Genomic DNA, 72,089 nt, shown 5'->3' on the forward strand with positions numbered 1-72,089 from the left:
TATTTTTGAAAGACAATGTCAAATATTCTATAAAGACTTTCAGCTTCATAATGCCTACAATTATAATATCTCGTTATTTGTCAAAGCTAGTTATAATGTATAACATGTAATAGTTAGGTCTCATGTTTCCCTTTATGGAATAAACATCAAAAGAAAAGACTAATTCGATTAATTACGCCTTTGTACATCTGCAGAATATGATGTAATAATAAATAATGTAGAAACGTAACAAAAATACACTGAATCCATTTTTACACTGTGGATACGTTCCACGCTTCCACCGTAACCTAGTTTTCGTTTCATCACTTTCCATGACTTTTTAATTAAAAAAAATCATAATCACTGGACACGGATTAAACGAAATATTTTTAAATAAAACCTTCTGATTTACCTGAATCTGACTGCATTTGGGAAATTTTTAATTTTAGTATAACATAAAAATATGTAATTTTTCGAGTTTGGCCAAAATAGTACCTACCTAGTATTTGTATAGTAAAATTCTAGCCACTCATTTCAGGAATACCAACAAAAGAAAATGTCATCGACAGAAATCATTCCAGCTGTCATCCCATACAACGAAAGCGAATTTTCATTTTACATAATTAAAAATTAAAATGCGAAAATTAAAAATTTCCCAAATGCAGTCAGATGCCTTTTATAGTAATTAAGGTATATCAGAAGATTTTATTTAAAAATATTTCATATAATCCGTGTCCAGCGATTCCGAATATTTACCAATACATCATATCTTAAAGTCGTGTTCAGTTGTCCTGTTATCTAGTTTTAGCTAATAGCGTATAGTTGTCCAGGGGTAAAGTGAGCTAACATCGGGAGGTGATAATAAACGATGATGGTAAAAAGATAAATTTCGTTGTTTTATTCCAAATACAAAAATATTTTTTCAATAGAAGAATTTTTTTCTATGCAAACAATTCAATTTTTTTTACTGAAAATTTCCAAAAGTAATATTTTTAATTTGTAATATCATGTAAAAAAAATGCTCGTTCTTAGTTTTGCAAGGACGTAATCACACACAATCACACAATCCTAAGTATGTGTTGTTCGCTTAAATTCAAATTGCCCGACCGACTTTATGCAACCAGTGGGTAGGTACCACGCGTATCTGTGGAAGTACAGCATAAACAATTTTACCCACACCAAAAGAATTTATATATTAGTATCTATGTATTGGTCCGTATCCTGAAAGCACCTACAGACACCTTTCAGAGCTTTCAGTCAGTCGCCTTCAAGAGCTTTGGCCGTAAGCTCGTGGACAAACTCGGCCGCGTTTATAATTTTATTGAAAACAAAACGATGATTTTTTAATTGAATTTACGTATTTTCAAGTGTTACATTTCAAGCAAGTGATTTTTAATTTCAAATTTAATTAACTGGTTTCTAACATTTCTTATTTTTGTCAATAATAATTACAATAACATAAGTCTTAATTAATTTTTTAAATCATGAAACGTACTGTTGAGCTTTTTGTTTTTATCGAATTGATTTTCTCTGTCTGTATGTACGTACTACACATTATCATGATATGCAGTGTATTTACGGTTCTTAAGTTTGGGTCCGAATGATTATCATTGATTATCATCAACCTAGAAAAAACTATGCATGAGTAGTTGTAAAATAGGGGTATTTGGTCAGGTCTTTCAAGGAATACATTTTGGAGATATATTTTTTATATATTAGTTTTTCGTTTTTATCGAATTCATTTCCTCCGTCTGTATGTACGTACCTATATATTATTATGAGTGTATTTACGGTTCTTAAGTTTGGGTCCGAATGTTTATCATTGATTATCATCGACCTAGAAAAAACTATGTATCAGTAGTTTTAAAATAGGGGTATTTGGTCAGGTCTTTCAAGGTATATATTTTGTAGATATATTTATTATTCTTCAGTTTTAGGAGCCCTATAGCGTCTAGCTTTGAAAAAAAACCTCCTTCAAAATTTTCCAGGTTTTCCGAGCCTGGCTGGCTTGCTGCGATCCTGTACAGATCGTCAGTCCATATTTCTCAGGAAATGAAGCCATACAATGTGGTTTTATGGTTCGGAATCGTGTCACATGTCCAGAATTGTTTAATTTAGAGAAGAAAATTGTTGAGGTGTCAGCCACCTTAGACTTGGTTTTTATCTACCCTTTAGTCTTTCTAATTCGCAAGGTGTGATATCCTTGAGAGTACACGGAGAAAAACAGGACACTGTTCAAAATGTTTTTTTTTTTATATTAACTCCACACAGTAGGCCCTGAAGAAAATAATTTCCCTCAGGGCCTATGTCATCTTTGGGGATGCTGTGTGGAGGGTCTTTTTGTAGAGAGGAAGGAGTGAAAATGGGTCTTGAAGAGTCCCATGTTGTAGGAGGGAGGAAACACAGAGGCCGGCAGTTCGTTCCACAGCCGAGCTGTTGAACTTAAGAACGAATCGTAGAAGCGACCCGCTCTCATGTGACAAGTGTCAACTGTGTAAAAATGTTAAGCGCGCGTTTGGCATGTATCCCGACTACGCACCGGTGCCGAAGGGATCAATGACGCTAGTTCCTCAGAGCATCTTCCATTGTAATACCGATAGAACAAGGACAGCATACCTACCTGACGCCTGTGCTCTAAAGATTGCAGTCCGTCTGTTAAGATTGGGGAATCTATCAAACGGACCGCCCGTTTTTGCACAGAGTCTAGGGTTTTTTTCAGGTATTTAGGGGCTCCGGACCAGAGATGGCTGCCAAATTCGACAGTAGGGCGCACTTGCGATCTGTACAGGGTCAGCAGTTGTGTATTATTAATGTATCTGCGGGCCCTGTACAGTACGCCCAGCTTCTGAGAGGCCAACTTTACTCTGGCTTCGATGGAGCCCCCGTACCTAAGCTGGTCACTTATAGTTATACCAAGAAAATCAATGGAAGGCCTGTTCGGAAGATTGCTTCCGTTGAAGGAGACTAGATTATCATTTGGATCCCTTTTAGACGTAATCAGACAGGAAAATTTTGTGATAATAATGTGATTGCGGGACGCGTATTTCCTTTTCCGTGTTCAATATAAGGCAGTACGGCAGTACTGCCCTTGATATGGGCACGGGTTTGTTACGCTAATTTTCTTTCTAAACTCTAGTACTGCCTCCTATTGAACATGGAAAAAGAAAATACGCCTGCGGAACATTTCCTAATAGAATATTAGTCATTCCGAACATATATGAACACGTAGTCACACAAGTGGCCTCATCTGAATAAATATAATGGACGAGATGCGAACGTATTATTATTTTGAAGAACACGTGTTCCGACTTCCTCACAACATATTCGTGCTTTACTGACATTTCTTCACTTTTTACTTAAACTTTTTTTCAATTCGACCAGATTTTTAATAAATTAACGAAATTTCACGTCAGTAGATTTTCTCCGTGTAGTTTAAGAGGTTACTCGTGGATGGCACCAGATAGTAGTTTGAAAGGTTACCAATAGATGGCACATAGGGATTGAGTTTATAATAAATATTATTGCAATTTCAAGGTCGAGACCCAGAATAATTCAATTCAATTCAATCATTTTAAGTCATTCGAGCTAATTGTTATCAACGAGTATAGCACAAATAAAGTCCGAAATATTTTTGACCCGGAGATTTTATTTAAAGAGTTTGTGTGACCTAACCAGAGTTACAATACCTAACATGGCTGCTTGTGTGATATTGATGTTAAAACTCTCCCTATCAAATTCAAAATAAAGTCAGAGGATTTATCTATTAAAATTCCCTTTTTGCTTGGGAAAAGACTAAAATGAATTCTGATTATTCTCTGGAGAGGTAGGCGGACAGTATGATACTTTTGGATAATACACTTCACAGAAAGCTTCCTCTTAATTTGGGGATTTCTTTTATTTTCTGAGGTTGGCACTGAACAGAACTTCATTCTTTGGTACCAGTCACGTAAGTTTTCAATTGGGTGCGTCAACTTTTTCGTTTGGGTCTTTCTCTACAAAGTCTTCACCCCTTTCGTTTTCCATCAATCTTCCCCTTAGCATAAATCTGATAAGTCCCTCTCGATGTCACCATTATATCTGAATAGATATTCTACCCTAGGAAATCTAGGAATGTCTTCCATATTGATTTTAATGGAAACCAATTTCGCCACTGACTTAATGCATTTGGTTCCTACCCCATTTATCATGCACCCTGTCACTCTTATTTGCCTCACATCGTATTCGGCCATCCCATTTGAATAATGATGATGAAGCATAGTTTTGTATTGGAAATTTAAGGCCCAATAGGCCATACTTTTGGATTACGAAACGCGTCCACATGGCATGTCTTGTGTTTTCTGTATTCTATGATATACGTAGTACAATTTAGCAAAACTTTGTCATTCAATGAAGAACTATCACATTAGGTACCTAATCACCCGGTTTAGTTTATTTTGAAGATTTGCAGAGACATTTCTTAACTAGTACAGGTAGTTTAGGGTTTGATAAATGACAAAATTCGTGTTTCCTTAACTAGTACAGGTAGTGTAGGGTTTGATAAATCACAAAATTTGTCTTTCCTTAACTTTCCTTAAAAACTTTGTCATTCAATGAAGAACTATCACATTAAGTACCTAATCACCCGGTTTACTTTATTTTGAGAATTTGCACAGACATTTCTTAACTAGTACAGGTAATTTACGGTTTGATAAATGACAAAATTTGTTTTCCCTTAACTTTCCTTAAAAACTTAGTCATTCAATGAAGAACTATCACATTAGGTACCTAATCATCCAGTTTAGTTTATTTTGAAGATTTGCAGAGACATTTCTTAACTAGTACAGGTAGTTTAGGGTTTGATAAATGACAACATTCGTGTTTCCTTAACTAGTACAGGTAGTGTAGGGCTTGATAAATTACAAAATTCGTGTTTCCTTAACTAGTACAGGAATTGTAGGGTTCGATAAATGACAAACTTCTGTTAACCTATCTTACTAAAACCCTGTCTTTTCTCACCAAATCTTGACTCAATTGACTTGGCAGTGGTTTCATTCGATTCAGTACGAATGAAATCATAATAAACGATACCCCCCCCCCCTACTCCCCAGAGAGGTGTCCAACCATTTTTTGGGCAGATTCTGCAGATCTTCATTTACAATGCCAAGAATAATAGACGCACGAATTATGTCATTTATTTTGTGCATTTTGGTACTATTTTACATATAATTTCAGTATTTCGTAGGTTTAATCAGATTCACTAATAATAGTTTTAGGGCTGTTATAATAAGGTGGTGTTCAATCATATCTGCATATTCTTATTAAGACACCCTGCAATAGTACAGGAATATTAAAGATACCTTGGCGTATGGGGATATAAATAAAAAATGTAAAAACTGAAAATGGCTCCATTATATAGGCAAAATTACTAGCACCGATTTCTTACACCGAAATATTTACACAATTTAAAAAAATATTCATAACTTATTACCTTACCGTACTTTCCTGTCCAATGCCGTGGGAAAGGGGGAGTGCATACAATTGTCCTGGCGTTATCAGTGAGAACGTATGAAATATATATTTTTTTTAATGTGTATTACAGATTTACATAATCCTATTACAAAACACATAACATCATTTAAATAACTTTAAATATTTAACAATGATATATTTTAGAGTCCTTGACTGAAATGTCTCGTGAATCCTTCAAGGCTGTAAATGTCAATAGACTTTCAATAGATTTCATTTAGCAGCACAATACTACTTGTCATGCTATGCTGGGCCAGAACATCCATTCTGCAATGTGGTAAATATAGATTAATAAGTCGTGATGTCGACCCTGGCGGTAATTGTTCGGTACAAATAATTTATAGTATTCCAAGATTTATTTTAGCTATATTTTTACTCCAAATTATCGCATGAATCGCTGATTAAAGTCTGTCGGGTACCTATAATGAATTGTAGGTATTATACAAAACCGAAAAAGAACGCTCAACATAGAACACTCGAAACTGTCCATTATTTGTTTAACGCATTTATGACTTGACAGCGTTTTTATCTTCTGATGAACGCGAAATGTTTTATGGAATTCACCCTATTTATTTCGTATCTACCAGAATAAATATTTCATCAGAATCCTTTATCAGTGTTATTGATGTGTGAGCTTGTCAGTCTTGTCTCTTGTCACCGGTCATTTATCCTCGCGACTAATTGGTATCAGGTGCTGATAAAACGCCTATCATTAGTCTGGATGTTTGCATTAGACCTGCGCGACTATTTATATCATATCATCAATATATTAATGACAGGGGGGACCGGAAATCACTGAAGAGATTAGCTGGTAGAAGTTTACTCGAAGTAAACTTATTTATTCCCTACTTCTGAATTTCGAAATTCTTTCTTGAACGGTTAATTAATTTAATTATTCTTTAAACTGAAAAAAAAAAACAATATGTTACGTCTTTGTAAAAAAAACATAAAAGCAGGTACATAATCATACATAATCTGGATCAATGACAGCTCAGGAGGGTGGCAATTCAACACAGGTTTGAAAAGTGAAATAAAGTCATTGAATCGACGAAAAAAGCTGACATATAAACCTAAATTTAACCAACTGTTTTCATAACTTTGTATCACGAATTGTTACTGTCCTGAGTTCTCTGGTTACCACAAAATTAATTAAAAGTAACCAGCAGAATAATTAACTAGGATACAAATGAATATAGTTTATCTACAGAAAGTGTCTCAGAAAAAGTGTTTCAGTGAACACCAAAAGCCGTTACAACGTTGGAAAACCATAAAAATGCGTGCATCTGTGTGCAAACTCAAATATTTGTATCCATTTCTGTTCATATTTACTCTGAACGTGTCAGCAGACATTCAAAATGGCGAAACCGCTGACAAAGCAGTGGCAGCGTGTTCAAATTTTAATTATTTCGAACATAGGCGATTATACTTCCAAGATGGTGACCGTTCTGATATCTGTCAAGTTGAAATGTCTCTCTGGTTGGACGAAATCAACGAAAAAGCGTTGGAATTTAACGTATTGACTGCCGATTTTGCTTGGGGGATGAGTGTGAATCCGGAAAATCCGAATTTGGCGGGTAAAGGTGCCATTTTGGATATAACGCGCTCGACGTGGAGAAAAGACGCGTGCAGTAAGGTAGCGAGAGTGGATGCTTCTCTGCTGAATGACATCCAGAGAAGAGAGTTGGGATTTCTGTGCAGAGGTGCTACCCTAAACGCCCGGGAGTCTGAGTAAGTATTTTCTGACAGAATTCCAATATTTCATGAGGAAACCTACAAAACTTTGAATCTTTATCCATTTTTAATTTTCATAATTTCCAAAATAACCCGGATAACGTTCAGACGTTTCGTGAATAATAGCTAACTATTGACTCACGTAACCTTAGTAAGTAAGTAATCACACATTTTCCTAAACATAAGAAACATATATAAAATAAAACAATTGAAAACAATATATTTTGCACTTTGCCAATCAATAATAGAATATGGAATTATTGCGTGGGAAGGAGCAACAAACTCAGCTATCAATTACACAGAAAACGATCTTAAAGGTAATACTAAAAAAACATAGACTGACTGATACAGACCAAATATTCAACAGCTGTGACGTACTAGATATACGCCAATTATACGTTAAAACACTACTCAACTACATTTTTGACAAAAAACATAAATTTCAATATACACAAAATATCACTAACAGACCAGTTGGACAAGCGTACAAAGAAAACATAAAAACTCCGACAGTAAATTCAAGCTTTGGACAAAGACACTACCAATACCATGCTATAAAAGCATTTAACAGTGTAAAACTTGAAATTAAAATTGAGGAAAATAAAAATAAATTCACACACAAAATTACAAAATGGATTAAAGAACAAAAAAGACAATATTAAATGTCATAGCATAAAATAAATAAAAATAATACTACACGTAACGCACAAAACCAATATAAACACACATCACTCACAAACACACAAGATTATATTTGAAATGTATTATTTTCTCTTTAAATGTATTATGTAGACTATATTTTCATATTATAAAATGAAGGCCTCAGCACGGGCAAGCCACCCAGTGAGGCCAACATTACCGGAAAATTTTGAAATGTAAAAAATATTGTACCAAATAAAAAAAAAAATCAAAAGTAAGGCTAGACTTTTTCTAACAATTCTAAAAATTTTACAAACAATGTTTAAGTGATTAATTGCCGTTTTGCGTTACTCCCTTCTTAAGCCAACGTTTATTTTTATTATATTAATAGCGCAGATCCGTGAAAAATCACGGGATATTATAATTAAAATTTTGAAATAGACAATTAAATAATTTTCTCTTAAAATATTATATTACAGGCATGTACCTACTTTATCGCTCGTCTAAATTATTCTCCACATGATCAGTTTCCATTTTGAAAATGAGACTTAAATTCAAATCAAATTTGAATTCGTTGAACGCGAGTAATTTCTCGCAGGAATAACACACATTACAGACAAAAGAAAATAGTATGTTTGATTGTTTTTCAGAACCCTCAGCTTCGTTTTGGAAGAAATGCAAACGATGTACACCTCTGCTAATATCTGCATACCAAAATCAAACGCCTCCCAACCTGTAAATGGAGAAAAACAAGACCACGACAAAGACATTATTTCGTATTTGACAGAAGTAGATGGAATCCTGACTAAAATAGAAATGTTATGCGAACACGACACCCAAAAATGCAACACAATCGATATTTTAAAAGCAAACATGAACACTATGAAAAATGAGGAAGTAAATAATTACGACTACAGCGGTTTGGAATCACGAGAAAATTTTCAAAATAATATGGCGGCCATTTCTATCACTGCAATTTTGCTCGCGGCCAAGATGGCGGCCGTAAACGGGGCTCTTGAAGGGAGAAGCGACTACATCTGTTTTTCCGGCGAGCCAGATCTGGAGCGGTTGATGGCGCGAAGCAGAAGCGAGGTCATCTTGAAGTGGGCGTGGCTAGCTTGGCGGGAAAAGGTCGGCCCGCCAATCAGGCCGCTGTACGAGAAGATGGTGGAGGTTAAGAATTCAGCCGCTAGGAGGACAGGTAACAATAATAATCTTTTTACCAAACAAAGATGTATCTTCCAAAGACGGATCTTCCAAACCTCCCTCTACCCCATCTCGTTCCTTCAGTCTCACAATATATTTATTTATTAATCTTCGGGAAATCGACAGTTTACATTTAATCAGTTTGTACATAAGTATTACATAGCCAAAATAAAACCAATTATGGATTTCCTCCTTGTGACTTTACCTCTACTAAGACAGCATAATATGAGAGGTAAAGAGAAAGGAATATTAATTAAAAAAAATGATACAAAACAAAAGATTACATAAAACGAAAAATTTACAAAACAATACATTTATAGCCATGGACAGAGGTTGTAGATATAAATCAAATCATAATAGAGATATAAACAATAGAGACATAAACATTATTCACAAACCATCAGAGAAATATTCTTTTATGGACCTCTTGTATTTGGTAAATATACCTTGATGTATTATATTTAGATGAAACTCGAAGCGAAAAAAATCGTTCTACTTGGTTGAGGGGAACTTACCCTGAGCTAAAAGACGTCTAGCGCTAATAAAAATCACAAGGGTGCTATATTAAGCGTTAGGTATTGTCAGCATCTTGTTTCTTTGCCTCCTTGGGGCCTTGGAGAGCCGGCGCTCTGAGCGGACTGCTCCAATACTGTGACTAAAGCGAAATGTAGGCCGTGTTCCATTTTTGTTCCTAGTAGTACGCGTCGTTTTTTAAACGTTAATTTAACAATTTTGCCGCCTCCGGTGACTACATAGGTCAAGTTGAAGTATACTACATTGTTTCTAACTAAATTATTTTGACTTAAATTCGACGCCGTATCTCATTACAGTGCACAGATAATGCGTGATAATGAAACAAACAAACATCTAGAAATATTATATAAGAATAGGTGAAGTCTCCAGGGTTGCTTTATGCAGAGTTTTTCGAAATCAGATGACAGTAAAGAGGATGAGATGGTTTTTAAAAATCTTATGTAGACAGTGACAATATTCTTGTTTTAAAGTTCAAGTTTGCAAAATTTTATCAATCTCGGAATAAAACTATAAATTTGTATGAAAAAGTAAGGCCACCCGCCCACAGAAACTCTTCTATATAGCGCCCTTGAGGTGATTTTTCACACAAACGGTGCTATACAAATCATCCATTATTATAAATTTCCGATTTTATGTCCGGGTTAAATCTTCCCCATAGGAAAAACTAAACCCTTCCACACACTTTTCCACAAATGATCATCTAGTCAATCAACATTATGCAAGTGCATTATATAAGCAAAATAAATACAAAACAATACAAGAACAACACGTCAACTCACCAGAGATCAAATGGGAAAATAATTCACCGACTCCAGATATTTGAATATGAGAGGGTTCGGCTCGGTAGAACTCCTAACAGGGCCTATAAATCCTACTGATCCCTCAACATAAATATTTAAAAATCTTTCGTTATCCTACATGTATTTAAAATGACTGATTTTTGTAATTTTATATACGCCTAAATTATTACCTTTTTATTATTATTACTATGGATAGATAATAACCAAATAATAGTATGACCAAAAACAAAAGACTGTTCCCTAGAGTCGTCCGGAATGAAGCGGGGTGCCCAAGGCGAGTGCGGAGTGGCAAGCCACCAACAGCGAACTACTAATAAATCGTACCCTTTCTGCGCACCGCAATAGATCTGCACGCCTTCTTTTGTCTTATAATAATCAATTTTACACAATTGAAGATACTCGGTATTGCCCTGGTAAAAGACCACAAATCAGAATCTAAACATTGCTTAAAATGGCTTCAGCCATGTTTGGTGACCAGATCTGAACATCCACACACTTCCCGATCTCCTTCTTCCCCAGTTCCTTTCCCTTCTGACTCCTTTTAGCCTCACAACATTCCCCAATTGGGATTGACACAGTCCCATTGTCTCAGCAGTTGGTACTCGTGTGTGGTGTTTACATGTAACATAAAAAGTTGATTTATTTCTGAAGAACTACGTTCAAAGCTGGCAAATAAAGAAAAAGAAATGTATTAATAAAAAAAAATTTTAGGTTATTCAGACATCGGTGAAATATGGCGCGAAGAACTGGAGATCCCTAACCTAGAAAATCTAGTAGAAGATCTTCTCCAGCAAACTTCCGACCTGTATCGCTCCCTCCACGGGGTGGTCAGGTACTTCCTGAGGCGGTTCTTCGGTCCGGAGGTGGTGAGCGCACGCGGCCCCATCCCGGCTCACCTGCTGGGGAACATGTGGGCGCAGAATTGGGAGACTGTGTTGGACCTGATACTGCCAGAAGCTAAGCAAATTGATCTGGACACGATTATAAGGAGCACTAATTGGACTACCAAAGACATGGTACCGTAATTTCACAACACTATGGTCCAAAATCACTATTTTTTGATTTTTCGTTATAGTTTCTAAAATATGTCCTTGAAAAGGGTTTTCTTTACTGATATTATCCGTAGAAGGTTTGGAAAATGATGTTAAAAATGATGTTTAATATTCTTTTTGAAATCTATAAACAACAATAAATACTTTGAACATACACGGCGTTTAGAAACTCGCACTACTAGTGGAAAACTGAATCTAGATCACATTTGCAGTCGCTTTTGTAGAACATATTTTTTTGATTTAAGCCTTAGTTTTCGAGTAAATCGTGTCCGAAGTAGCAATTTTTTGGTGAAACTAGGGGATTATTATCGGCTCTTTTAAAATGTCTTAGTAGCTGAAAAAAAATTGAAATGCTCAGATCGTTTTTTTTTGTTGGGTTCTCTATGTGATGTAGATTTACCAGTTTTCCGCTTGTACTACGAGTTTCTGGACACAACGTGTATATTATGTTATGAAATACAACTATGGTTCATCAAATATTTCCTTCAATAAATCGGTGAAGAATCATAATTTTAAGAATGTTAAAATTAGCAGCTGATGAGATTATGCTACGCTGACCGTTAACAAAATAAGTAGTGAACAAATTATTATGATGGACAAAGGTGTTCCCAAACCCCAACAATTTCATTGAATCTGTGCTCTGTAATTTAGTGTGTAAACTGTTCACAAGATGTCACCCATGTTTCAAAAATCGGTGTTTTTGTGATCTTGGGTGTTTGGACCACCGTACCATGTTTGTGTGAAATTATGTTACCTGAAACATGACGACTATTTTAAAATGGTTATTATGCCAGCGAGCAGTATAAGTGGAGTTCTTGTATATATTGTATCGCACAGTTGACACTATGAGTAATAGAAACACAGGAGATGGGCCATGAACCCTTGATAGTATGACACAAAAATGTTGTCAACATCATTTACCCATACTAATGCAAATCGTATCTACATACAGTGACGCTTTGCGTTTGTTTCTGCCAAGACACCAAACGCACAACTTTCACTGGCTCCTCTGCTTTGAACGTTGGGCTTGAGCTTGGTTGTTGCTCTGCAACTTTTGGCACGCTTCCATAACATATCTCCCTTTGTTTCTATGATCTATGTGTGAGACGATGCATGAACGTAGATGAAGCAAGCATCCTCACTTTTTACTCTGCTGCAAAATGGCAATAATAATTATTTTTAATTATATAATTTTTTGTGTGAATATTTTAAAAGATAATATTACTTGCCAGTCACAAAGAGTGTTATGCTAGATTTTAAATTAATTACAGAAAATTATATTAAATTCTTAATGAAAAACTTTAAAACATTATGCTACATACAAGGACTTACAAAGTTATTGAATTATACTATGTAAACTAAACTAACTTTTCCTAGCTTAAGCGAGCAGAAGACTTCTATACTTCAATCGGCCTATTTCCGATGACTGAGAAGTTCTGGAAGTATTCTTACTTCGGGGACGGAGACGGTAGAAGAAACAACAAAGGCGGTGACGATGAGACGAAAAATATAGCGAAATGTCACGGGACTGCTGCCAATATGTTCATGCCGGGAGATTTCAGGTAGCTTTCATATATGTAATTACATACTTGACTTGTTTGAAATAAACGAACAAGCAATAACACGTCAAATTCAATGGCTAAATTTATAATACTGGGACTCTGCTGAGCTAGGATGTGAAAAAAGAGGAAAATCAATCACCAAAGAGTCTTCTTCATAATAGTCTGCAAGATGAAGGAATATTGTGGGACCACAACTTGAGTGGGCAATGTGGCGACCAATGCGAAGTAACAGGAGGAAGACAGACATATTTTAAGTTAATCTATGGTAATATACTTAATCCATCTAAGTTAAAAGGGGTTAACTTATACGTGCCTAACAAGCATACTCGTAGATCCCATGCACTTTTTAATGCTCCAAAAGCGAGGACTTTTGTGAGGACTTGAGTGACTCAATTGCTCAATGATTCGGCATTGACGTATTCATCGTCACCCAGACAGTTTAGCAACTATCACAAAATAGTAAAACTGCCCCCATGACCATTTTATACTTACACGTACCTGAAATTTATAATCTCCTTCATGATATATTGCTGTACAAGCGTTTTACGGAGAGCGTGAAAAATAAATAAATGTTTTAATGAATGTGCAATGCCCAAATTCGTCATGATGAATCTAGGGAGGCCTCCATTCGTACTTTAAATCAGTAAGGTTGTTAAAATTGTGCTATATTGCAGGATGATCTACTGCGCTGGCCTCTCTATTGAGGATTTCTACGTCATTCACCACGAGATGGGCCACATTGAGTACTACATGTCCTACGATCCTAAGCTTCCCGTCATCTTCCAAGTAAGTAATGAATATTAACCCCTCGCAACCGGGAACAAATTTCCGAAATGTAATGGGCAACGCTAGTAAAACTATCAGTCCCTTTAGCCTAACAATAGTCATCGACTGGGACTATCGTAATTCCAATTTTAACGCTTGTGTGGTAGGTAAAGTAAAAATAAAATATTGATGTTACAAATAAGAAATTTTTATCTTTTTCAGGATGGAGCAAATTCTGCCTTCCAAGAGAGCGTTGGAGATGCCATAATGTATGCCGTATTGACCCCTCAACACTTGCAAAGACTTGGATTAATAAAAGACAGTTTGGTTTACGAGTATCCCAAAAATAAACATCAGCCATCCAGTATTATCAACAAATCGATTATCAAAAAACGAGATATCAGCAAATCCATCACTAACAACAGAAAACCATTCATTGATTTGAACAAGAAATATGCATACAGCAGATATGAAAACAGTATGGAATTCATAAAGAAACTGATTAACAACGAAAAATCAGACGATAAAACATATAATTCAAGAAGTAGCGCCAGTAAAAATAATAACCATTTTAAAATTTATAGCAACCGAGACCTTAATAAAGAACGAGTTAATTTCGATAATGATTTGGAAGGATCAAACACTAAAAGGAGTCAGATTTATAAAAATATGGATCAAAATGATGCTGAAAACGATTTTTTCACCGAATCAGATGAATCTCAAGAAGTTCCGGATGAAGATATTGGCGTGGATTTTGATACAATACTGCTCATGAGGCAAGCTTTGACCAAATTACCACAGATACCGTTTGGCTACATCATAGACAAGTACAGATGGGATATCTTTAGTGGTAAAATACAGCCTGAAGATTACAACAAGGCCTTCTGGGCCTATGTGACTAAGTATCAGGGAATCCAACCGCCAGATGGCGCTGACAGGCCGGAGAATTACTTTGATGCTGCAGCCAAGTTTCACATTCCAGATAACACTCCATACGTCAGGTAAATGTTTAATTATTCATTCTTTAGCAATATTGCTGTGACAGCAGCGCAGTGGAGATATTCTGGCTAGATACAAAAAACAATATCTGAACTATAAAACAGACAGTTGTCCATCTGAAGCAGCAAATTTTTGGCTTTATGAAATTAGCAGAGCTTTGTTAGATGTTAGATCAACGTAACTACTTTCAGCTCGGAAGATCATTTCCAGCTAATCATGAGCTAAGGAGCTTTTAAATACTAAAACAATTTATCGTAAATAATAAGTTTGTTTCATATTTTTCAATGCTTTCATATTTTGTTAGTGATGAAACAACATCACATAAATAAAAGCCAAGCTTTTTAAAATATCTTTGAACTTTGAATTGCTAAGGTTTAGATTTGTACCATTGCCTCTCCTGTATGGTATGATTTTAGATTTTCACAGCCAATATCGTGATTATTTTTTGGGTTATTATGCTATGCTGTGCTTTCTCCTTCTTTAGCCAACGTTTTGGACAGCATTACAATGCCTATAATCAGGGTAAATGAGTAGATTGTGTGTAGAAATGATACCGTTTTCCTCTTAAGGTCTGTGTTTCAATATAATAATCAACTAAATTAATTTGGTTGTTGCCGTTTAGTTTTGGTGTAACCATTGAGTACCGTATACCAAGAATGATTAAACTTAGCCATGTGTCTTCCGGTGACCGGATAAATCATCAAAATAATAATTCATCACATCTTTAAAAAGTTATATAAAGTCATGGAAAGTGATGAAACAAAGACTTTATTAACTGGGTTAAGTAGGTTAGGTTAGGTTTAAATTATTTTTTTTTAAATCATTTTTAATGACTTTATATCACTTTTTAAAGGTGTGTTGAATAGTCACTGTGTTGAGTTATCATGGAACCGTTTCGTCCATAGTGATATTATTAATTTGCAGGGTAAACAAATGATGAAATTGGCAAGTTTTTAAAAAAGGTCAGGGCGGATTTTTTTTTTTAAATTGTCCTCGAAAATTTTTATAACTAACTTTGGGTTTCAACATTTTTTTATGGTGTAATGGTATCAGATCTGCCCACAGTGGGTTTTTGTGTCTACAAGGCATTCATGTCTCTGTTACCAATAATCTCTTGTTTAGTCAAGGTTTAACAAAAAAAATCATAACTCGAAAACTACAAATAATCGCTGAACATACATGGGGGGTGATTTGGGTACCCCTAGGGGTGATTTGGGCACCCCTAGGGGTGCTCTACCTCTGGAATTCCACTTGATACTATTTTTTGGGACACACTTAATAAAAATAATATTCAGGTATCTCATAATATTGGTAAACTTGCATTAAATAAGTTGATATTTGTGGTGAATTTATTGTAAGTATTTGAAGGCTGGAAATAGGTAAGAAATAGTTAGTCCCAGAATTATTGTTGCTGAATAATTTATATATTTGAATTCACAACAGTCTACTTTGGAATGAATTATTTTAAGCAAAAAAGTTAAATCATTTGTTTTGTTCTATTTTCTGGGGTATGTATTTTAAGCGTATTTAGTAAGAATGTATAGTTTATGTGTTGAATAGTAATAATGTGTACTTTGAAGTTAAAGTTTCAGATATCCTTGCAGTGTCCATCATCAGGGCAGATGTCTCATGTTCCGATTCTTAAAAGAACCATTTCTTCTAATACTTACCTGCTCCGATCAACAATGTTGACGCTTGCATTTGACTGATTGTTCATTTACTTTTAAGGTATTTCCTGAGCAGTTTCCTACAAGTGCAGATATTCCGCGGCATGTGCCAGTGGAGCATGTTTGGGCAGGCCTCACCCCCCTCCCCAGACCTGCGGGTGCCCATGCCCCTGCACAGGTGTGACATCTATGGCTCTAAAAAGGCAGGACGGAAACTGAGGTTAGTTTATCCAAAAATCATCGTTCAACCATTTTTGTAAAATGTCACTTCTTATATATCTTATAAAATGCCACTTAACTTTTAAGTTTTGCTGTAAAAAAGTGCTAAATATGGATTTTGACATTGAAATGTGCACAAAAAAATTAACCATTCTTCAGTTATTTTATTATGTACAGAAAGCAGTATATTTTATTGTTTTAAAAATATGCGCAGTAAGTAACAGTAACAGAGTGATGGATACTCTTAGTATCGCCTTGGTAGAAGACCACCATTTGAATTGAAACGTAGCTTGAAATAACTTTAGCCGTGTTTGGTCACGAGATACTTCTCAATTTTCCTCTTCTCCATCTTCTTCCCTTCCATCAGCCTTACAAAATACCCCAATTGGGAATGCCACAGTTCCACTAGCTCCGGACAGTTAGGTGCAGTTGACTTGTGCGATATTCAAATAAAAAAAAAATAATGTTAAAAAGATATCAATTTATTGTTATTTTTTTGTTTTTGTTTTAGAGAGATGATGTCCAAAGGAAGCTCTGTAAACTGGTCTGAAACTCTGTACATCCTCACCGGAGACAGAACCATCTCATCATCAGCTCTGCACGAGTACTTCGCTCCTCTAAAGACCATCTTGAATAACTTGATCGCAAAGCATGACATTCCTTTGGGCTGGTAAATGGTAATATAAAAAATGATTATACGTCTGTTACATTGGTGGCTGAATATAGATGAACAACAACGCTGTGAAATATTTAAACCTAAATGCAATCGGAACTTTTTTCTTTTATCATTGAAGTATTGTTCAACTGTATTGTCTCCATTCATATATGCATAACATTTTTAAAATATATATCAATTAACCTTATTTACGGCTATATTACGACTGTTGCGTACGTGATCCATTGGCCGCTTTCCCCATTTCACTAAAACACAAAAACTGTGTCAAATCGTGCCGCATGATGGGATAGATTGCTTTGAAATGGTCAGCGTTGTAAAGATTAACCTTTAAGTTCCTGAAGGTAAAAATCACATGTCACACCGAGAGGGGCCTCTAAATTCCCCCATATATTGCGTAGCTATCGTGTCTCTTAATATTCTTTTTGCCTTTTCCAGTAACACTTAGTTACTGGATGGACATCGCCCATCTGTCAATCTTTCATAGAGATCAATCGAGTGTAACTCAAATATGTATTATTGTAGACCGGCTCATTTGCGGGGAGCATTTAAAAAAAAAAAAAACTCGCCACACTACAGAGGTATTCGATCGCAGGAGCTCGGCATTTCTATTTTTTATCTTTAAAAATAGTAACAGGATAATTATTTTGAAAACGCGGTTTTATCAAATACTTTTTTGAGGTTTACACAAATTATAGAATACCTATGTGAAAGGTATACGTTTGGGGAAAGTGTATTACCCCCTCAAATGAGGGAGGGTTAAAAACCCATAGTGCTTAATCGCTTGATTGCCACCGTAACTATGTGGATATAGCGGCACAATCAAATATATCATTTCTGTGAACTATTGTGGGAAAAATATCTAGTAATACGGTACATTAAAAAAATATATTTTGCTAAAACCAAGTTATTATGAAAATAGAAACAGGGTTGGCACTCCAAGAGCTTAATGGTGGATAGGGTGATATTAAATATTGAAACATTAATAATCATTAATAAACAAACCATATTCATATTTGAATTAGAAAACACACGAAAAAGGGTTATTTCCGCCAATGGGATTTGAATTTGGGACCTCCCACTATCCGGGCGTCTTCTGTAACCACTGAGCTAAAGCGTGAACCTCCAAAATTGACGTGTTTCTTCAATACACATGTAATATGCTTTAGTAAAATTAATTTAATCACTATATCGCTATTAAAACAATGCTAATATCAAAAATAAAACACCAATATGTATTGGAGAAACAAAACAGGTTAAACAAGGATATGTTTTTTAAACTTAAATTTACAGTTAAACAGATTATATTCACAGCTTAGAGATTAGGACGGGTTGTTTCGGAGAATTTGAACAATTCTTCAAAATTCAAAGATAATTTTCAAGTTCTGTGAAAGATTTTTTTTCTTTCTTCTGAAGAAAGTTCTGTTTTTATTTCAGTTCTATTAAGCAATTAGCCTATTATGATATAATAACAGAACTTGAATAGGACTTTCACAGAACCCTAAAATGAACATTGAGATTTGATGAACTGTTAGATTTTGTCTTTCTTTGAAGTTATTTGTAGGATTTTTGGTGTTCAGCCATCGATGTAACCGATTATCATTGATTGGTGACAATTATAATATTAATTTATTAAATAAACTAATGAGATCGGTGATTTAATACATTGCCATACTATTACAATTACTAACTAGTAATACGATTTGTTTGCTAATAAAATAATACACATATTAAATTACATAAAAAAATTTATTTGTAAAATTTATACAATATGTACAAAAAATTGTGTAAACGAATAATATATTATAATATTACTGTTTGTAATGAGCATTCTCAAGTTTTTTTATTTATCAATGAAGCACCCGGGATTAATTCTGCTATATAACCTTTGGAAAACCATTTGTGAACCAGTGACAAGAATTTTTTTCTGCCGACAAACCGTTCATGGCATTAAAAGTTCGCCCTAATTTTTTGATATGCAATTTAAACCTGTATGCCATGAGAAAGAGCATAAAATTGTTAACAATATCGCTTGCACTTTGCTTACCATTTATTTTTTATTCCATTTTTGATTGAAAAAAGGGTTTGGTGTTCAAAAGGTTAAGGGGTGGGAAAAGGGGATGGGGTGGTTTTTAAATCTCATTTAGACAGTAATCTTTCTCTTGTTTTGAAGGTCAAGTGTGCAAAATTTCATCAATCTCAGAATAAAGCATGAAAAACCAACCACAGACACTTTTTTCTATATTATATATTAGCTTTTTCCCGCGGCTTCGATCGCATGGTATTAGAGAAATAACCGTAGAAAGAATTTTCCCACAGGAATGAAATGTTTTTCTGGGATGAAAAGTAACCTATGTCACTTCCCAGTCCTTCAACTATTCCTATGCAAAAATCACATCGATTGCGACGTGGAAAAAGGAAAGCAAACAAACAAATATGTATATATGAGTTAGGATAAACATAGATAGGATTAGGTAGAATTTTTGAAACACAATTTTTAAATTAAGAATTGGATAAGTACGACACGATTTACATATAAGTATTTATAATACAATCTTATATAGGTACTAAGGTTAACCGCTTCAGTGCCTATCAGTACGATGGGAGGACCAATCATATATAATTTTAATGGTAACAATGTTCCAGGCAGCGAATGTGTTAAATTATTACTATAGTCATATACTTTCTGTAGACTGATGATGGGAACATCCTCGTTTAACTGAGAAGTCATTTTATAACGATGGTATTAAAGTTGGCCTTCATAGTGGTAAGTTTAATAAATATCTATGAATAAAATGTAATTATTTTAAGACAAACATATTGCGTATGTAGGTATACATATCATAAAAAAGTTCAAAGTTTTAAAAGTTCAAAGTTCACAGTTCAAAAAAGGGTAGGCACATACTTCTTACTTCATACACATTCAAAAATCGTATCATACACATAGGTGTAGGCACACACTTTCTTTTTTCAACTACATTCAAACATATTATCATAAAAAAATAATTTACCAATCAGTTTCATGCAACGGGCAAAAAGCTAGTAATTTAAAATAAGTTAGTTCATTTTAGAGTTAGACTCTTTGACATCGAATGCAATAATAAGATCTATCTAATACATATTCAAGATTATTGCACAAACTACTTATGTGTGATATATTATACAGTTTGATCTTAAAATCAAATGCTCCTAAGGTCGGGTTGTTTCATCTGTTAGTTGTGGTTTAGCCTAATTTATATATGACCAAAACATCATATTATATTTCAACTCCATTCTGACAAAAAAAAAACTAAGGATAAGTTAACCTTTTCACCGTGTTCTTGATGTACATAAATGAATAAACAAAACCAATGAACGCAAGATGTCATCAAGATACAGGTTTAAATTATTTTTAGGTTAACTTATCTGCTAAATTCGTCACGTAGTATACAGCCATCTATCATAGTTTCAATCATCTATGTATATAGGATGTTATAATCTATGTAGGTATATAAATAAAAATGTTAATATTCGTTTGTTCAAAATCTTAAATCTCCAAAAATTCTTCACAGATTGCTTTGAAATTTTGACACATCGTTGCATTAGAATACGCCTGGGTTTTTAATTACCTATATATATTATATAGATGTCTTCTGTGATAGCTTACTTTTTTACAAAACAGCGCCATCTGTTCGATGTAAAAGCAACATGCGCTATTGTTTCTATATCTGCACAGACAGACTGAGTCACAGCAACGCGTGGCAGGGTACAGCTAGTTTACAAATAAATAAAATTGAAGGCGTACAATGCAACTATCAACGAACACATCTTCATGAAATTAGGTTTGAAAATCACAGCCGATGAGTTATACCTCCTTCTTGAGTTCCTGTTCTTACCATAGACATTGGAGGCCAAAGTCTTTGCAAAGTTTTCCTTTTTCAAAACTCCGAAATCGGGTGGCATTTGCCTACACTGAGTTTGGAACCAGCTACCGGCTATGGAATTTGAATTTCCCGCCAAAACACACAGTTCTAAGTCCGTAGTTTTGCTGTCTATGGCCTTTTGGAGTATAGAGTTTTCGGCGAGTTGTAAGATGTATTGTCTTTTATTGTACGGCACATCTGCTGTGAAGAATATTTCGTTTTTGGTGTTTCTGATGATGACGTGGAATTCGGCTATGTCTTTCGATGATTGGACGAACCATTCGATGAGGATTGAGTCTTGTGAACTAGAAAATAAAAGGTATACATAATTGCAATTGCATCTAAAACGCACAATAAGTTGATGGGTAATTTAAAATATCTATGTGTAAAGTTGAATCTGATCTGTCTGAAGCGGTGAAAACGCATTTTAATAATAGTTGGAGTAATGGTTGATGGCTGATATAGTTAAGCATGTAGACACAAAGTAGAATAACATTGTTTCTGTCTGGAGTATCTAGGTCATTTCCATCATGTGTTAAGGAACTACCATTTAAATAGAGAAGGAGGTAGGAGGAGTTCAGATCTTGTCACTAAACACGGCTATATCCTAATAAAGACACATCTATTGTACAATTGTTATTAAGGCGACGTACCGCGTAACATTCAGAACCGCGTTGCTAACAATAACACTCCTTATGTAGATGGCGATAACATTTAAATTCCAGCTTAACACAAGCCGTCTGTTATGATTTATGCAAGAAAAAACATCACCAAAACGTGTGGGTTTTTTTTTTACGAAGTTGAGACACAAGTATTTAAATGTTTAATGATAATTTGCCACAATTTACAATAAAAACATAACCGAAAACGGTTTCATAAGTAGGATATTTTTAACATTAAACCAGTTTTTACAGACACTTTTTATTTTTTCTGAGCTTATAAAAAGACTAATCAAAAAATGCTCCATTATTTAAAAGGCCAAAATGTGTTCTCAAAGTAGGTACCAATATTATGCATTATAACATTACTGCAAAAAAATAAAATATTACTTACAACTTCAATTCCCTGAAAACTAGATCTGGCTCCATCTCAAAATCTGCCGATTTCCCTTTCAAAATTCCCACTTTGGTGTCGAGTTTTTGTCTGATGGCAACATTCTCGTTGCAGTTCATTCTGTCATCGTCCACCTCGACTAATAGGGAGTCTTGTAAAGTGACGGGGGAGGCACAGGTTATGTTGGAATAGAGAATGTTGCCCGTTAGAGCACTTTTCGTGAGGTGGTTTAAGTAGTGTTTTAGCGGCCGGGCAAAGCAGTCGCATCTCAAAGGGTTGCCTGGGGAAAAAAATATATTTATTTTTTTTAAAAGAAAGATACGTTCTCGGGTTACGAGTAAGCAGAAAATGTGTTGTAATGAAGGACTTAGCCAGCCAAGGAATTGAACACACGGCGCCTAGGTGGGGGAACCAGACGCATTGTCAACTCAGCCACTAACCGGTGGCCTAAATGGTTACTTGTCATATACATAATTAAGTAGGTAAGCTGGTACTAACTTTTATATTTGCTACTATATACTTCTCGGTGACCGGATAAATAATCACAATGATAATTCATCACATCTTTAAAAAAGTTATATAAAGTCATGGAAAGTGATGAAACAAAAACTTTATTAACTGGGTAAAGTAGATTAGGTTAGGTTAGGTTAAAAAAAAAATTTTCATCGTTTTTAGTGACTTTATATCATTTTTTAAAAGTGTGTTGAATTGTCACTGTGTTGAGTTATCATGGAACCATTTTCCTTACCAGAACTTCCTATCCTTCCTTTTATTAAGAATACCTTCCACACAGCATCCACAGACTTCTGTGCGAAGTTAATGAAAAAAAAAAATCGGCAGAACTCCACCACTTACCATCGAAATGAACCCTCAGCTTGTCGTTCTTTATCCTGCTGACCAGGAGGTCATCGAAGGTCTCCAGCAAATTGGTGCTGACGTCCAACACCTGGAGGCTGCTGGCATTGTTGATGTGCTCCACGGGCAGGACCTGCAGCTGATTATTGGAGAGGTTCAAGGAGGTTATCTTGGGAGGAAGGCGGAAGAGTTCTGAAAATGAACAGTGTTTTATTTAATTTCACTCTTTTTATACGCCCATGGGGCTTTTACATTAAAATGTTTAGAACGTTGTACATAAGGGTTTTAAACAATGGTTGGAAAGAATTATTTCTTACATAACGTTGGTTTACAATTGGTAAAAAAAAAAAAAAAAATATCAGAAATAATCTTGATACAAAAATAATGGAAAAGTATGTTTAAAAATTGGATTTGGTACATTAAAAATGATTAGTATATTCTATGTAGGCGAGGAATTGGCGAGTTAGCTAAATTATTTGTGAATTTTCATTAAATAGTTCGTTTTTACACAGTAGTATAAATTTTAATTTTTGAATATTATTATTTTGTTTAATCGTAATCGTTAACTTGTAAAACCTTTAAGTTCATTTATTTATTGGACAATTTGTATAGCGCCGCTTATGTGAGATATCACCTCAGGGGCGCTTTACAGTTGATGCAGGTATTACAAAAAAATATAAATATTACAAAAATAAATTCAAAAATTCATGTTCAAAATCAAATCCAAACGATAGCAAACGTCAGCAAAACGTCAGCAAAAACGTCAGCAAAAAGGGTAACCCAAAAATAAAATGCCAGACAAAATATTACACAACAGCAGATCATGGAACATATTTTGATGAATTACATTGGCACTTACATATATATATATATACCTAAATGTCCTACATAATTAACTACAACACGAATATACTTAAATTGTCCGACAGAAGGATTTCCACTGACTAGGTTTTTTTGTATAAAAGTCTAAATTATGCTTTTGATAGTCCAGAATCGCTTGCATTGATAAGCTATTGGATTTCACTTCGTAATACTAAAGTCGGAATTTATTTCAGTGCAGAAATTCTGGGACTGACTACCATATGTATTCCTCATTGCCCAGGAGGGAAATAATTATACCAGAGTCAGTGGGCATCTTTAACCCCTACTGTGCAGCTGGCTACATTAACAATCCAGTTAAATTACGACTACTACCTTGAAGTGCACTGCAATGAAAATTTTTTAACCCATTTCATCACATTATTTCAAATCTATATTAAATTTGATTTGGAGATATTTACAAAATTTTGTCAATCTCATAGGAGTTAATTTATCACTCAACAAATACAAAAGACTGTTACTGGGGCAGTTCAGTTATGTTTAATAAATACTGTATAATTTTTACTATTCATGATATGTAAAAGCCCCTAAAAGGGGTGTCAATAAACAAATAAAAGCTTAATAAATACAATTACTATCGTATCTATCAAATTAACTAGGTTAGATTAGGAGACATTTTTGATTTTGAAAACGATAAAATAATAATTCGGTTACATACCCGTTTCTGATGTCAGGTCGTTGAGATCATTGTAAGACAAGTCCAGCAGTTGCACTGATGTCAGATTGCCTATCACATCTGGAAAAAATATATGAAAATATAGTATTAGTTATTTCAGAATTATATCCTGGTTTACGAGGGTGGTCCGAAAAGTTTTCGACCTCAACGAAAAGATGGCGGTACTCGTCAATAAAAGCTAGTGAATGTAGCTGTGCATCTTTTGACAGTTACTCACCAAAGTTTCGGCCATTTCGGATGCGCAGTTTTTAGTTGACAGTCGTTTGAGGGAGTCGATGTGTGTGTTTTTGTGAAAATGGAAAAAATTGAGTATCGAGCTGTTATTAAATTTTTGTTTTTGAACGACAATACAAAGATGAGTTGGACTCTGTGTACTCTGCACCATCATTTACCACAGTGAAATTTTGGGCAGCTGAATTTAATTGTGGCCGTAAGAGCTTGGGAGACGATGAACATTCGAGACGTCCAAAAACTGCAACTACTGACGATAACATTTCTAAACTTCACCAAATAGTGTTAGACTACCGCCGAATTAAAGTGAGAGAGATAGTAGAGGTTATGAAAATGTCCAAAGAACGTGTCTGTCACATATTAAATCAAGATTTAGACATGAGAAAGCTGTCCGCGCGTTGGGTGCAGCGTTTGCTCATGTTAGACCAAAAACGTGTTCGAATGAACATTTCCAACGCTCTTTTGGCGCAGTTTAGGCGCAATAAATCCGAGTTTTGGCGTCAATTAATTACTGTAGATGAAACTTGGATACACCATTATACGCCTGAAACAAAAATACAGTCAAAACGGTGGACTGCAAAGGGGGGACCGGCTCCAAAAAAAGCAAAAACTGTTTTCTCGGCTGGGAAAGTGATGGCGACTGTTTTTTGGGATAGTCATGGAGTTATCTTAATTGATTGTCTTCAAAAAGGAAAAACTATTACAAGAGCATACTACGCATCATTACTTGACAAGCTGAAGGCAGAAATTGGGGAAAAACGGCCACATTTGCAGAAAAAGAAAATCCTGTTTCAGCAAGATAACGTGCTGTCTCACACCTCAGCGGTTGCCATGGCGAAAATCCACGAATTACGGTTTGAACTGCTTGACCATCCGCCTTACTCACCAGATCTAGCCCCAAGCGACTTCTTTGTGCTTCCTAATCTCAAACTCCACTCGGAGGACAGAGATTTTCGTTAAATGAGGAGGCAATTACCTTTGTGAACAATTATTTTGCAGAGAAAAACGCCTAGTACTATTTGGACGGGTTGGAGATATGGGAGCATCACTGGGAGAAGTGTGTAGAGCAAGGCTGCCCAACCTTTTTAACAGTTGGGCCAAATTGACGATTTAAAAATCACTGGTGGGCCACTGAATACTGACAGTTTCTATTTCCATGGGGGGGGGGGTTGTTAGAGAATTTCTATAAAACATAATTCCCCACAAAAAAAATTCAAAATGAGTGCTCCCCACAAAATATTTGAAATCCATGGAGGGGGGGGGTTGATACGGAACTTCGCTGATTTCCGCACACCCAAAAACATCATAATATGTGGTTCCCCACAACAATTTTTCGAATTCCATGGGGGGAGGGGGTGGCTACAAGATTCCATTTCGGACGCAAAAAATATTATATCAAAAACCTTTGTATTTTTGTTTAAAAAGTAAGTTCAAGAGGTTAGATTTTTTCGTCGCTGATTCTCGTTCTGAGTAGCCTAAATAGCGATAAATCGCCTTCGTTGGCAACACTGGTGACCGCGCGCAAGCTGCATTGTTTTCCCGCGGGCTCGCGACACTTTTTCAAATTGGCGGGTTTTTTGAAAATGGTTCACGCGGGCCACTTATAATTCGTTCGCGGGCCACAATGTGGCCCGCGGGCCTGGGGTTGGGCAGCCTTGGTGTAGAGTTACATGGAGACTATGTAGAAAAATAATTAAAAAAACTTAAGAAAAAAATTCTCGTTTCAATGTTAAGTCGGAAACTTTTCAGACCACCCTCGTACTTGCGCAATACATATTGCACTCCACGTAAATAAATATTCTAATGTTTCTATTTCTGCGAATAGTTTTAGTTCGTTAGCGAAGAGAAGATGCCTGGAAAGCAATCTGAAATATTCTTTATAAATACATATGGAAAAGAGGAGTGGACCCAAATTAGAACCCTGGGGTACTCCTGATTGTACAAAACCTAAATTATGTGAATGTCATCTTTAGGAACGCTGTGTGTAGGGTCATTTCAACAATTGGAAGGAGTGACCCATAAAGTAGGAGGGAGGAAACACAGAGGCTGGAAAATCATTCAACAGTTACTGTTGAACATGAGTTGTTAAAATGAACCATTCTCAAATGGCAAAAATCAGCCATGTACATGTTGGACGCGAATTTGGTGTGTCTCTCAGTTGTGCACTGGTGCCGAGAGATCAATGATGCAAGTTTATCGGAGCATCGACTATTGAAATACCGGTCCATCAAATTTGAGTCTTAGTTATAGGTAGGAGATTTTTATGAATTCATTATGAACTTCCCAATCAGTTATGATTATACATACTTTTCCTAATGCTGTTCAGAATGTTGTGAGATATATTCAGAACACGCATCTGTTTGGTGCCGAAGATGATATCATTAGTCAGAACAGGCATCACATTGTGGCTGAGGTCCACTTCCTTCAGATTGTATGGGATGTACGGGTCGCTCGGGAAGGTCTTACGGGTGATGAAACTTATCTTGTTGTAGCTTAGATTCACCTAAAATCGTGGAAATGTTTCAAATTAATTATTGAAAGTAATTACAAATTTAGTCATTTTTTTCTGTAAATATTGTGTACAAGATTATTAATATAATAAATGTTTTATTATCTTCCATTTTTATAACAATTAGAGATAATGATATCCCCACTGGGATCTCCTGTGCTGAGGATTACGTTTACATATTGTTTAAAATTAGTATTATAGTCATAGAGGAGCAATTGGGTATTAATACCACGTCGAAATGTGTTCCACTATTATCACTATTAGCAGTGCGTGGATCATTCGGCTTTCGAGCATTGGAGGTCAAATTGGAGGTAAAAAGGTGAAATCAATTTTTTTGCCTCGTGTCTCGGCTAAATGGGATACCTAATCTGAATTCTCTACAAATCATAGAAATTTCTGTTAAAAATATTATATTATAGGTAGGTACTTAATTGAAATTTCCAAAAAATCAAATTACAACTTTGAAAATGAAACTTAAAATCAAAGTAAATGTTCTAGAGTTCATTGAACCACAGTTACGAATAGAGCCATAACCAATATTACTATGTTTGATCAAATACACTATAATATCAATAATATGTCCAACTCCACTGAAATAGTGGCAATATCAACAACTCTGGCCACTAGAGGCTCTAGAGACTCTGGCCACACTTAGTGCAGCATGAAGACTTTGACATTCCTTTCAATGGCGGAAAATTGAATTTATTAGTACTCGGTGGCAGCGTTTTGCACTTTCTAATTTGTATTTTGATCAATATTAATAAAAATAAACATTAAAATGTCCCAAAAAGTTGCACATGTGCAGATTATGTATGTATGTAATAGTTACAAACAACAAAAACAGTGCAAGTCGTTTTTTCGGATGCCAAAAAACATCAGCTGGTGCAATATAATATGAGTTTGTCAACTCCTATCAAATAAAATTTTCTTGATTACGTAAAAAGTGGATTATACCACGCAAAAGATAATTGTAAAATTTTGAAGGTTAATTCAGCAAAGCTGTGTTAGTTCCATGCAGCATTCCGTGTTCATGTTGAGTTTATATAACATCATCAATATTGATGTTCAAAACGCTTTTTTAAATTGTTTTTTGAATTATTGAATATAGAGATACCTATAATATTAATAATACATTTTTATATAATGACAACATTGAAACATTTTTGGAAATTTTTCACAATTATATAAGTTTATTTTTTACATTTCTGAATCATCAAACACAGAGTTAATAGCTGCTAATATTTTTTTTGTATAAGCAAAAAAGTTGTAAGGACATATCTAGGTTATCTAAGACGCACAACTCGCGCCGCTAAGTGTTGCATGTCAATATCATGTTGCCATTAGAATGTATGCAAAATGTCAGAAATTGGAGGTATTATTAATATTAAAGAGTATTTGGTTTGATTTAGGGCAAATATCTACAGGCCATAAAAAAAACATATTTTTTACTTTACCCTTTCAAGAGAGAGACAATCATCCAGGAGACCGTGAGTTTTGTTGTTAATCTTTTCTAAGTAATTATGGGAGAGATCCAAGGATCTGAAACACAAAAAAACACAAATACATATAGAATTATCGTAAATTTGATGCTAATCCATCAGCATAAACTAAAATCACTCCGATACTGAAATTATTCCAGTTGATGTTGAAATATTATTATTATTAATCCTTTCTTGTCTCCAAATAAGAATCCAGTCGAGTTTTAAATTGATTTACATTAATAGAATGGATGAAATGTTGTGGAAGTATGTTCCTTGCATCCACTACTCTATTTGCAAGGAAGTTGTTTCCTAGGATTGGATGCAAAAGAAGTTTTATTAATTTTTTTGAGTGTCCATGCAGATTTATATTTTTGTTGGTGGTGAAGATTTCTTAGACTAGATTAGATGCCAGGGCAACTAAAATAGCCCATTAATTTTTAATGATAAACTAATTTTTATAAGACAAGGTTTTCATGCATAGCATAAAGGATAACAAATAATTATAACGCCATCGCCATCTAGTGAGAAATTTATCACTAACAAAGCCTTTCCTACAAAAATAAATTTGGTTGTTTACAGGTGGAAAAAATATAATAAGCAGTAATTGTTGATTGAGGTACTAGTACATATTGAATCATTTGGCGGGTTGGAAATAAGCCGACATAGCTCAGTGGTTTCAGAGCACCTGACCGGACATCAGAAGGTACGCGTTCAATTCCCGTTGGCGGCATTTATTTTTACTCGGGAGATATTTTCAATTTGTATTGATATTTCAGGCGAATAATTATTGCTTATAATTATTTAAAATAGTCCAGATAAAATTGAGAAAGTCTCAGTCAAGTCACCATTTTCTCTTTTTTCTTTTAACAGTGGTAATCTTAGTTTCTTGAGTCTATCTTCATATTGCCGGTTTTTCAAAGTTTTTGGTATTTTAGCAAATGGTCTCTTTTTTTATTAATAAATTATTATTTTTTATTTGGTAATGTGAGCCTCACTGGGTGCTGCCTGTGCTGAGGCCCCCATTTTACAATTTTATCTGACAAATTTTATGTAAATAAAATGGAATGAATTTAAAATAATTTCAATGAAACTAATTTAAATGAAATATTAAGAAATAAAATAAAATAAAGTAATTAATTAAAATAATTAAGGTAGTTATAAAAACTAAGCAATATGTATTATAATTATTAGTCCAGTTGTGTATATGTGTACTATGTAGGTAATTTTTTTATTTCTTTTAGATATTTTTTTCTTCGTAATATGTCCCCTTTTGGTTTGTGAAATGTTTTTTGTTTTCCTCATTTTTTGTGTCGAGTGTAAGATTTTTGTAAGATGTTTTGTATGTAAGCTCGTCTAACTGTTCTATTAGTGTTAGTTGAAATTTTGTATTTTGGTCTATAATGTAGTGTTTTTATGTACATTTGGCGTACATCCAGTACGTCAAAAATGTTAAATATTTGGCCACTGTGATGTTTTTTAAGTATTACCTTTATGATAGTTTTCTGTGTAATTTTCATATGACTGATAGCAGAGTTTGTTGCTCCTCCCTGGCAAAGTGCATAATATATTGTTTTAGTTTAAATATGTTTCTAATGTTCAGTCTTTGTACTCTCTATCACTCTCTATCCCTCTCTATATAAATATGTTACAATCTTCCATAGCACATATTCATTATGACTTATTATATATTATTTGACTCACCTCAAAGACACAAGTCCCTGAAAAGCGCCATTAGGAATATGCGTCAGGTTATTACTCCTGAAGGATAGTTTCAGCAGTTGCAGGAGGCCAGTGAAAGCTCCGGAGCTGACCTTTGTGATCTGGTTGTCCGATAGATCCAGCTCAAACACTATGGGCAGGCGGCCAAATGCGCCTTTCTTGAGTGAGGTTAGGTTGTTTTTCTGAAAGGTCATACATATGTCATTATTAGTTTTTCTTTCATAGCACAAGAAAAGATGAATAAGAAAGAAAAAAATTTGAATTTAATGTTTCCAAGATTCAATCATGCTTGATTACAATTAATTTCAACAAGAACCATTAATTGGATTACCAACGCCTCTGGCAAGGTCACCTTAAGTGGTTTGCTACATTGGGTGACTTTGCAAGGGTGCCCGGCTTAATGAGGTGAGGTTTGTCCAGGTTTGGCAACGGATGCGCCAGCCCACCAGCTACGTAGTGAGCCGAATCGGGAGAGGCCGGTTGACCTGTTTCGGAACATCGCTTGTCACCACAGTGAAAGGGATGGATTCATATGTCCGTCACTTCTGGACACACTGATCCCCAGATTCATATCCACCCCTCACACCTCTTTTCTTCCCAGAAGTTGGTCCTCAGGGCCTTCAAAATATGATTAGGAACTGATAATCAATCATTTTTGGCATATGTACTAACGGATCCATATTAAAAAAAAATACAGTGTGTGGCAAGCGTACGCACGACGGAAGTGAAACTTTTAGTATTCTTCTCTCTATCTTTTCATTTCATTCTCTCTTTTTTCTCACTTCTATCTCGTCACTACTCATTTTTGACACTAAAACTCTGTTCCAAATCGAATAAACCACAATCAATTACGTATTTCACTCGTATTACACTCACCGCGCAGTACACGAAGCAAGCAGCTGATGTGGCTAGAGAGAGAGGAAAAGAGAGAAGAGAGAGAGAGAACGTTCGTCAGTGGCTCCCTCACCTCAGTAAGCGACTACGGTGAGAGAGCGACAGAGAACGGTGAGCGGTGGTGGGGGTCCCGTACCCCCACCACCAAATGATCACGGTTTTTCGTGACGGTCATGAGTCGGTTTTACTCCGGTCCTCGAAAATGCATGACGCGCGTAAAGAAGTTTCACTTCAAAACTATGTAAAGCATTGCATCGTTTTACAGAATAGTTTTTTTAGCGTAATACATATTTCAGGGCACTGAGACGTTCCTCAGAGTCGTCAAGAACTCACATTCAGATACAAGTACTGCAGCGAAGACAGTGTGTTGAGCGCCTCCCACGGGGGCTGCGTGAGCCCCGTATCAGTCAGCGTCAGCACCCTCAGGGTCAGCAGGGGGGTCAGGCTACCCGAGGTGAGGCCACCCTCTACCAGAGGGTTACCCGTCAGATCCAGGGACAGGAGGGCGTTCATGGAGGGCCACACATTGTCCGGGATACTGGAGATATTGTTGTAGGCGAGGTTCACTTCACTGAGAAATATGAATAGAAGAGAAATTTTTTGTCATATTTTGATTAAAAAAATTTTAGTTTATTTTCATTCTTATCTATTATTTAGAGCCTATTTTCTTGAGATTTGCACAACCATACGCCTCTACAGACTGCACATCCTTCGTAATTGAACGAATCCTGTTAAATGCCGGTTCTAGCTTTTTTTTAACTTTCGCCACGTACAAGTATAACAGCCATTTTGTAATGCTTGTTAGCTTATCACAATTTGATCAAAAGCTAAAACTGACAGAGCATCAGCGTTTAAGGGTTAACTTAATTACTTGTTTGTTGGCGCATGTATATATGTACATATGAATAAATCGTTTTGTCTATTTAAAAACTCAATTCTTTCAAGAACATACAAATATTATATGGATATTTGTAAGCCTTTCTTGAAAGAATTGTTTCTTTATACAGACAAAACTTTTATTCATATTCATATTCATATTCCGTATGATGTACAGGGTTTTCCAATAAGAGGTGTTATTTTGAATAGCCCGCTATTATGTAGCCTGAACCGTCATTTAAAACCTTTATTGAGAGAAGCATTCTCAAATTCCCTTTCGCGTGGCACTTTCCCGCTCTTTTTCAGCACCTTGTGTTGGACAAGTGGTCACCAGATGCTACACAAAAGTAAAGCGTCCCCTATGCGACTTTTGTTTACGGCATTCTTTCTCATTAGCGTTTTAAATTCCGTCGCTGGCGTTGTCGTTGCGAAGTAGCTCCGAATTTATAACAATTTTTCCCGTATATAATTATTTTAAGTGTATAATTATTTCAAGATAATACATATTATAACAGCGAGGCTGTTCGAAGTATTTTTTAAATTTTTAACTGTTTTAAAACGGATAAAACACGTGGTAAACACGACGGAAAAGTTCGTCAGTTCGTCGGCCATTTTGTGTTGTTTGCTTATTTACATTGTGTTTTGTGTACCTTGTGTTTTGTGTTTTGGTTTCTTGTCCAATTAACAATGAGTGGCTCCGATATGTCATCATCCGATTCGGTAGAGATGACGGTAGAAGAAGTGAACAAGATTATTTTGCCAAAACAAGACGAGCCGAAACGAAAGTTGCCGAAATCGACCAAATCTACGAAAAAACATCGCATTGATAAACTCACGGCTCAAGTGGAGCACATTAGCTCGTTTATTCAGGATTTTATGGCGTCTAGAACATACGAAGATAGGAGAAACTTGGATTCCGACGAGGACGCATCATCGGAAGATCAAGAGATACACGTGGAGAGAAATTCACGATCTTCGCTAGGGATGGGATTAGTAAATCCTAATCATGAATTCAAGGAATTAAACCTATCGATGGCGGAAACCACGTGTAAGGAACCTACAGTTCCTAAGGCTGACGCAAACCGCGTAAAGAAAATCGAAGATTTACAACACTTCGGTTCGCCTGAATGGAACGAAGTAAGGTATGGGGAGGTCGTACGAAAATACCTGGCCAACCCCATGTTCAACCAGTTGGAGGTTAATGGAGAGTTTCTGCATTTGAATAAGGCAGAGCAATACGCGGGGTCACTTGACAAATTTTGCGGGTCACTAAGCCATGCCCTGTTGCAGCAAAATGAGTGCCTCAAGAAATCTCTTCAGGAACTGGTAAACTGGAGTGCAGAGGAAGGCAAGGAATTGTCAGCAGGTTCCCTCTTCAAGAAAGTGGAGTCGCTATTTGCCCCGGATACGCAATATCAGACAGTGACCAAAGATGTCCTGCAGATGGTCTGTGGAAGGAGAGCAAATGCGATCCAGCATCGTAGGGACGCAATCCTTAACGAGATAAAGAGCCGCTACGTACGGGAGGCAGTCAAAAATATTCCTCCAGCAGCGGGTTATCTTTTTGAACCAATGAAGCTAGAATCCCAGATTCAGCGGATGGGAGGACTGGATAAATGCTTCCCACATTCAAGCTTCGACCCTCAGCCATCAACCAGCTCGCAGATGCCCAAGAAAGTGCCAGTGAGGAAGCCTTTTCGTGAGAGCAGGCCCTTTCGGGAAAGCAGGACGTTTCGGGACAACAAGCCCTTCCGAGACCACAAAGCCCCCCGCGGAGGGCGATCTAATCAAGATGCAAGAGGTGCGGACAAGAGGGGACCAGCCAAACCACAAAGGAATTTTGGCAACAAGGATAGGCTATGACTATCCGGAGAAGGCGTTTCAGGGGGGGCAATTGCAGCACTTTATAAGCAAATGGGAAGAATTAGAAGCACAACCAACACTGCTAACCATGTTGCGAGGGTACAAGCTACCCTTTCGGCAGAAACCCCCTCTAAGTATAGTGGCAGACACGGTAAGCTCAACTTATAAAACCCAAATCACAGACGAAATGACACGACAAATAGACAAAATGAAAAAGGAAAAGATATTGGAATCAGCTTCAATATCGCCTTCCTTTCTGTCACGGATGTTTCTCATACCGAAGCAAGACGGGTCATTTAGGCCGGTCTTCAACCTTCGTCGTTTGAACAATTTCTTAGCTATTAGCAAATTCAGACTTATTAATGTTAATAAGGTTGCAACATTTATTCAACCAGGCGACTGGATGGTTAAAGTGGACCTTTCTCAAGCCTACTTTCATCTTCCAATTCATGAGAATCATCGCCGTTTTTTGAGACTGATTTTTAATGGAGAACTGCTTCAAATGACATGTTTGCCTTTTGGACTAGCCTCAGCTTCAAAGGTTTTTGCTTCACTTACCAATTGGATAGCGCAAAAATTAAGAGACAAAGGTCTCAGAATAATTGTTTACTTAGATGATTTTTTGATAGTACATCAAAATGAGAATATATTGAAAATGCATACATTCGAAACTATTTCAATGTTACAAACTCTTGGGTGGATAATACAATTCAGTAAATCCACTCTGTGTCCAGTTCAGAAAATTGAATATTTGGGAATTTCATGGAATTCAAGGGACGACTTAAAAGGCCTCCCGCAAACTAAAATAGCGAAAATAACAAATTTACTGAAACAATACATTAATCTAGGAAGGTGGTCACTTGAGCAGGCCCAGAGCCTCTTGGGTACCCTCAATTTTGCTAGTTTCGCCATTCATAGAGGCAGGCTTAACCTTCGCATGTTACAGTGTGCCAGTCGCAAGCTGCCTGCATTCAAACCGAGACGACTCCATCCCATTCCTCGAACAGCGATAGAGGAGCTGAGATGGTGGAGCAGGTCCCTGCAGACGTGGTCACCAATGCATCAAGCAGTGATTCGTCATACCCTCACGACCGACGCCTCGGACTGGGGATGGGGTGCGCAGCTAGACGACCTCAGATTGAGTGGAGCTTGGTCCCAAACACAACAACCTCTCCACAGCAATGTCAAGGAAATGCTCGCCGTGCTGGCAGCACTTACTCCTCACGGGCCAGAGCTGTCAGACTCGGGTCTCCTGATCCAGTCAGACAACAAATCGGTGGTTGCGTACCTTCGCAACGAAGGCGGCACACGATCCAAGACATTGCTCGAAGCGACTCGTCAAGTCCTTCAGATGACAGACACGTATCGCATTTCACTGTCTGCTCACTACCTACCAGGAAGGTTCAACGAGGTGGCAGATCAACTCTCCAGGAAACGGGAACCTCCGGAGTGGCATCTTTTACCAGCAGCAACAAAATTGATTTTTGCAAAATGGGGGAGACCAACTATAGACCTGTTTGCATCGGAGACAGCTCACGTTGTAGAAGATTATGTGTCCCTAAATGTATTCGACAAAGAGGCAAGTTTTGTCAACGCTTGGACTCGAGAGTGGGATTTTCCTCTAGCTTGGGTGTTCCCCCCTCCATGCCTCATGCCGAGAGTTCTCGCACACCTCAACCGGGCCAAGGGCCTATACCTGATTGTAGCCCCGAGATGGAAGAAAGTATTCTGGAGACCAGACTTGAAAAGTCGAGCGACGAGCCCTCCTTTCACCATAATGAACCTGACAGAAGTGCTGATAGACACCAGAACCTTGAAACCCCCTCCACAAGTAGAGGATTTTATTTTGGAGGTGTGGAAGTGCCGGGGTGGAGTCAGTCATTAACAGATTGGTCGGACAAACAGAAAGAATTTTTAAAGTCAGGTTGGAGAGAATCCACACTTAAAACATATAAACCGGCATGGCTTAGGTGGCAAAAGTGGGCATTAAATCACGGGGTAAACCCGAATGTCCCTACAGGAAGTAACCTGGCAAGATTTTTAACAGATCTTAGTTTAGAAGACAATTTCTCTCCCAGCACAATTCGACTCCATAAATCGGTAGTAACAACTTTCAGTAGCCCGGAAGAAGGAAACCTAAGCTCACACCCTCTAGTCAGACAAGTTCTCAAAGCCGCAGCATTAAGGCATCCTAAACTGTCTAAGCCTCCTATCTGGGATCCCAGAATGGTGTTGACCTGGTTAGAAGCTAACCCACCCAAAAAGTTGAGTCTCTTTGAAGTCTCGAGAAGGGCAGCGACTTTACTTTTGTTAGCTTCGGGACGAAGAGTGCATGACCTGACCTTGTTACAGTGTTCGCCAGACAAACTATCCATAAATAAGGAAGGGGTCTCGTTATGGCCAGTTTTCGGATCCAAAACTGACTCTGCTACATACCAACAGTCAGGTTGGAGGTTGAGAAACGGAAATCAGCCAAATATAGACCCAGCATACTGGATTAAGAAACTGATTGAAACCTCCAAAGAAAGGAGGGAAACAAAGCAGAATTTAACAGAACTCTTCATCACTACATCGGGAGCAGTTAAGGCAGCTTCAAGAACAGTTATCGCCCGTTGGGTCAAAACAATTCTAGAAGAAGCTAAGATCACAGCTGCCCCGGGAAGTGTACGGGCAGCAGTGGCGTCACTTAACTGGCTGGATAATTTTAGATTGGATGACATCCTGGCTCGAGGGAACTGGAGGAGCCGGGACACCTTTGCCAAATTCTACAGAAGGGAAGTTAACACTCCCCTAGAGGTAAATAGGGCATTGTCTGTAGCCTCCCTATTCCACCCACTGTAACACGTGAGTAGGTATTCCAGTTTTTTTGACGTATTATAATAGTATCACATTAGCGTTAGTGGTCACCCGTCGATAACAAACAGATCTCAATAAAGGTTTTAAATGACGGTTCAGGCTACATAATAAAATAGTTTTACCTACCAATAAAACTTATATTATGTACCTAACCTCATTTAAAACCTAGGCAATCACTGCCTGGTGAGAACTAATGAGAAAGAATGCCGTAAACAAAAGTCGCATAGGGGACGCTTTACTTTTGTGTAGCATCTGGTGACCACTTGTCCAACACAAGGTGCTGAAAAAGAGCGGGAAAGTGCCACGCGAAAGGGAATTTGAGAATGCTTCTCTCAATAAAGGTTTTAAATGAGGTTAGGTACATAATATAAGTTTTATTGGTAGGTAAAACTATTTTATTTCGGTAGATGTTACTTTTGAAGCTGTCATTTTTTGACATTTGACAAGTAGAAACTACGCCATTAATAAAAATGGAACGATACACGCTTCAACAACGCATTGAAATTATTAAAATTCACTTGAGTGAATCAAATGCAAATCATCTTGAGTGATGAGGCCCATTTCCACCTCGCGGTGGCTTCGTCAACAAGCAAAATTGTCGCATCTGGGGCTCGGAAAACCCAAGAGTTATTTTTTAAAAGCCTCTTTATCCTCAACGTGTGACTGTTTGGTGCGGTTTATGGTCCGGCGGAGTCATTGGACCTTACTTTTTCGAAAATGAGGCTGGAGCAACAGTTACAGTGAATGGATTGCGCTATCGAGAGATGATTAATGATTTTTTATGGCCGAAATTGGATGGTATTGATCTGGACAACGTTTACTTTCAACAAGACGGCGCTACGTGCCACACAAGCAACGAAACCATTGATCTTTTAAGATTGAATATCAAAATAACACCTCTTTTTTTATATTTTTAGGGCAGTTTTTGAATATTTTTAGGTTTACCCTAAATGGGGACCGTTCATCGTTTTCACTTAATTTGATGGTCATCAAATCTGAGAGATTTTGAAACACTCCTACTAAAGTAGCATAAATAATACTTGGAAACGCTAGTATCGGAATCAATAGGATCGTTAGGATCGGAAGGCTGTATTCAAGCTTGGTAATTTTTTTTTTTTACTTTAACCCACACAGAAGGCCCTGAGGGAAAATATTTTCCTCAGGGCCTATGTCATCTTTAGGGATGCTGTTTGGTGTGTCTTTTTAAGGAAAGGAAGGATGGTCTGGTAAGAAAAAAATGTGTGAGGGGTGCGTAGGAATCTAGGGATCAGTGAGTCCAGGAGTGATGGACGCATGAAAATATCCCCTCTCACTGTGGTGCCAGGTGACGTGCCGAGAGAGTCCAGCTGGAGACCGGTTGGAGAGGTCAAAGGTTCTTCCCAAACCAGTCTCTCCCGATAAGGCGCACCACGCAGCTGGTGGGCTGGCGCATCCTGAATAGACCTCACCGATGTATGAGAAGATTAAGCAATAATCACCCCAAGCTGATGGGCATCATGAAGATCTTCTGCAGGTGGTTGTGGCTGACGTCAAGACGACGGCACGAGGCCATCTTGGTAAGGGCCCCACGCGATATATCCGACAGGTTGTTGTGTGACAGGTCCATCTCCAGCACGGTGGGTAGAGTGCCGAACGTTGGCGGTTTGATCTGCTCCATCGCATTGTGGCTGAGGTTTACAAATCTGGACAAACAAAACACATTTTTCAATACACCTATTTGAATTTCGATTTTGTTTTCGTGAATGAAGAATAAATGTAAATCTTGGAAATGGAAATTAACCGATATCCGATTGAGCTCAAACTCAGCAGATACACTCGATGTCAATGACAAAGCATCCTATCAACTTTTGATAAATAGATATATTATAGTAAAAACAATTGTATTTTACGAATCGATTTTTTAAAAGATTAATAGACAACATGAATTGATCTTCATATGACTTGAAATCAAAAGTTGTCGAAAGTTTGGAACACCTGCCAGCAGTCCCCTCCTATCCAGCAAATACCAAAGGTGGGTAGCGACGATCATCAATTACAATTTAGGCTGGCAATTCAATTCGACAAGGTTATTTTTATGTGTTTTATTTCATTCTTCAGCTCCCCAACAAAACAAAACTTGTTAAATTAAATTATTTTTGATCCATCCAGTACACCACTACGCAAGCAAGGGTCTCTTTAAAATGATTTACCTGTAAATACATATTTATGACTGAAATGCTTATACAGCTCGTAAAAGATTTATTCATTTATAAATCAATTTCATATCTAGATGTACATATAGGTACCGATAAGTAGACAGATAAGAAAACAACTATACTACCTACCTCAGAGAAAATAGTGACTGGAAAACGGCGCTGGCAATCTCCTTGACTTCGTTATAGGATACATCGACAGTGTGCAGTTCGTACAGCTTTGGGAAGGTGTTCTTCGGTATAGTGTGGATCAGGTTATGCGACACGTTTAGGATTTTTAGGCCGGACATGTTGTGCAGAGGAATCTGGAGAAGATACATATTATTGATGATTTATTTATAGCAGTGATTCATACCCTGTTTTTTGATTAACCCACTCGCACCAGAGGGGGAGATGGAGACCCCCATTTGAAAAATTTTCCCATTACTGTTTTTTAACAGGCCTGCGATTCTGGAGTTAAACGATCAATCGTTTTCGTATGCGCCGTCTTCGAGTGAAAAACTACTAGTCGTCGCGACTAACTTTTTCGAATGTTTCAATTTTACGTATTCTTGAGCGTCGAACGGTCGAAGTTGGTAGAAGAGATGATTATATTGGCACCCCTGTGAATATTGTCTATGTTCCTGATGTTTTTGGGATTTCTATGGTGTGACTGTCAAACAGACAACAGTTATTCGTTATTCAAAACAGAAATGGCTGCGGGACATATTACAAATTGCCAAAAGCAACTCTTAATTGAGCTTGTAAGCTCCGATAAAGACTTATTAAGTGGGAAATTTTCACCCACTTTTACATTTGCGGAATCCGCGCGGTAAAAAAAAAATTGACAGCTAGACTAGATTTTGACAGCCAATTCCATAGAAACGCCAACAACCTACCACTCGCTGCCCTGTTTCTACTGGTTATACCCAGTAGTTATTGTGTGGAATGACTTTTGACGTTTGGCGTCGAAGTATGTACCTTCGACCAATTTCGGGAATAGCAACGACGACCAACGTACGTACTTTCGACGGCGATTACGAGAGCCCTCGATTCAGGAATAGAGCCCCAGTAATAGGAATACCTAATTCCGACAAAATTACTCTCCCCTCCCCCTCCCCAGGATCCCCACAATTTTTTTTTAAAATTGCTCATTTCAAATAAGCCGCGAGTGTGGTCAAAAAGGTGCATTTTACAGGAAAGGTCTACAATTACAGTTTGCAATCCTGAAATCCTGCGGGATTGCAGCAAAATGTGATTCTGGGGATTTGCAGGATTTTCATGTGCGGGATTTGTGGAATTGCAGTATCGAAAAATAGAAGACAGTCCCACCAACTAGAGCGGAATTGGAGAGAGCATTTTCCACTGCTGGGCTACTTTTGTATACAAATGTCGTTCACGTATGGTTGACAGTACTGTCATTAAAGATGATTGATATGAAAAGTCCTCTTAACCACTCGAGCGATGGCTACCCAAAATTAGGTGAGTGAAGTTTATGAATCATAAATTTTAACGATATTTTTTATATTAATCTTAAAAATATGGAGTAAATAGTGCAATCTATGTGGATTCATTGGATTTGAACCGCAGTAAGCAGTTCATATGTTTCTTTATTAATATTTGGAGTTATGATATTAATCAAGTCGAATGGCTGAATCGAAATAGCTGGAGTGATTAAATGACTTACTATGTTACCTTTTTGGCTTTTATATAATATACTAGCATCAAATATAATTGATACCAAATAATATAAAAAATATTTATGAAACGTTGACCTTTTTCCTTAACCACTTAATGCTTTTGAACGAGCGGTGTTCGCGGACGGCGCCTGTATCGTACCGCGACAACCCGAACACTGCTTGCGTCTTTTGACTTGTATAAACAAATGAACTGCTTACTGCGGATTACTGTTATACTATTATGTTTTAGCAGTTAGTCTTGTTTTATTTTTTTGAATATGGTTAAGTTTTTTTACATTTTTATTGCTTCTGTTTTGTTTTTTTTTTTGAACTGATCAATTTTAAATTATGTTAACTCTTTATAAAAAATAAAATAACCTGATGTTTTTAGTTTCATTTTTGTTAAAAAAAACCGAGTATTAAGTGGTTAATAAAAATTCCACAAATCCTGCGAATTTTCTAAATTCTATCTCCGAATCCCGTGGGATCTGTAAAAGATGCGGGATTTTCAAACTCCAACGACGGCGAAGTCGGGTGAAGGTACTTACGGAAAAATCTCAAAATGTCTACAGTAAATAAAAGAAGTGAAATATGAAAGCATTTTACAGTGCTAAATTTTACAAATAATGTCAAATGTGAATATTGTTCCGATATCATCAATTCTAGTGGTGGGTTAACAAGTAATTTAGCACGTCACATGAAGCGCAAACATGCAACAGTGCCCGTTGTAAGAAATATAACGTATTCCAGCAGGTCTGAAGAAAAATACATTATGCCAGCTTGTAATGTTAATAAACCTACAAATACTAATATTATTAGGGCATTTTTAGGTCAAGAGTAAATCACTGTTTGAGTGTTAACAACATGACATCTGTTGTGGTTCACAATCGGTTCCGATTTCACTTGTCTTAGGTTTGTAAATCTGATAAGTTCGTTCAGTCTTCTTGTAACTCCTATCGTGACATTCCACCGGGTCCAGCCAGTCCAGCTGAACGAACTCAATGAGTTTCGTTCCAATTGATTCGATGAGTCCGGCGGAAAGACACAATGCGTTTGATTCCTCATGAGTCTGGCGGAATGAAAGGAATCAAAGGAACGAATTCAGTGAATCAAGTCCATTCGGCTGAGCATGGAATTTGAGTCCGTAAAATGAGCGGAATCACACACTTCTAGCCTGTATACTGTCGGATACACACCTGATTAAGTTCCGTAAAGAAATTATAAGACAGCTGAAACTCGGTTGCATAGGTGGTGGAGTCAAAGGCCTTGGGGAGTATCTTGGTGAGGTTATTGTGCGAGAGGTCCAGCAGCGTGATGTTGGCGCAGTTCTCGAAGGAGCCCGCCTCGATCTTGGACAGGACGTTGTGGGATATGTTGATGGTGGCAAGATACAAGTCCTTGAAGGAGTTCTTCTGGATCTCGGTTATCTGGTTGGCTGACACGTCGATTAACTGCAAATAAAATGTTATAGAGTCAAATTCTATTAAATTATTTGGACCTACACCAGAAAACCAGCACCCCTGAAGTGATTTTGTACCAAAACGACACTATAAAAATTATCAAATTATTATAATTTTTTTTTAAATGTGAATTCCGCACAACTGCTCACAACCGTCTGGAGCCTGTGAGACTATAGCATCCCCAATCGGGGTTTGTTATTAGGCTGAAGGTAGAAGGGATGGGAAGGGGATGGGGAAGAGGAAGATAGAGAAGTATCAGGTTATTCAGATCTGGTCACCAAACATGGCTAAAGCCATTTCAAGCAACGTTTCAATTCTGAATGATGGTTTGCATCAGGGCGATACCAAGGGTATCTTCCACTCTGAGATTATAATTTTCTTTATTAAAATTAATCTTACAGGATAAAGATGAATCACGAACTTGAAAACCTTATAGATCATGAGACCATTGTTAAGATCACAAACATTTTGCGTAACATCCTTGTAAGCAAAAAAGCGAGAACTCAAACCTTGAAATGAATTTAGTCGGCTCTCTCATGAGAGGCAAAAACGACTTACGTCGCTTCCCGTGGCTTGAGGGTTAATGAGGGTAGATAAAAACTCGCATTTCAAGTTTTTTTATAATGTGACATTTAATAATCAGGGATGCTGTTTGAAACAACGGTTCTTTTTGAAAATAACAGATGGCGCCAGTTCCGTTTACAACAATCTTAAACTGTACAGTCATTAGGATAATAATACTATCAGATTAAAAATGGACGAACCTCAACATAATTTAGCTGACTGAACATCTGGTAGTCAATCTTCTTGATTTTGTTCCTGGCCAAGTCAATGGTACCGATTCTGGTCACTGAGCTGAAGGTGCCCCGACCAATGTCCGATATCTCATTGTCCGAGAGGAACAAACGCCTGGAAATAAAAACCACATTCGTAAGATATTTAGACAGTTACAATAATTAATAGTACTAGATAAATTATAAGCTTAAGCGAAAGTGATTGGTTCGTTAAGAACCATAACATTTCATTTCTCTTTTTTTTATTAGATTTTAGAGACTCTTTTTTTAAATATTTCAAAGATTTTGTTGCCTCTATGTATTTGAAGAGCACGAGAATGTTTAGGACGGGTTGTTTCGGAGAATTTGAACAATTCATCTTAGTGTTTAATGTTCACTTCAGTGAACGATAAATGGCATTGCAGTTTCCCTTTAGACAAAGAATTTGAATAATGATTGTTATAATGTATTTTTGAATTCAAAATCATCATAAAATTGGTTTTCGACGCATCTAGTGCGTCGGAATAACTTTATTAAAATAATAATTTTGTGAAAGGTGCCCATTCTTTTCTAATAGATGATTGATCTGCCAACTACATGGAATTACCAGAGACTTACGAATACTACAGAGGTTAGTGCATCTTTCAATATATGTTTAGGCAATTTTTATCATAATCTTTGAGATGTCGCTTGCGTCATAATTTTTTTTAAATTATTTCTCAGGGATGAAAGTCCAATTCTCTTGAGGCAATATACAGGCTCCAACAATGGCAGAGGAAGACATGGTACTATGAAGTGCATACTTTGTTACCTTAGAAATCTCATTCCCCTGAAGCTGTTGGTGTCCAGCCTCTTGATGAAGTTATGATTTAAGTGTACCACTCTTAGGACCGCATTACGAGCAAACATTCCTCTGAAAGATAAATTAATTCATTAATAAAAGAGGAATGCCGAAGATATCCACCCAATCGACGGCATCGGGAGTCACTTGGTTCAGCACAGACGTGCATCTGGATAACTGATGGAGGGTATATTCTTCTTCATGATGTGTTCTATTGTTTAAATAAGTCCACATTCACACAATTCAGAATCATTGTTAGTTCCAGATAGTTTGTGCATCGCGTACGCACAGCGACTTTGACTGCATCGGATGTGGTTTGTAGAAGTTCAAATCTTCCGAGGAAGAGAGAATCTTGGCATTGATAATATTTTTGACATACCTGGCCATTTCTGTGAGGTGGTTGTGAGAGGCATTACACCAAGAAAGTTTGGTGAGGTCGGCTATGTGGGAACTGTCGAGCTTTGTTATATTGTTGTAACTGTGAAATGAAAATAAAGAAATTAACAATTATTTCAGACCCGTGAAAAATCATGGGGTTTTATGATTATAGGATTTGTGAAGCTGAAAGGACAGGGTTTTCCAATAAGAGGTGTTCTGTTGAATAGCCCGCTATTTCGGTAGATGTTACTTTTGAAGCTGTCATTTTTTGACATTTGACAAGTAGAAACTTCGCCATTAATACAAATGGTACGATACACGCTTCGACAACACATTAAAATTATTAAAATTCACTTGAGTGAATCAAATCTTGAGTGATGAGGCCCATTTCCACCTCGGTGGCTTCGTCAACAAGCAAAATTGTGACATCTGGGGCTCGGAAAACCCAAGAGTTATTGTTGAAAAGCCTCTCTATCCTCGACGTGTGACTGTTTGGTGCGGTTTATGGTCCGGCGGAGTCATTGGACCTTACTTTTTTGAAAATGAGGCTGGAGCAACAGTTACGGTGAGTGGATTGCGCTATCGAGAGATGATTAATGATTTTTTATGGCCGGAATTGGATGGTATTGATTTGGACAACGTTTACTTTCAACAAGACGGCGCTACGTGCCACACAAAGAACGAAACCATTGATCTTTTACGATTGAATATCAAAATTACACTTCTTATTGGAAAACCCTGTGGTAAGAGAAAAACTACATTTAATACAGCATCATAACCTCAACTCAGGCTTGTCCTAGTGAGGTTAAAAAAAAATGTAACGAAACAATAAACAATACCTTATATCAAGTAGTTCAGCGTCCCTCAAGCCCTTGAACTGATTTTTTTTCAGAACTGTCAGCTTATTTCCGTGGAGGTCAAGCGTCTTCAGTTTTCTCAGAGGCTGAAATCATAATGCTTTAATGTAAATATGTCAAAACATTTATCTATTTATATCACAATAATTGACTGGTAGGCCAGTGCAATTAGCGCCAAAAAGGGGGTCGCGATCGAAGTAATTCCGGTAGTCCCAATTTTTTTATATGTTATATAAACTGATGTAAAATCTGAGTTTCCGACCTCGGCGCACCTGTGCTCGCGCCGCCATTTTGAAAAAACTGGCCGAAATCGGGCCAAAATCTAGTTTTTTCCAAATACCTCATTTCCAATGCAAATTTCGGTTAAAGTGTGTGCATAAAATAACCTACAACTTTTGTGAAAACAAATTTCTTCTATCTCTAATAGGTACCGAGGTAGAAAGTCGTAAAGGTGCGTATATTTTTGAAAAAACAAGTTTTTTGCGCGACTAGGTTTGGTTTTTTATAAATACCTCGTTTCCAGTGGAATCTCATGAAAATTTTATTGATATCAATTATGTAGAACATAAACATATAAAAAAATTGGGACTGCCGGAATTACTTCGATCGCGAATCGCTAACTGCACTGGCCTATGGGGAAACAAAAAATACGGCGAAATGTTGACAATATCAGGGTGTTTCAAAGTTCGTCAAAGGTATAAAAGTTTTAAAAACTGGTGTTTAATGAAGACCGTTGAAATGTTTAAATTTTGATTGGTTACTCCTAATCAACCGGATCAAATGCAATCGGGACTGAAAATCAAGAGTAATTTGTAAAAAATAAATACCTGGAAGGATTCCACCATCAGCTCTCTTAGTTTCCCATTCACAATATGGAGCCGTTCCAATTTCCCCAAAGCCAAACTGTCTGCAAATATGTCTTTGTCCAGGGTCTCCATCTTGTGACCATCTATTTTTAGGATGGTCAGATTACCAAGAACCTGAAAATAAAAATTTTCATGTGTCGTTTATTTCTTCTAGTGCTGAATTGTTTTCATAAAAAACTCGCAAAAATAGATTGTATCATTAGTTTCTCCGCATTAATTTATTTATTTATTCACGACTTGAAGACTTTTACATGTTTACATAATTACAGAAAGATGTAAAAAGGATTACAATAACTATATTGTAACATAATAAGATGAGTATGAAATAAATAAGTATGTATATAGTTACATTTTCAAAGTAAGTTTTATGTGATGTGTTCGTCGTTAGAAAAAGAAATAATAATTCTTCTCAGTTTATCTCAAATATTTATGCTTGATTCCATGAGTTGTGTGATTACAAATTGGTGGGATTTTTTCGTTGAAAAAACAGTTGAAAGTTAAAAATATATTAATATTTTTTTATTGTTTACTTCACTTAAGCGCTTGTTATATGATAGCGAAATTTCGCAAACTGTCAAAATGTCTTCATTTTTATGTCACTAGAGGGCGGTAGTTGTACATTAATGAACTTGTTAAAATATAACGTCACACGTGCGTTTGTCGCAAAGCAATGAACGTATAATATGAATGTGAAATATTAAGTAAAACAAACAACTTAGTAAAAAAGTATGACTTATTTGCAGAACCTACTATTTTGGTAAAGCATTTAATTTGACATTTTTTATAAATGTTTCATCATTCACTTGCTGTTGTCATTAGTGTTGAGGAACATTTCCGATACATATAGTTTGTTTTACACGGTGTTCGGAAACTCGTGGTATAAACGGTAAAACCCTTTATAGGTCATAAGCTAAAAACGGATAGTTTTGAAACCTGCAACATTAAGGTTTATATTTCTTTATGTTTACAAGTTATAAGCCCTTGGGTTGTAATCATTCTGAGGTAACGCACAGAGGTCTTGAATCGAACCAACCGCCCAAAGTTCTCACATGTTGAGTAAATTTACGAAAATCGCGTCCTGGTCAGTTTCTCTATAAAATTATCAAAGCAGTTATTCATTTATTGTCAATTTTGGGTTATGACTTTTTTTATTTGAGCTTTCGTTTTCGAGAAAATCGAAGGTGGATTTATTTGGTAAATTTCTTAATTTTATATTTGATAGAATATCTATACATATTAATACCATCATTAATAAATTGACCTCGAGAAATGAAAGAAATTTTATTTTTTTATTTATATATTTGTTAAATTATTCTGTGTTATTTAGTACAACTAAACAATAATCTTTTTTCATTTATTCGTTACTTGAAGCATACCTTGTTTGGAGTATTTTTTCCGGCTGCCATGGATAAATCATAATATTGATCTACAAAGAGAAAAATAATATTGGTAATTTTTGGTTCAATTACCAAACGTGCCCTATGATAAAACGTTCACTCTCCCACTTGGTCAGAGCGCGTAAAGACAATGAATTCTCTCACACACACTTGCATAAAGATGCCGCCAGTAAACAACATGACGTTAGTGCTAACCGTTAGGAAAAGGAACGCATATTAAATGTTGAGTTTTAAAATATGACACTTGAAAAAATACAATACGTCAAATTTACATGAAAAAAGAGAATTTGTGAGTAATTACTGTTTTTGTAGCTTCATTAGATTATTGCAATGCTTCAAGTGAGTCGGTATTCTACTTTTAGACCCATTAATGAAACATTTTGATGGCATTTTCGAAATATATACGCCGTGAAACAGGGAGCGATAGCTTCAGTACCGTTCACGGGGGCTTCTCACCCGTAATAAGTAAAATACTGTGAAATGTCTTGAAAATTTGGTGCAAGATGAAGTATTTATTTAATTGTTAATATCCACAGATATCATAACGATAATAAGAGGCCGTACTTCTACAGATGTGTGTATTATATACATATTTTAAATTAAAAATATTGTGTAAAAGCGTTTTTAATGCGATAATCATGGATCGAAGTTTTAAAAGTGGGTTGTATGGTGTATCAATGTTTTTATTTTTTATAGTCGAATGCCTACAACAACTACAAAAAAAAATAGGCAGACTGAAAAATAATAGTCCATTAATTGGTATAAAAAAATATGAAGTCTGAGAATGACATACGAAAGGTAGTATTAAGCCGTTTTAGGGAGCTGTTTTCCAGCAAATCACCATTATGCCCTATAACCCACTCTTAACTTTTTGTGCTGTTTGTACCATTTATATGGCATAAAGAGTGAAGTGACAGTTTTCTTACTAATTCCGTAAACAAAAGGAATGTGTTTACAAATTGAGGTAATTTTGCACAAAAACAGCGCTATACAAGTCATCCAAATATTATCATCGAATTCATTCAAAATTATTGAAGTTTCGGTAATTTTTTTTGGTAACATTTTGATATAATTTTTTTATTACAGTAGAGCCGTGATAATCCGTACCCAGGCTAATCCAAACTGCCAAATGAGTCGTATAGTTCCTATCTACGATAAGTCCACTTTCGTGAAATGTTGGCAAATTGATATTTTTAATTACAAGGTTTTTTAAATAAAAACTAGAGAATTATTTATTAAGTGGGCTTTGTTGTCAAACTACGGATGTAAATAATAAGATAAAACCATGAATTTCTTAATAGTTTAGGAGTGATTACGTAAATAATGATGGACTTATCGGCATTTGAAAGTAACTGTCAAATTAATCGTATATAGGAACTCACAGCCTGTGACTTATCGGTGTTTGTTTCTCAACACCGTTGACATGTGAATGACAAGTATAGGGCCAGCAAAAAATTTGATTTAAAGGAAACGAAAATATTTAATAATTATTTTTTTTAACAAAAGTAAGTTAAGAAAAGTGCATAGAAGAAAAAAAAAATAAAATACAAATGTACTTAGGTAATTTTTTTTTTCGATTTTTTTTTCATAAGTTTTTTACAAAAAAATACGATGGATTAGAATATGTGTTTACAAAAAGAAAACCTAAAAATAATTTTTTTATTGTTTTCCTCAAAAAATAAACAAAATATTTTTTGTACTCTAAACAAAAGTAAACAATTATTGCAATATTTAAGAATGAAACAAAACCAATTTATAGAACGAAACATAATATTATTATAAAAAAGTAAATGCAGATATTTTATGATTACGATTTTTCTGTATTTATCACAAAATATTCAAAAACTATTGTGCCAATCAACTAAATTATAGAACAAAACACAACAATATTATAAAAAAGGAAATTTTGTGATTACAATTTTTCTGTATTTATCACAATCAATTCAAAAGCTATTGTGCGAATAAACTAAATTATAGAACAATATATATTATTAAAATGATTAAAGAAATGAAGCAATTTTATGATGATAATATTTTTTTGTATTCATCTTGATAAATTCAAAAACAGATATTTTTTACACAAAAATCAAGGATTTTCAATTATTAATTCTTAATAAAAACTCGTGGTTTTAAACAAAACAGGTGTATTATTTTTATTGAAAAAAATTTGGTTAATTTGCCAATAATATTATGTACCTTACTTATTACAAGAAATAAATAAATAAAATAAAAACTTTTGTTAATTTGTTAATAGTATTGTGTACCTTACTTATTATTAGAAATAATAATAAAAAACTGTAATAAAAATTAAACTTGAAAACAATAAATACAAACTTAAAAATTATTAAAAACAACTGAGCGAAGTTTTGGGATCACCCAGTAATGACCGACTCTCAATGAATGATTCCACTCAAAATAGGAGATTTTTAAGGACCTATTACGGCTATCCGCCCAGCGCCCTTGAGGTGTTTTTGCACAAAAACGGCGCTATACAAGTTATCCAAGTATTATTATTATTTATTATTTTATTATCCACGTGTTTTTTCCAAGATTCCTTGATGATGACTCGCTTTCTAGATGTATTACCCGCCACATGAACAACATTTGTGGTTAGATCGGACATTATTTAGCTGTAAAAACGTATAAAAAGGCAGACACTTTTACAAAACAACTGCTTCAGCAGCCATGTTGGAATTTGAAAAATGCTTCCCCCCCATTGGCTGCCTGGACGAAATCTTTCTCGCTCATTGGCTGCCTACACGAGCGGTGGACTTATCGGCTTTTGGAACATACTGCTCTGTGGATTTATCGTTGTTTGGAACTCATTGCGATATTTAAATCCACTTTTCGTAGGATTTTACGGCCGTTTTGAACTCATTGATATTTGATTAGTGCGCTAAAGAGCCGCTAGAGTAAAACTGCATCATTAGTTCATTTTTGGAAAATAGTGGACTTATCGTAGATAGGAACTATACGACTCTAATGACCCCTCTCTCCTCCTATCGAGGCCGCTAAAGCTGTGGTTTTCTGTAGTTACATAAGAGCTCTCGCGCCGTGTCTGTGTTGCACGTGCATTACATGGTGTTTTATGTTATAAACATGCTTCCCTAGCCAAAACTAAGTAAAACTGTAACTATACTGCAACAGTGTGCATTATTGGGTAGTTTATGACTAAATTAGAGCAGTTTATGTCAAATTATTGTGTTATGTGATTTAGAAGTTCATTAAATATAATTTTCCTATGCAGACAAATGATTCACGTAATTTTTCTCTGATTTTACGCTGATCCGAACGCTTTGCGAGTCCGAACAGGTGTTGTTTTTCGTTATTTCGGATTTTCAAAGTTCTACTGTATTTAAAAAAAATCAATATTTATTTCAAATATAACCATGTCACAATTTCAACGACGGCTCGCATAATGCAATACAAGTTTGCAATACTTTTTAAGCGATCGCTTGCCATAGTGTGCCAAATTTATAAAGAAGCTAAAAATATGGAATAAATGGTGAAATCCAGGTGGAATTATTGGCTTGAAACTGCAGTAAGCAGTTCATATGCTTCTATATTAATACATATTAATTAAATCAAATGGTCAAATCGAAAATCCATCGCTCGAGTGGCTAAACATCTGAAAGATAATTCTATCTAGTTTCTAAAATTATAAGAAACATATATTACATATATTACATTTAAAATACCTCGGAAGCATTCTAATTCCATGAAAAATTTCACCTTCGTTGGGACTTGTAGGTAAACATTTAAAAGCCTGAAAGGTTAAGAGAATTACATTGCAAAATGTATAGCCTCTATAGATTCAAATATACTAATACGCTAATAATGTGTTGCTTACTTTAAAGGCCTCTTTGGGAAAGGTATCTAGCATGGTGTTGGTCAGGAACAACTCCTGTAGGGTGGTGTTGATGCCGAGGAAGGCTCCCTCTTTAATGGTGCTAATAGGGGTCTCCTCAATCTTCAAGATCCGCACCTTCAGCCTGTGCAGGAGGGAGCCATACAGTTTTCCTGGAAAACAAAATCATCAGTTTGAACTTTACACCGCTGGCCTTTAAAACACAATCTATCCCATGATGCAGCATGTTTTGACAAAAAGTGCTTTAGCCAAACATAAATATAGTGAGCATACAATGAAAAGTGGCCAAGTCAAAGTCGATGTTTTTAATTTTTTTTTTTAATGTGACACTTCACAATAGTGCCTCTGTCTATACAGTGTAAAGACAGGGGAACTATATCACCTGGGCAGTATTGTGAGGCTGTTAAGGTATGGACTGTAAGGAGGGATTTATTAATGAGGGTCTTGAAGAGGTTCATTCCCACATTCCCCTATCGGACATTTTTTCCATCATCAAAGATAGATCCCGCAATGTTTGGACAGAGTATTGGCACATTGCTAGTCAATCCAAGAGAGCCTGCTATGCCTCAATACAAAGGACTATTCCATCAAAACCGTGGTTTCAGCAATTCCCTCATTTATCCAAAAAAGAAATTTCTTCACTCATTCGAATGAGGATCGGACATTGTTCCGTTCCTTCCCATCTTTTTAAAATTCACGTCGTTGACTCCTCAGATTGTACATTCTGTGGTCTAGAAGTGGGAACTTTAGATCACATATTTTTTGGTTGTCCCTCTCTAAACAAATATCCTCTCTTCTATCAAGCCTTATCTAAAATTGCCTCCCCTCCATTCAACATCTCATCTCTTCTAAGTCTGAACTCGACTCCAATTTTCATTATAATTTTGAAATTTGCCCGTTTTGGCAATGTTCTGTTTTGTCAATGTTCTGTTTTGGCAATGATCTGTTTTGCCAATGTTCTGTTTTGTCAATGTTCTGTTTTGTCAATGTTCTGTTTTGTCAATGTTCTGTTTTGTCAATGTTCTGTTTTTTATAATGTTATTTTTTATCACGGAGTCGAATAGAAAATTCTCACCAATATTACACTCCTTCAGTATCAGCTGTTCTATGGGCACGTCCAGAGAGGCCAGGTTACCCAGTCCAACACTGAGCGTAGCCAGCCCCGAGTTCTCGCACTGGATGTACAGCCCCGAGTCTGTACCCAGTGTGCACTCACACGGGTACAACAAAACAGCCTGGAATTAAAAAAATGTTGGCATTAGGGATATAGGTTAATTTATTAGACCTTACGAAGATGGGTGTCATTTTCATTTTGATTTTTTAATTTATTTAAATAAGTTTATTAGGGAAATAAACAGTTATACATATTTATTGAAATAATTACATGTTACATGGTTGCATGAACCAGTAAAGATTACGCAGGTACTTTCCCACCTTCCTATTCCCCATCTCCTCTCTTCACCGCTACATTCAGTCTCACAACATACACAAATTGGGGATGCCATAGTCTCACTGGCTCCAGACGGTTGGGAGTAGTTGGGACTCTTGTTCAGTTTTACATAAAACAATTTTTTTTAAATCATTTTGAAAAAAAAATGTTATGTGAAATATATGATTTATAAATAATTAGATTGATATGTACCTACTTACTAATCTTATGATTTCAGAGAAAATTTTCATTTTGATTTATTAAATAGGATAACATTAGAAACATACTTTTTCAGATTGAGAGGTCGGCTCAGGGGGTTATAACTCTGATTGAAAATTGGAACCGTGAATATTGTGACGTCATATTACTGCCTAACTATACCCACCAACGAAAGAATCTAAAAGTCTATGGAATAAACTTTCAGAGTTTTTCATTGGTGTATAGCATAATAAGTAGGCTCCAAATGAGAATTTTACTGTCTACATATTGGCAAATCTATGGTTTTTTAGGACCAATTTGTTTAATACAAGAAGCCCAAAGATATCGATCTAATGAGTGGTTTACTTATGGGTCTGCTGTTCACAGAACTACTAGTTAATTAATTCAATGGAATGTGGTTTACCTTTGATTTTTCCATGGGACATCTATATCTAGGCCCAGGAGGGATGTATTCCGAATTAATAACTGGCAGCGATATTAATACCAGCGCTAATAGGTAAAGCATCATATTTATGAGGGCCATATTGGAGCCTTGATAGGTTATTTTTAGGAGTTGTGTTTTCTAGTATCTGAAAACAAAATTAAATGACTATATAAATATGATTTTATATTATTAAAAGTTTGAAAGGTTTCCATGAACCCTTGTTTAAAATTTTGTGAAGAAAGTTAATTTGACAGTGACAATATTTGTGTCAAATTCTTCGCAACTTTTCTCTTCCTCACACATCCTGTCCATCTTCACCCCATTCAGCCACCCAACATACCCCAATTGGGAATGCCATAGACCCACTGATTTTGGGCAGGTGGGGATCTTGTGCAGAATTAACAAGTTATGGTATCTCACCAAGGCGATACTGATAAAATATTGCACTCCAGTGTTATATTTGATTTAGATAATATTAATAAAAAAACTTACTGATTCTGACCAAAAGCAAGGTAAAATTAGCAAGGTACCCTAAGGATATAGACATATACTATCACGGACTTTGCTGTAGGCCTTTTTAAAATATACAATTCCGTAGTACATTATTTTGATGTATCTCAAAAGGTTTAGCCAGCGTTAGCATTGTAAGTGCCCAAAAATATATTTTTACGACTTGATTATAAAACATCGACTTTTTTCTACTTTCTATAAATATAATATGCATGTTTTATACATGTAAACCTTCCGGAAGAAATTCTCTAAATGACAGTGAAAACTCTATCAAAATCCGTTCCATAGTTTAGAAGAACTAAGCACACAAACAGACAGACGCTGATAGCGACTTTATTTTATACTATTTAGAATAGAAATGTATTTTAATTAATTATCTCTGACTCATCGTTCAAGATTGTCTACAAACCTCATTCTATTACGCATTTTTAAAGGTAAATCAACTGCCCACACTGTCTGTCCATGTAAGGAAAATATACAGTTAAGTAAATAATAAAATGGTTTACATTTGCAAAGAAGATTCGAAATTGACTTTAAATGTTGATTACTGACTACTAAATATTTCGTTAACTGTAATAAGTAGTTTTATTTTTTGACCAGTTTTATTATGGTCTTTAATAAAAAATATAGAATATTGGGTTTTCTGAGTCATAACTCAATGTGCTGTGATGTCATTAATGCTATCTACGAATGATACAAAAGCTTTGTTCACAAAAAAATAAAGTAAAATACACTTCTTTTCCAATAAAACTAGTAATAATAAAAAAAGAAACTCAGGTTTCGTGTTTATCCACTCGTTCACGGTCTACAAAAGAAAAGCTGAAAACTTTCTAAAATAACACAAATAATGTTTCTGAATATTATTTAAATCACTTAAATAACTTTAAAATCGAACCCACGATGATTCATTGATCCTGTCACTTGATATTAAGGACTTAAAAAGCATTAAAGCAGTCAAAACATTGCACTTGCAGACATATTGTACGGGAGTCGACATAACCTCAAAAATGTATATCAAACAAATCACATCACAACTCACCACATATCACTTGATTTTTGCGCAAATATGGAAAATAATGTAAAATAATATGTTTTTAATGATTATAACACATTTAAACTAGACATTATTACGTTTTTAACAATTTTATTTAAGGTTTTGCACAACCTTGCAATACAAACTTTATTGATCTTGTAAAACAAGAAATTGTGACGTTTGGTAGTTTGGAGTTGAAGGACAGATGGTGCTTTCCCTTCTCTGATCGAAAAAATTATAGCATAGCAAATTATATGAAACTTCATGATTAATGAATAAATCTCACAAATCTGTATTACTTAAGGAAGCATGATCATGAAATGGAAGGTCTGAATGGTTGTGTAGTTGCCCCTTGAAGGCTATTGGGTATTTTGTTCATTTTTGTCACATACCCGTTTATTGCGGAAATGAGTACCTATTAGTACCTAGGTATGAATGAATTTTATTGTTGACTTGTCACATGATCAATGTGTTAGCCATTAAAGTATAAGTATATGAAATGAAGGGTATATTTATAAATATTTAAATTTGCGATAGTAAGTTTAGAACTAATCAAAAATCGATATGGTTCTGAAATACTTCAAGGGGTCGTGACAAAGCGCTGACTTTGATTCAGGATTTTTTGATTCGTCGCCTATTTATTTTCTATTCTCTACTTCGTTGTTATCCAACTATTGACACGACCCGGTTCAACCTACCCGACATTCCCGAGGAATGTTGGATTTGGGATGCTGACTAACGTCGAGGGAGGAGGGGAAGAGTGTGAATATTCAGATCTGGTAACTAAATATAGCTAAAGCCATATAAATTCTTTTCCATTCCGAATTCCAGCCTTTTTCTTCTGTGCATATATTTTTACGTGAATAGGCGTAAGAGTCCCAAATCCCAACTATCCCCAACTGTCCGGAGTTGAGGATATTCACAATTTTGCATAGAATAAAGAAGAAAACTAGAAGTGCCTTCCATACAAATTTGAATGGAAATAAATATTCCATTTAGCCCAATAGCCCAACGCTCTGTCTCACTTACACCCGCCTGAAATCGTAGATTTCCATCCCATTTGAATTTTGTAAACGCAGTTTTCTATTGGAAATTTAAACCTCGATTATGCAAATATTTGGAAAACAAAATAAATTGATAAAATAACAAGGCATTTTTTATGTTCTGCTATATGTTATGCAATCGGGTATGTTGTGAGGCTGAAGAAAGTGGGAAAGGGAAGGAGATGGAGAAAAGGAAGTACCTATTTAGATACGGTTACCAAACACGGCTAAAGCCATTTCAAGCACCGTTTCGATTTCGAATGGTGGTCTTTCATCAGTTCGATACGAAGAGTATCTACTTTTTCTCTTGGAATTTTCACTTTTGGGTACCAACTTAAGAAAATAAAAAAATAACATTAAATTTTTATTCACATTTGTTTTACCAAATTTTCCAAAATTTGCAAAATAAATTAATACACATAAATAAATAACCCCCACAAATACATAGAAAGTCAAAATACAATCGTCAGATAAATAAGTTCATGATGTCTATTGAGTGTACAGAATCAATGGTGCATCAAATCTTTGTGGGTTAATAGTTTGCTGACGTGATGAAAACCTCTGGCGTTGAGGATATGCAGGTAGCCTGTAGAAAATCCCCTGCAAATTCGACTCTGGAAGAAGAACATAATACGCTCCTTGGGCATTCAGTTGTCCTAAAGAAACTGGAACATTTTCAAATTCCGCTTTGGGTTCTTGTAAAGTCATTGTGATATCTTTCTCGACGAAATCTGCATTTTCCGGGTTGCCAACAAGTCTTTCTGCCTGTGGTTTTCCAGATTCATCTACTGTGGTTGGTGGAGTTGTCGTTGGCCCTTCAGTTGCTGTTTCTGCTGTACTTTCAGTAGCTGTTGTTACTTCCTCATTTGCTGTTGTTGATTCATCAGTTGTTGTGCCGACGTTTTCTTCTATGATAGTTGTAACTTCGTCTGTTTCCGTTCTTGGTGGATTGTAAACATAACCATTATTTATCATTGCAGATTTTTTGGCGTATTCTATAGTTGGAAGTGATAATCTGACTGGCTGTCGCAGCTTTCCTGCTACTGTACCGCTTTGTTCTGTTGCACTTTCCGTTGGTGGCGTCGTTAAGGGTACTTCAGTTTGCGATGTCACACTTTCAGTTACTGTTGACATATCTTCAGAAGCTGTAGTTGACTGCTCAGTTGTTGTGCTGTCTTCTTCAATGGCAGTTGTAACTTCAAATTCCGTTGCTGGTGGATTGTAAACATAACCCCCATTACTTTTGATTGCGGATTCAATCTTTGGGAGCGGCAATCTGGCGGGCAGTTGAAGTCTTTCTCCTGTTGGTTTCCACCCTGATGGTGGATAGGGCGCATTCACAACATCAGATTTAGGTATTAATGGAATCACTCGCAGCTCTGCAGAATCCGAAACTTCTTGTCTAGACGATCTAAATTTTGCACTCCCTCTTCCTTGCGGAATTCCGTGGCTCCCTGCGACAATCGCACACAAAACGAGAGCTACAAAACACTTCATTTTATTATCTGACTTATCGAAATATTGACTTGAATACTGTGAGTTCAGAATGTGACTGATGATCTTCCAATAGTTTGTGCCTGTTTTATAGGTTGTTTCTTTAATCTAAACCCTGGTGTATTCCATTTTTGATAGCGGTATTATGTGTGCTATTGTTTCCCGCGGAACTATTGTTTTGATTTTGAATTTAAAATGTAACCTTACCTTGGAGATATATTATCCTGCCCTTGTCGAATTATATCCGTTGACCACTGGATTGTGCGTGCATGAACCTTAAAAGGACACCACCAAACTGTCCAAATAGAGGACCATTGTGCATATTAATTGTATCCGTCGAGTCATCTTGGTTTTACATATGTATGTATATCAACACGCCACATACTACTACAAACTTCATAACATCTCGTAGAAGGACATTCACTCCACCAGTTTCCCGAAGGCACATCTGCACTGAATCAAATAACTCTCCATGTCTTCGACTGGCTGAGAACCCCAGCATCCATCATACAGGATTATCGCAATCGATTTCATTTCATCGTTCCCAATAGAGTTCACGAACTGAAAATTTCTTTCACTGCAACGATAATGTCAATACCAATTAGTTTATAAACTCTTATACTTATATTAAATATGCAGAAGTATCAGATATGTTTAATAGCACTGAAAAAACTTACAAAAAGCATTTCACATATTAAAAAAATAGTCATTAGTTGATATTTTGTTTTCTATAGCCTGATTGTAAATTTTAGCCCATTTTCCACGGGTCGGTAAACAATCGACATAAAACAAATGCCGTAGAACCCTACGTAGAAAAGTTCCACACTGCAGACCCTTACTTTACTACAGTTAACTTAATTTTCTGTGCAGGGTCTTACAGGAGTCGATTTTTTATGCCGATTGCTTACTGATCCGTAGGACGACGGGCTAAGTTATAAAATCTAGTTGTCATATTAGTATTTTTACAATTTATAATTGTTTTGGAATCCTTTTTATGCAAAAAATGTTTTATTTTGTACAAGCTATTTTTATTATATTATTGTTTTTTTAGAAAAATGTTGGTACCATTGTTTTTTATTGTTATTTTTAAAAATTTGAATACCTCACAAGAGTTCCAACTGCTCCCAAGGAGCTAATGAGACTATGATATCCCCAGTTGGTGTTCGTTGTGAGGCTGATATAAAAATAAAATAGGAACAAAACGAATAAACATGACACGCAAAAAGTACAACAAACATAAAAAGAGAGAAAAAAGGTTTTAATAGCCTGAGGTAAGTAATAAAAATCAACATTAAAATAAAAAGTTAACTACAAGGTAAACATTTACATAGTGAGTTACAGATTATGTACTACTAGCTTACGTGTACCCTAACGTGGGGGTTATCTTAAGGAGATAGATATATACCATCCTGAACTTTTCTGTAAGCCTTTTTAAGATATTCAATTCCGTAGTACATTATTTTCATGTATCTCATAAGGTTTAACCAGCGTTAGCAATGTAAGCGCCAGAAAATATTATTTTTACCACTTGATTACAAAACATCGACTTTTCTCTACTTTCTATAAATAAAGTATTCATGTATTATAATATATATAAACCTTCCGGAAGAAATTCTCTAAATTATAGTGAAAACTCTACCAAAATCCGTTGTGTAGTTTAGAAGAACTAAGCGCACAGACAGACAGACGTGATAGCGCTTTTTGTTTTATACTATTTAGAGATATAGATTAGAGATGTCAGCTAAACAAAATATTATAAATTTCTGATTTATATTTTTGGTTGGATTAAAAATGAAAAAAATATTCATTTTAGGTATGTGAGATTAATGTTGTGGTTTCTTAAAGTAGCTCGTACAATATATTTTTGGAAAATATACAGTTTTCACATAAATTGGGACAAACATTGAAAAAAAAAACGATTTTTAACATTTCAAATAACGGATTCGTTAGTTCCATTCAGTGACCAAATACTTTTGGTTGATTGGTGATTTAGCAGGGGTGCCCGGGTATATCGGGTGAGATGTGTTCAGGATGCTCCAGCCCACAAGATGCGTGGGGTGCCAGATCGGGAGAGGTTGGTTTTGGGGAGACCCGTTGACCTCTCCAACTGGTGGGAGGGATATGTTCATATGTCCGTAACTCCTGGACACACTGCTCCCAAGATTCCTTCCCAATCCTTTTACCTTCCCAGAACTTTCTCTCCTTCCTTTCCTTCAAAAAGACCCTCCACACAGCATCCCAAAAGGGCCCTGAGGGAAATTATTTTTCTCTGAGCCTCCCGTGTGGGATATTAACCAAAAAAAATTACCGTAGTGATTTATTTATATCATTTATAAGTGATTAAGAAAATAGTAAAGCTTAGTATAACCTTCATACAAATGGGCCACACAACGCACGTGAGCAGTTCTCAACTAGCAAGTAAGTAATAAATACTTGAACATTGATGGGAAGGCCCTCACCATTAGAGTCATAATTGATTTCATACACTTTCTTTTGCCCTTTTGATTGTTTCATTATTTATAAGCTACTTTGGAGCGGCGCACGTGCGTGTGTGGAGTTATACAAGCATAGGTAATACATATACACACCGCGGCACCTCGCACTTAAACGAACAAAAAATTTGTATTCTGCACTCATAAAACCAAGTCATTGGAATTCCGATCTCATCGCCACATCAAACATTTGCACTTTCATTGAACTCCTATCGAAAACATGACAAACTGAATATATGCCTACCAACTCGATACTGCCGTACTGCTGATAGCTGATAGGGGCTGCCTCTGGAAAATGCATTGGCGTTTCGAGGAAATAATTACAAAAAGTCATTATAATAGAATATTATGTTTTCTTATTCTTTGCCTTCACACAAGTGTGTGTTTTTTGGTGAACGGATAACTAATCAAAATTAACATTCAACGCAACTTTAAAAAGTAATATAAAGTAATGAAAAGTGATGAAACAAAAATTAGATTATATAGGTTACGTAGGTTAGGTTTACATGGTGGTCTTTTCATCGCGTTCAATGTCTTTAAATATCACTTTACTAGTCAATCAAACCACTGGTCAATCTGAATCCTAGTCAATTTTTGTGAATAACTCTAAAATACGAGGCGTATCCATAAAGTAAGTGTACTGAGGCTCTCACGACCGAATGAATTTTATTTTTGATATGTTCGCTACACTTACGTGTAGCCTGACTCTTCTCCTTCGAAATGAGACCTTTTCAAGGTCAGTACGTTGAGAAGTGTCGACGCGACAACACGTTGTGTGAAAAATGTCAATCCAATCTCCCGCCAAGTGCGAAATACGCGGCGTCATCCGTTATCTCGTTTGGAAGGAAAAACCTCCGTTTGAGGTTTATAATGAGGTTAAAACTGCATTTGGTGATAAAGCTATGAATTGTACGAGTGTGCACAAGTGGTATCGCGAGTTTAAAAACGGTTCTCACCTCTTCACCCTCCGTCAAAAAGTTCAAAACCACAATTTCAGCCAAGAAAATCGTGGCATCCGTGTTTTGGGACTGTCAAGGCATAATTTTGATTGAATATCTGCCTCAAGGGGAGACCATCAACTCTGCAAGATACTGTGAGACCCTAAAAAAATTGCGGAAGGCGATTCATAACAAGAGGAGAGGCATGCTGACAAAGGGAGTCAGCCTGCTGAACGACAATGCCAGACCACACACGGCCAACGCCACGAAGGAACTGCTTGCTTCGTTTAAATGGGATATCCTGAACCACCCCGCGCATTCCCTTAACCTAGCACCTTCAGATTATTATCTCTTTACCTCCCTGAAGCTGTACATGGGTGGAAAAAGGTTTTCAACCGACGAGGAGGTAAAGGAGGAGGTGGAAAAGTGGACGAAAGGGTTGGCGGGAAACTACTTCGAGGAAGGCATCAAAAAGTTGATCCCCCGCTTCACCACCTGCATTGAGAGGAATGGCGACTAGGTCGAAAAATAGCTTACATATGTACTACGGTAACCATGTAATTTTTTTGTTTCAATAAAAAAATTTGTAACCTACAAAAATTCAGTACACTTACTTTCTGGATACGCCTCGTATTATGGTAATAACGCACCCTTACTTTTGATGGATGGTTGGGTAGGGTGTAGGATGCGTTGGCAGCAGAGGCGGATTTCCCCTTAGGCCTATGTAGGCCCGGGCCTAGGGCGGCCAGATATTAGGGGCGGCCAATCGTGACAAAAAAGTCACAGATGATAACAAGAAATTACTTCCTAAGTACCTAAATATTCTACGTACGAAATAGCGATATGCAAGAGCGTGTTCACACACAGCACACAGCGCGCCCCCACGCCCCGCAGCCGCCCTCGCCACACCTATCATGCTCCGTCGCTCGCCCGCTCGCGTATTTCCAATCCCTACCGTGATTCAGTTGCGCTAGTGATTGAACCGCGTTAGGTATTGTTATGCATAATAGCGTGTTCACACACAGAGCTATAATATGCGTGGGATGGCGTATTTCAGCATATCGCTCGCCATACTTTCCAATTTGGAATGTACGGCGAGCGATATGCCGAAATACGCCATCCCACGCATATTATAGCTCTGTGCGTAATCACCTTACAAAAGCTATAATAAATAAATAAATCAGAGATTATGAAATAATAGAATAATAAGATTATGCCAATTATGAACTTTCCACTGATGATAGTGAATAATAAAGTGTGACATTATAAAGGTATTTTCTTTAAAAAATAAAAATACATATATTTTTAGTCAAAATTTATGAAGGGGGGGGGGGGGGGGGGTGGAGGAACGTAGGAATAGGATTAAGAGGCAAATGATTTTTATTTCTTTTAGCATTGTTCTAAAGTAGCCTACGGAGTTCGGATTTGTGACATATATGGTCAAAATAGATAAAGCATTGCAATTTGCAATAGCTCCGTGTTAAAATAAACGGCTGGCCAAGAAAATGTTTTAAATAATTACAATAGAAGTTTTACGAATGGTAGGAAATGTGTCACTTTATAATAAATTTAATTTTATTACTCAATTGACAAAACTAAGCCCGTCTGAAGTCGAAGAAAAGGAAAAATCATTGCAAATGATTTATTCTATTGATTTAGAAGCCCATTTTTCAGAAGAATGTCTCCATTTTCGTGCTCACTGCAGTGTGAAAAATAAGGATCGAAACAATGCTGTCAGTTTGTTAAAATGGTTACGAACTGAAGATCTTCAAACCATTTATCCAAACGTGGATATTGATCGTGGATAAAAATTATTTACGCACAACAATGGCGGAGCAAAGGCTGAACAATCTTGCTTTACTCAACATACAAGCAGATTTTTTAAGGAAATTGGATTGCGAAGATCTAATTAATGATTTTGCTGCACTTAAGTGCAGACGAGAATTGTAACTGCCAGATTTTTGTTTTGAGTTCAGTTTTTTTTTTATGTTAGATAATACTTAACGTAAATTTTTTTACTGACGTTTTAATTTGTATTTTAAGTTTAGTTATTATATGCGAATATGTATCTTAAGTTGATTTTTATTTAAAAGAGATGCTGATTTATTTTATTTGTTTGGAGACTTAATAATAACTTTTTATCCAGCCCGTATCTGGCAACCCTAATTGTATCTGTGAAACACTTATATATTATTGTATGAGAATAAACCTGAAACTAGTTAAATAAATTAAACCTAAAACTGTTTTAAATGTTTTATTCAAATCCTTGAAACCTTAGAAAGTATTACAAACTAGCAGCTATTATAGTTAACTAAATTTCTGAATCGATTTCGATAAAAGTTGTCAATAAAGTAAATTCATTATGTAGTCTATAGTCTATATCAGGGGTCTCCAAACAACGGCTCGCCAATGTCATCAATCCGGCCTGCGACAATCGACAGTTATACAGTAATTGAACTAGCGAATTTAGCAAGCGTATTTTTTTACATTAATTCCACACAGGAGGCTTTGAGGAAAATATTTTCCCTCACGACCTATGTCATCTTAGGTGATGCTGTGTGGAGGGTCTTTTTAAGGAAGGGAAGAATAGGAAGTTCTGAAAAGGAAAATGTATGAGGGGTGGGAAGGAATCTGGGGATTAGTTTGTCCAGGAGTGACATACGTATGAATACATCCTTCCAACTGCGGTGCAAGGCGATGGGTCAAGATAGTCCGGCTGTAAAGGTCAAAAGGCCTCCCTCACCCAGTCTCTCTCGATCCGGCCCGCCACGCAGCAGGTGGGCAGACCAGACAGCGCCGCCAAGACCTGGACAAATATCACCCCATGAACCATGAATGATAATGTATGAGGGGTGGGTGGGTAGGAATCTGGGGATTAGTGTGTCCAGGAGTGACATACGTATGAATACATCCCTCCAACTGCGGTGCAAGGCGATGGGTCAAGATAGTCCGGCTGGAAAGGTCAAAAGGCCTCCCTCACCCAGTCTCTCTCGATCCGGCCCGCCACGCAGCAGGTGGGCAGACGTATCTGCCGCCAAGACCTGGACAAATCTCACCCCATGAACCATGAATGATAATGGCAGGAAAATTAAAACGGTTTTGACCCTAGGAACTTACTGAAAAGTTTGGATACTCCTGGTCAATATGATGGGTACTGAGAAAGGGGCGGCTACATGCTCTGGGGCCTAGGGCGGCCAAGACTGCAAATCCGCCTCTGGTTGGCAGCCACCTCCTTGGGGTGAGTTGTGGGTGGTTTTGTTTTGGAATAACTGGCGAATAACTTCACAGTGAAACTTGCAAAAATTGAAATCCAATAAATGAAATACATCGGATGAGATGTGTGCAACAGCTGCGGCTGGTTTGAGGAGATCCTTTGACCTCTCCAACTGGTCCCTCGACCCATCGAGAGTGCCGCAGTGGGAACAAAACTTCGTCCGTCACTCCTGGAGACACTGCTCCTTAGATTCCTACCCAACCCTCTTTTACCTTCCCAGGACTTCCTTTCAAAAAAAAATAATGGTGACCGAAAATGTTGCGTTTGCAATGATGGAGAACTTAAGGCCTCGTAGTAAGTGTTCAAATATGGTTTTAAAGGGAGATATGCAAATACGAATAAAATTTAAAAAAAACGATAATAATTAAGCGAAAATGGTGAAAATATTTAATAAAACATGACTCGTTTGAAATAGAGCAAAAATATCTCTACAAATGCTTTAGTTGCATTTAAAGATACGCTGTGATCTGTGTTTTTCATGCCTATAACATTTTAAATAACAGAACAAAACATGTTTTTTATAATTTTCGGAGTTTACTTTGCGATTTTTTCTGTCTTGGGAATTTCATATAATTAACGTTTCGGCATAACAAATAATGTATATTGTCTTCAAAAGTAACTTTTTTTTGGAACGTAAAAACTTAAAGAGTTAGCGAGAAACTTGTTATAAATCGGTAGAAATTGGATATGCGGGAATAGAATACATTACGCCTGGGCGGGAACCTGGCGCACTTGTCCACTCGGCTCTATGTAATGCCGGCTTCGGGTGAGACTCCGCCTCCAAGAGTTGTTTTATAACTGAGCTGGACAGCAGGGGTCAGGCGTCTCACGAAATGAGTTGATTCCGAATTTAGTCAAAATCGTTAAGTATTTTGTTTGTGTTTTGTGTCCACTAATGATTGTTCACCCTTAGGCTGGCCGCATACATACGTTTTTCGTATTCGATTTCCGAATTCGTTTTCCGTATTCGGACATCCGAATCCACGGAATCAGTAGAAAATACATTAACTGCCGCACACGTTCGTTTTAGTTCCGAACGGAACAAATTCCTTACGCACGTTCCGAATGCGAGCCGGCGCGTTCGGAGAAAACGAATGGAAAAAACCTAATGACGTCATGTGGAACGCAGCTATTGCATACAGTTTGTTTGTGCCGACGCAAACGTACGGAACTTTCCGTTCGTAATACAGTGTTGCCAACGGATCTTGACCTAATATCGCCGTTTCTCATACCTAAGGTAGCGTAAAGTAGCCGAATTTGCTGTTAGGTGGGACATGTTTAAAATTGATGTTTTTACGTGAAAAAACGTAGCTTAATTGGCGACCAGTCGCCTTTTAGATTTTTTCGGCGCCGATTCTCGCTCTGAGTAGCCTAAATGGCGATATATCGCCCTTGTTGGCAACACTGGTACTGACGTTTATACATTCCGAGTGAAGAAAAACGAACGTTTGCGCTAGTCTCACGGAATTCCGAATACGGAAAACGAATTCGAAAATCGAATACGGAAAACGTATGTATGCGGCCAGCCTAATATATACCCACAGTTGCGGTCGGCCGGGATTTTCAGGTAAAAATCTGTAAAAAGGTTTAGTTTCCGATCAGGTAACTGAAAATGGTTCTTCCATCCGATATCTAATTTGTTAGGAAGGCGGGCTATTTTTTATATGTTTGAGTAAAAAATACTTTCGTGTTATCTAGCGAAAACCTGTGATAAAAGTGTTGTTTTGGAAAAACCCTACAAATTCGTAAAACTAATTTAAAATCTTGGACTTGATATGAAAGTGGTTATTAATTTTTCAAAATTTTAATGTTAAATATTGTAATTCATATTTAATGCTTATACCTAGATTGCATGCAGTTGGCAATGTTTTCTCAGAAGTAGTAGATGTGTTTAACTGCACGGAATTTAGTTTTAAGAAGGCTATAATAACACATGGAGTATCTTGATGTACGGCTGCGAAACATGGTGCCTATCGGAAAGAGATAAACGGAGACTAGAGGCTTTTGAGATGTGGTCCTATAGAAGACTGTTAGGAATTTCCTGGAGAGACCATATTACAAATGAGTTCTCCAAAGAATCGAAGGAGGAAGGCACCTGCTCAGGGCCTTGTCCGAAAGGCGTGCAAGATGGATCGGCCATGTTATACGACAAGAAGGCCTCTTGCATGTCATAATGGAGGGTATGACCGAGGGGACCAACTCTAGGGGACGCCCACGCCGAGAGTACCTGGAGGACCTGCTGGTGGACGTGCGCTGCTCATCATATGCAGAAGTCAAAAGAGCCGCACAAGACAGGGAAGAATGGAAGAGCAGATTAGATGAAATTGCTGCAAACCAATCCTAGGATTGAAACCAGAGAGAGAGAGAATAACATACCTCAAACACAAAAACCTCCAGACTTCCCCACTGAACGCGTATTCGAAGAATTCAAAGTTCCTACATTTAAACACTAGGACGGGTTGATTCGGAGAATTTTAACAATTCATCAAATTTCAACGTTCATTTCTGGGTTCTGTGAATGTCTTATTCAAGTTCTGTTATTATATCATCATAGGCTAGTTGCATGACAGAACCTAAATAATAACAGAACTTGAAAAAATCTTTCACAGAACTGGAAAATGAACTTTGAAATTTGAAGAATTGTTCAAATTTCAACATTCATTTCCGGGTTCTGTGAAAGTCCTATTCAAGTTCTGTTATTATATCATTATAGGCTAGTTGCTTGACAGAACTGAAATAAAAACAGAACTTGAAAAAATCTTTCTAATATTGAACTATTTAAAAAAATATTTTAGGGAAATCGTTAACAAAAAAACTGATTCCCCTAATTTCACATAAAAATCTCACAAATTATCCTACTATACTCTATTTATCCCCCATAATATATATTTTTTCTTCCTTCCAAATACAATAATTTGTATGGATTTTAATTTTGTATTTTTTTTACTTTGTAACCTAGTTATATTATTTTTTCGCAAATGTACACTCCTCTTTCATCCACAAGCAAATGCTTTTAATGGAAGTGTAGTATAAATTAAAACAGCATGACTTGTAAACATTGTATATTTATTGTAAAAAACACAAATAATAAACAAATACAAATACAAAAAAAAACATTATTGCTGCAAAATATTGTAATTTCTCAATTTATTGGGAGAATTTTTAAGAAAAATATTGTGAAACGTTTTTACAAAATGTGGTGGACACCACTGCTTGTAGGTCGCGAACAAAAAAAAACGTGGTATACCTATAGATCACCAATAAATGTTGGCTTAATTTTAGGCACAGAAGGTTGTCAATATGTGTCTAATAAAAACTGTTTGATCGTTATCAGAGGGGATTAAACGCAAAACGGTACCAATATGCGGGACAGATCGAAATAAGATCTGATATAAAAGCTGGAATTTTCAGACTGTAATGCAGAAGCGTGCAATCAACGATTGCAAGTCTACTATAAAGGGAAAAGTTCATAAATTTTAATATACCTACATCTGATTATTTTAAAAACAAGTTAAAGGTAAAAATAATACAATCTTTAATTTACATATTTAATTTAATTGAATACAATAAAATGAACACCTTTTTTTCTATTTCAATTGCACTATCAGACAATCCCAACAAACTTCTCGATATCGTTTCCCTCCTCACCCCATTTTATCTCACAACATATCTCAATTATTAGGGATGCCAAAGTGCCACTGACTCCGGGCAGTCGGGACTCTTCCGCAATATTATTATTTTTAAAACGGTGACCACGATTTTTTTTTCACAGCACAATTTTTCATGATAACATTACATTACGAGCAGAAAATAGTTATATTGTCTTTTGATATCTCGATGGGTCTGAGCAAATTTCATGACCCTAGAGGAGTCTACCGTTCGCGATTTTAATACGAGGCAACAATACATTTTAAATTTTCACAAAATTGCAAAATATCTTCATTCCTGTATCTGGGCTATATAACAAAACAACGGGTTTCCAAAAATCTATCGATTCGTGCTGTACTTATAAAAATCTGTTTTTTAAACCATGCCAAATTAGGTATTAAAATCAGGTACTCTTGATATCGTTCTAGTGAAAGTTAAAATAGTAATGATGCTTGCGTGGTTTTGCTATTATCGCCACCTTCCTCTTTCTTCAGCAATTCAACATTCGCCAATTGGTTATAGCCTATAGGTTTCATAATGGTTTTCCAATGACTCCGAGTAGTGGTAGGGAGTGATTCAAGTTAATAATATGATTCTAAGAAAAGTGTTAGTTTCCGGAAATCAGTTTTTGTAACAAACGTCACTGGATATTTGCCTACTATTTTGTTGTCTCAAATTGATAATTATTTTTTTATTATGTCGTTTTTTCAGCTATGCCACAATCCTGCTTTTGTCTCTGCCTGCTGGTACTGACGGCGGGGGCCGTGGGGGCCTCGCGCCCCGGGGAGCCCAGCTCCTTCTTCCTTAAGGCGCCCAAGTCCGTGCCCCGGGCAGGGCGCTCCGCCCCCGGGGACTTCGAGAGTTTCTTCCTGAAGGCCAGCAAGTCTGTTCCCAGGGTGGGCAGAAGGAATGGGGGCTCCGTGAGTGTAATTACTTTCAAATTGGTTTCTGGAAACATAGATATTTGCCTGCTACAATCCTGGTCATGTTGCTGGCGACGGGGGCGGTGGGGCTCCATGCCAGGGGATCCCAGCTGCTTCTTCTAGGCGCCGGTCCGAACGCTCTCCGTTCAGTGGCTTTTGAGGGCTTCTTTCTGAAGGCCAGTAAGTCTGTACCAGGGTCGGCAGGAGGAATGAGTAGGTACTTACTACAAACTTTTTGGTATCCTGGTCAAGTACCTACTCCGAATTTAATTGGTTTATGTACAATTTCAATTTCTAATTTACTTCGTACTAATGAGCAATATGGATATTTTAAAGTTAAAACATTTTTAAACTTTGCCCCCATTCTCAAAATAAAACCGAGCATTCTCATTGCATCGCTTGTAGTTTCATCGATGTGTAAGTTAAACTGTAGACTTTCGTGGAATAAGACACCGAGATCTAGAATCTGTGAAACTCGAAGAAGATTAGCGCCAAATGAAATAAGAAAAATGAAGAGGATTTTTACCTATGTAAAAACTAATAATCTGGCATTTACTAATATTTAGTTGCAAATCATTTTCTGAACTCCAAGCAAAATGTTTATTCAGGTTCAACTGGAAAATAGCGCGATCATTATCATCTTTAATTATTCTGTAGATCTTCAGATCATTGGCAAATAACAGAACTTTGACTTTGCTAAAAATATTTACTATGTCATTGATGAACAAACAAAATAATATTGGGTCCAAATGAGATCCTTGCGGTACTCCACTTGATGCCGCAAATTTGTGAGAAGTGAATGAATCCACATTTACCGCTAAGTACCTTCCCAACAGATAACTCTTAAACCATTCAAACATGCTCCCTCTCACTCCCAACAATTTTAATTTACGTATTAAGATTCTGTGGTTTAGCAGCAGTATTTCATCTAGAGATAAGTCATGGATAAGCACTTTAAAATTATTTTGAAGTCATGGTTAAGAACTTTCATCTTTGTGTCTAGCCGTCCTCCAATTATTGGTCCAGTAGGTTATTTATCTTAACCACATTTTAATGATTTATATTTTATTTCATAACAGGTTGATTCTCCAGACAGTCCCTACGAGCAATGGCTGAACAATGAATACTTAGCATCTCTTCCTTCACAACAATATTATGGTAAGCAAGTTCAAATAATAATAATACAATATTGTTGTCTTTCATAGAAGTAGTCAGAGAGCACAGACCACCATATGTATGAAATGCCCCGATTGTTTGGGTATAATAAAAAAAATAGTCACTTTTTTCATTAAAAAGTTTTCGAAATTTTCATTATAATTTAACATGAAATGAACTAAATCATATCTAGAAAGCCAAGTTCAGTAAGTAGGTAGGTACTTAGACTTGGGATGGGTTGTTTCAGAAAATTTTAACAGTTCATCAAATTTCAAAGTTAATTTTCAAGTTCTATGAAAGTCCTAATCAAGTTCTGTTGTTATTTCAGTGATGTGAATCAACTTGCCAATAATGCCATGATAACAGAATGTGAATAAAACTTTCATAGAACTTTAAAATTAACTTTGAAATTTGATGAAATGATGCATTCAAATACGCCTGTGTTTTTATATATCTATATTATATAGATTTCACCGTTGACGGGTAAAAAATTTTTTTTAAAAAAACAACGCCATCTGTCAGACAAGCATGCTAAAACATGCTTAAAACAGTGCCATCTGATGTACGTAAAAGAAACACGTCGTATTGTTTCTCTCTCTGCAAAGACAGACGAGAGTGGTATATTTATGAGACAGACTGAGCAGAGTACCTACTGCGCGTGGCAGGGTATAGCTAGTACCTAATCTAATAATATATCAACTTACTGATGAGTGATAACTTGTATAAGTGAAACTTTCAAACGATTGTCCTATGTTTGTTTGTTTGTAATATGGTACAATATTTCTAAGTGCCCTGAAACTAAGGAATCCTCATTTGGGGAATGTTATGAGGTTGAAAGAAGTCAGGAAGGTTGAAAGTTTAATTTATGACAACAGATCTCCTCACTCTGTTTGACTGAGAAGACTAATACTAAAAGGACTATACTCTTCAGTTATGCTCTCACCAGCGCTATACAGAAAGCATCTTCTATTATGGAGAGGTGTACGTTTGGGTTAGGTTAGGTTTCAACTGCCTTCGCGTTTGACTATCAAATCGACGATCAGCACCATTTAATTTTTTTTATAAATTAACAGTCTCTGTTGAATGCCCATTCGCGTCTGAATTGTGGTATGGCATCGGCCATTCTGAAATTACTTAACTTCTACCAACTGGGATGGGAAATGAAAACATCAATGACTAAATAAAAATAAAACTCCATATTCAATGTTAATACAATCATCATAGCGTCGGTGTAGCGCAAGAAGGAGATAGGTTGGGAGGACAGACCGCCATACAACTCGGTCTTGGCACACACTAATTGATTCATTCGCATTAATTTAATATTGTTTTATACATACTCTTCTGTTATTCTGACTCTTGACATGACCTGACACAAGTATTTGATTATCTTGATCATACCATTTCGTCTGTTGTCCCCGAGTTCTCCTACCATATACCATCATTATTATGTATTATCTTTTCACAGAGAACTTTGTAAATGGCGACAGCATCTCTCCAAACTACCAAGACAACGAAATGCGCAATTCTTTGCCAGTAAATCCTGAACTAGACAGTAACGTCTACGAGTACCTGGCCATGTTTCCCACACACTTTGATAAGGACAGTCTCGCACACCGAAGGCGGCCATCTTATGATTTCTCACCGCAAAATGGCCGACAAACTGATGGACAAGATGGCGGCCGCCAGCTGCAAGATAATTTGAATAAGGAACTCGACGAGGCTAGGTACCAGGCTATTGTTTGAATTGATATTAATGGACTACTTTATCTTTTTTGCTTTTATGGTGGAACTTGTCTAGTCTCTAGTTTAGTTATATTAAATATAATGGATTTATAATGTACGTGTGTTTTGTAACATCATCTTTTAATAAATGGTGCTAAAAAAGTGTAGCAATGTTTTTTTTTTAATACATAGGTATACCACCTATGTTGTTATCCAACTGTTCGAGGCGAGTGGGAATGTATAGTCAATATTCTGGGATATGTTGTGAGTATGGAGAGAATTGGAGGTGAAAGAGATTTTTTATTAGGTACATGTACTCCACACAGGGGAAATTTAAGAAGATATTTGCAACACCACTCCGTTACTCTAG

At 36.4% G+C, this 72,089-nt stretch overlaps 3 protein-coding genes across 4 annotated transcripts; 2 read left to right on the forward strand and 1 right to left on the reverse strand.

The window, feature by feature from the left end:
* Positions 1–8,847: 8,847 nt before the first annotated feature.
* LOC149410616 (angiotensin-converting enzyme-like) lies at positions 8,848–17,340 on the forward strand. Its single transcript, XM_089648297.1, has 8 exons — positions 8,848–9,055; positions 11,106–11,410; positions 12,824–13,008; positions 13,683–13,794; positions 13,996–14,137; positions 14,513–14,774; positions 16,501–16,659; positions 17,170–17,340. The coding sequence occupies exons 1-8, from the start codon at positions 8,848–8,850 to the stop codon at positions 17,330–17,332; spliced, it is 1,536 nt and encodes a 511-aa protein (XP_089504423.1). The 3' UTR covers positions 17,333–17,340.
* A 1,143-nt stretch (positions 17,341–18,483) lies between these two features.
* Positions 18,484–55,190, reverse strand: conv (insulin like growth factor binding protein acid labile subunit convoluted). Its single transcript, XM_089647741.1, has 20 exons — positions 55,037–55,190; positions 53,467–53,632; positions 52,491–52,650; positions 51,398–51,567; positions 46,112–46,264; positions 45,267–45,370; positions 44,429–44,527; positions 44,020–44,121; positions 43,200–43,344; positions 42,172–42,426; positions 39,450–39,622; positions 38,604–38,807; positions 31,864–32,101; positions 30,619–30,818; positions 28,891–28,975; positions 27,235–27,430; positions 24,679–24,756; positions 23,142–23,333; positions 22,287–22,566; positions 18,484–21,538 (listed from the first exon to the last, which is right to left on the reverse strand). The coding sequence occupies exons 2-20, from the start codon at positions 53,584–53,586 to the stop codon at positions 21,088–21,090; spliced, it is 3,405 nt and encodes a 1,134-aa protein (XP_089503867.1). The 5' UTR covers positions 53,587–53,632; positions 55,037–55,190; the 3' UTR covers positions 18,484–21,087.
* Positions 55,191–68,609: 13,419 nt separating this feature from the next.
* On the forward strand, positions 68,610–71,876 carry ETH (Ecdysis triggering hormone). Of its 2 annotated transcripts, none has more exons than XM_089648069.1 (3): positions 68,610–68,845; positions 69,922–70,000; positions 71,463–71,876. In XM_089648069.1, the coding sequence occupies exons 1-3, from the start codon at positions 68,633–68,635 to the stop codon at positions 71,738–71,740; spliced, it is 570 nt and encodes a 189-aa protein (XP_089504195.1). In that variant the 5' UTR covers positions 68,610–68,632; the 3' UTR covers positions 71,741–71,876. The 2 variants fall into 2 exon arrangements, with proteins under 2 accessions (XP_089504195.1, XP_089504196.1); XM_089648070.1 differs by having other exon boundaries at positions 68,612–68,839.
* The last annotated feature ends 213 nt before the right edge of the window (positions 71,877–72,089 follow it).

Source organism: Hesperophylax consimilis, chromosome 27 (assembly GCF_061612785.1).
Source record: "Hesperophylax consimilis isolate HC1 chromosome 27, BYU_Hcon_1.0, whole genome shotgun sequence".
Classification (NCBI taxonomy): domain Eukaryota; kingdom Metazoa; phylum Arthropoda; class Insecta; order Trichoptera; family Limnephilidae; genus Hesperophylax; species Hesperophylax consimilis.

Excerpts from the sequence above, each read along its gene's own strand:
- ETH (XM_089648069.1), top strand. The coding sequence starts at position 68,633 with ATGCCACAATCCTGCTTTTGTCTCTGCCTGCTGGTACTGACGGCGGGG. Across the intron at positions 68,846-69,921 it reads GGAATGGGGGCTCCGTGAGT|GTTGATTCTCCAGACAGTCC; the intron begins GTAATTACTTTC and ends ATTTCATAACAG. Across the intron at positions 70,001-71,462 it reads TCCTTCACAACAATATTATG|AGAACTTTGTAAATGGCGAC; the intron begins GTAAGCAAGTTC and ends ATCTTTTCACAG.
- conv (XM_089647741.1), bottom strand. The coding sequence starts at position 53,586 with ATGGCCCTCATAAATATGATGCTTTACCTATTAGCGCTGGTATTAATA. Across the intron at positions 42,427-43,199 it reads GTCAGCTAAATTATGTTGAG|TTAATCGACGTGTCAGCCAA; the intron begins GTTCGTCCATTT and ends TTTTATTTGCAG. Across the intron at positions 38,808-39,449 it reads CAGTCACTATTTTCTCTGAG|ATTTGTAAACCTCAGCCACA; the intron begins GTAGGTAGTATA and ends TTGTTTGTCCAG.
- LOC149410616 (XM_089648297.1), top strand. The coding sequence starts at position 8,848 with ATGGCGGCCGTAAACGGGGCTCTTGAAGGGAGAAGCGACTACATCTGT. Across the intron at positions 9,056-11,105 it reads TTCAGCCGCTAGGAGGACAG|GTTATTCAGACATCGGTGAA; the intron begins GTAACAATAATA and ends AAAAAATTTTAG. Across the intron at positions 14,775-16,500 it reads GATAACACTCCATACGTCAG|GTATTTCCTGAGCAGTTTCC; the intron begins GTAAATGTTTAA and ends TTTACTTTTAAG.